We start from the raw sequence: 72089 nt of genomic DNA on the forward strand, positions 1-72089 counted from the left end.
ATTTTAAATTATTTTTCTTTTCTTGAGTTTTTCATAACCAGATTCACACTTTCTATTTGACATACTTATCTTCTAATAAATAATCTAAAAATGCACTAAATAGAAAAATATTAAATTTTAGATAAGAAAATAATAAAAAGATAGAAAAAATAGCAAAATATTATGTTTTAGATGAGAAAATAATAAAAAGATAAAATGATAGAACGTGGTTCAAGAACTGATAGCTTGATATCAAATTAAATTTTCTGCTCGAGTATGCTTGTCGTAAGACTTGAATTATGAAAGTAGAACAAACAAAAAATACTTTACTATTTCTTGAATCAATACACTGAACTCTGAAGTCTGAAGCTCCACAATAATGCTTGATCTTTTGGCTATTGAAGAATGGAGTCATTAATTAATTAATTATTAGGTATAACCAAAAAATAGGCCCCCCATAAATGTAGGGCCTAAAGCAATTGCTTTACCCGCTTTATGAATGGGCCGCCCCTGGAAACAGCATTGCTAGTAGTCTAATACTTGAACGGAAATTTAGGACAAGAGATTTTGTTGAGTAGTAAATGTGACTTGCGTCTCTATGGATAGTACGACTCTGATTTGGGTGGTTGTCCTTTATTCGATGCTCTTTCATGGGTGGTTTATCTCTTTGGATGGCTCGTCCATATCTTGAAAGACTAAGAAGCAACATACAGTCTCACGCTCATCAATGGAGGCAGAATACCATTCCATGACAATGACGATTGGTGAGCTAAAGTGGTTAAAGGGAGTTATGTCTAGTCTAGGAGTAGCATGCAATTCCCCTGTTCATCTTTACTATGACGGTCAATGGCGTTACACATAGCAAAGAATTTGGTCTTTCATGAACGAACCAAACATATTGAAGTAGACTGTCATTTTGTTCATAGCGAGATAAGAAAGCAAAATATTAGTACTAGTTTTGTTTCTTCAAATGAACAACTGGCGGATATCTTTACAACGGCGTCGGAAGATTCGCAACATGATTATCTCTTGCGCAAGTTGGGCATTCAGAATCTCCATGCACTAACTTAGGAGGGGGAGGAGTATTATTCAATGCATTCTGCGAATCGCAGAATAGACCAGCGAGCCACATAACAATCGCATAACTATCCAGAATACGCCAGGTTTATGTAGCAGTTTGCGATTCACTCTGTGAGTCACATAACTAATATGTGACACGCAGATCCTTTTCGCGATTCGCAGAATGTTAGGCGGTGCATATATTTTCTCTCCTTGTTGTAAAATAAAGTTTGTATTAAATTAAAAAACTAGGATCTCTTGTAACATTTTCCATATTTGTTAGGAATCTAGGGTTAGCTGTTAACTTGTATACATAGACTTTAATTTATATACTATATTAAAAGCACGAAAATGCTTAGCGAAATATTGTTCGCTTTTTTACCTTTTAAAAATAATTTCACATTGGACAAGATAGTCATTTCATTATTTTGCTAATATTTTAAAATTTGAAATCAACTAAAATCTTTATTAATAAGTCTACCTTATTAGAATGTTAAATAAATTAGGTTCGGTGTTACGCTAGAGTTGTTCCATGAAAGTCCTATACAATGCAAAATATAAGCGAAATAAGCCTAGGTGTTGAAATTTGTGTACGGTCAAAATCGATTCTCAGTCATAAAGACCGGTCGAGACAATGACGCTTCAATCGAAGGGTATCCGCATGGCGAGCTTGGACGAATTCCGAAGTAGAGACGTCGAGCTTCGAGCTATAAGATCAATCAACCGCAAAACTCGATATCATTATCGAACCCGCATCCGAATCGGACTACGGGGTAACGACGACTGACACAGGCCCCGAATATCGATGCTCCAAGGCAGAACCGAGCTCGAACTAAGACTGGGGATTCGATCTAGCACAAAGCTCGAGTCAGTGCCAAGCTCGTAAGACAAGAGCCGTTACAACCGCACCAAGGGAGAGAATCTTGGCGAGAATCAAGGGAAAGACAAACCATCATGGGTTCTCCACTATATGTATTATTTTATGTTGTTACAAATAAAGTAGTGACCCTCTACTATAAAAGGGGAGATATACTGCAATAGGGGGGAGACATTAAAGATTTCATTGCGCTTGTTCTTCTAATATTTTTCAGTCTTCCCTTCCATCATTTTTCATTTTCACAGCAAAAATACATGTATTGTCATTTTATATCAAAGAAATTTGCATACCCTTAGAACCATATCTAAATTTAACGTTATCCAATTTTTCGGATAAACAGTTTGGCGCTCACCGTGGGTCTAAGGGTAACGGTGATTGTTGGATATAAATCTACAGTACACTCCAGCTTACAACTTCGAATCAGCCATGGCTCTACCTATCGACCTCGAAGCCGGCCTTCAAGATGAAACCAACAACTTGGTGCCCGGGGCCGGAAGGCTACCTAACAACGGTAACGAGGCTCAAATCGAAGAACCCGAAATTCGAGCCGAAGTACCACTGGATATCAATTCGCAAATAGCTCTAGAAGCGAATCAGCGTTCTGAACCAGAGAGGAGCATTCAGGGCGGTGCTCGATCTATAGCCCGATACACCTATAGCACGGGGGAAATCGGGGTCAGCTTGCGTATGATTTTTGAAATGTTGCAAGCCCAACAAATAACAATAGCTCAGTTGCAGAGCCGAACCCATACGCAAAGCGGGCCGAACTCCAATCCGCTTCTTCGAGAAGTCACACCCAGAACGGAACCCGCCGTAGTGAAATCAAACGAGAGGGAATCGGGGATTGCTCCTAAAATTGCTAAATTGCTCGAGAAACTCACGAAGCGAGTCGAAGCCAACGACAAAAAAGTGGAAACGTATAACGCTAGGGTCGATTAAATTCCGGGGGCTCCGCCAATGATAAAAGGGCTCGATTCGAAAAACTTCATACAAAAGCCTTTTCCCTCGAGCGCGGCCCCAAAAACAATCCCTAAAAAATTTTGTATGCCCGAAATTACCAAATATAACGGTACGACCGATCCTAACGAACACGTCACCTCCTACATATGCGCCATCAAAGGCAACGATTTGGAGGATGATGAAATCGAATCCGTGTTGTTGAAAAAGTTGGGAGAGACCCTCGCAAAAGGAGCGATGATCTGGTATCACAACTTACCGCCGAATTCCATTGATTCTTTCGCCATGTTAGCGGACTCGTTCGTAAAAGCACATGCTGGTGCCATAAAGGTTGCAACAAGAAAATCGGACCTCTTTAAAGTAAAGCAAAGGGGTAATGAGATGCTGAGGGAATTCGTATCCCGATTTTAAATAGAGCGTATGGACTTGCCACCGGTCACAGACAATTGGGCCATACAAGCTTTCACCCAAGGACTGAACGGGCTAAGCTCGATAGCGTCACGTCGGCTGAAACAAAATTTGATCGAGTACCCTGCAATAACTTAGGCAGATGTATACAACCGGTACCAATAAAAAATCAGGGTCGAAGATGATCAATTGGGAGCTCCGTATGGGCCCGTACGACAGAACCACACAACCACTAAAAATCAAAGGGAAGCCAACAGAGAGCAAAGGTCGAACAGAGATTGATACCAACCGTACGACACAGATCGGATGAACAACAGTTCAGCACGTGATACGGTTCGGAACAACCGAAGGATTGATCGGGGGCAAAATTCTCGGGGACTTATAGGCAAGAACGGCTTTGATAAATATACAGATCCTATAGAAATCCCTCGACTTTCGGAGCATAATTTCAACATTGGTACATCCGCCATCGTATCGGCTATCGAACGCATCAAAGATACCAGATGGCCTCGACCCATGCAAACCGATCCTGCCTAAAGGAATCCCAATCAAATGTGCGAATATCATGGCACCCATGGTCACAAAACGGAAGATTGCAGGCAACTAAGAGAGGAAGTGGCCCGCTTATTTAATAAAGGGCTCTTTCGGAAATTTCTGAGCGATAGGGCGAAGAACCATTTTAGAGACAAGGAATTCGGTAAGCGAAACGAGCCAGAAGAACCGCAACATGTCATTCACATGATCATCGGCGACGTCGATGCCCCCCAGGGACCAATGCTTAAACACGCTAAAACGTCGATTGTGAAGTGATCTCGAACCCAAGATCATGCACCCGCAGGGACTTTATCCTTCAGTGATGAAGATACAGAGGGAATCATCCAACCCCATAACGACGCACTGGTAATATCCGTACTCATGAATAAAACTAAGATTAAGCGTGTGTTAATTGATCCGGGTAGCTTGGCCAATATCATCAGATCGAGGGTCATAGAACAGCTCGGCCTGCAGGATCAGGTCGTACCCGCAACTCTGGTTCTAAACAGATTTAATATGGCATGTGAAACCACTAAAGGCGAGATCACCCTACCGATAAACGTAGCCGGAACCATCCAGCAAACAAAGTTTCACGTAATCGAAGGTGATATGAGATATAACGCACTCTTCGGAAGGCCGTGGATCCACAGCATGAGAGCCGTACCCTCAACCCTACACCAGGTCCTCAAATTCCCAACATCGGAAGGTATCAAAATAGTGTACGGGGAACAACTGGCCGCAAAGGAAATGTTCTCCGTCGAAGAAGCAAAATTAATATCCTCACCTTCACCAATGAAAGTATCAGTTTCAAAGTAGAGCGCCAAATAGCAATCACAGACATCGGCTTCGACCCAACCAGGTAAGCAAAAAGTTGAAGAGGACGATGATGAACGATGGATCCCTCGATCCTTCGTAACCCCCGATGATTTCGATGCCACCAAATCAACAATTGAGGAACTGGAGCAAATCGTACTGATCGAATACTGGCCCGAACAAAAGGTATACCTGGGAATGGGTTTTAGCCATGAACTCAGGAAGAAACTCATTTAATTTCTTATCAATAACATCGATTGTTTTGCCTGGTCCCATCTAGATATAACAGGGATCCCGCCGGACATAACGGTGCACCAGCTAAGCTTGAACCCTATGTTCAGACCGGTGAAGCAAAAAAGAAGGCCCCAGTCTGAGGAAAAGCACGCATTCATAAAGGACGAGGTAACCAAACTTCTCAAGATAGGGTCCATTCGGGAAGTAAAATACCCCGAATGGTTAGCCAATGTGGTTGTTATACCTAAAAAAGGAAACAAACTTAGAATGTGTGTGGACTATAAGGATTTGAACAAAGCATGCCCCAAAGATTCCTTCCCACTGCCCAACATCGATCGTATGATCGATGCCACGGCCGGCCACGAGATTCTCACCTTTCTCGATGCCTATTCCGGGTATAATCAAATTCAGATGAATCCGGACGATCGGGAAAAGACTTCATTTGTGACCCGATATGGAACATATTGTTATAACGTAATGCCCTTCGGGCTAAAAAATGCAGGAGCTACTTATCAACGCCTAGTAAACAGAATGTTCGAAGAACAAATAGGTAAAATGATGGAAGTTTATATTGATGACACGCTAGTTAAGTCCCTGCGCGCAGAGGACCATTTGGCCCATTTGCAGGAAACGATCAAGATTCTGAGGAAATTTAACATGAAGCTCAACCCCGAAAAATGTGCTTGCAAGTTTCTCGGTTTCATGGTCTCAAATCGGGGAATTGAGATCAACCCCGACAAAATCAAGGCCATCGAAGATATCACCATCGTGGACAGCGTGAAAGCTGTACAAAGGTTAATGGGAAGAATTGCAGCCTTAGGCCGGTTCATTTCAAGATCATCGGATCGAAGTCACAAATTTTTCTCCCTACTCAAAAAGAAGAACGACTTTGCCTGGACGCCGGAATGCCAACAAGCGTTACAGGAATTGAAACGATACCTCTCGAGCCCGTCACTGCTTCATACTCCAAAAGCGGACGAGCAGCTCTACCTGTACTTGGCGGTATCGAAAGTCGCCGTAAGCAGCGTCCTAGTTCGAGAAGAGCAAGGTACGTAATTTCCCGTTTATTACGTGAGTCGGACCTTAGGAGAAGCGGAAACTAGGTATCCGCACTTAGAAAAATTGGCACTTGCCCTGGTAAGCGCATCTAGAAAGTTAAGGTCGTATTTCCAATGTCACCCCATAAGCGTATTAACCACCTACCCACTCCGAAATATCTTACATAGGCCCGAACTATCGGGTCGATTGGCCAAATGGGCCATCGGACTCAGTGGATACGATATCGAATATCAATCCCGCACGACCATCAAGTCTCAAATTTTGGCAGACTTCATGGCCGACTTCACGCCAACCCTCATACCCGAAGTCGAAAGGGAACTCCTTTTGAAATCAGATATATCGTCCGGGGTGTGGATCCTTTTTACGGACGGTGCTTCGAATATAAAGGGGCCCGGGTTAGGCATAGTTTTAAAACCTCCCACGGGTAACATTATTAGGCAAGCTATTAAAACTATCAGGTTAACTAACAACGAGGCCGAGTATGAAGCCATGATTGCAGGTCTCGAACTAGCTAAAAGCTTGGGAGCAGAAGTCATTAAGGCGCACTATGACTCTTTGCTGGTGGTGAGTCAAGTAAACAAAACCTTCGAAGTCAGAGAAGGTAGGATGCAAAGGTATCTGGACAAACTGCTTATCACCTTACACCATTTCAAACAATGGACCCTACAGCATGTCCCCCGAGAACGGAATAATGAGGCCGATGCTCTAGCAAATTTGGGATCGTAGGTCGAGGTAGGTGATTTGAGCTCGGGGACTGTCGTCCAACTTTCAAGATCGGTAATCGAAGAGGGGCATGCTGAAATAAATTCTACTAGCTTAACCTGGGATTGGAGAAACAAGTATATTGAGTACTTAAAAAACGGAAAGCTCCCTTCAGACCCTAAAGATTCTAGGGCCCTACGGACTAAAGCTGCTCGATTTATGTTGGCTGCGGAGGGAACACTATATCGAAGAACATTCGATGGACCGATGGCGGTATGTGTGGGTCCGGGAGATACCAATTATATCCTCCGGGAAGTACACGAGGGCACTTGTGGCAATCACTCCGGCGCCGACACATTAGTCTGAAAAGTGATCAGAGCGGGGTATTATTGGATCGATATGGGCAAAAATGCGAAAGAATTTGTTCGTAAATGTGATAAATGTCAGAGGTTTGCGCCAGTGATCCATCAACTCGGGGAGCAACTTCACTCGGTCTTATCCCCATGGCCATTCATGAAATGGGGAATGGACATCGTCGGCCCTCTGCCGTCGACCCCAGGTAAAGCCAAATTTATTTTATTTATGACTGACTATTTTTCTAAGTGGGTTGAAGCGCAGGCATTCGAGAAAATAAGAGAGAAAGAAGTCATAGACTTTATTTGGGATCATATCATATGCCGATTTGGGATACCCGCCGAAATAGTATGCGACAATGGGAAGCAATTCGTTGGCAGCAAAATCACAAAAATTCCTCGAAGATCACAAAATAAGAAGGATATTATCAACACCATACCACCCTAGTGGGAACGGTCAAGCCGAATCAATGAATAAGACTATTCTTCAAAACCTGAAGAAGAGATTGAATGACGCGAAAGGAAAATGGAGAGAAATCCTGCCCGAAGTCCATTGGGCATACCGAACAACGTCAAAATCCAGTATGGGGGCGACCCCGTTCTCCTTAGTATATGGTTTCGAAGCATTGATACCAGTCGAAGTCGGTGAACCTAGTCCCAGATTTCGATTCATGACAGAAGAATCAAATAACGAGGCCATGAACACCAGCCTTGAATTATCGGACGAAGGACGAGAAGCTGCCCTCATCCGACTGGCCGCCCAAAAGCAACGAATCGAAAGGTACTATAATCGAAGAACTAAACTCCGCCATTTCAAGCCCGGGGACTTAGTGTTAAGAAAGGTCACCATCAATACTCGGAATCCAAACGAAGGAAAATTAGGACCAAATTGGGAAGGACCATACCAGGTGCTCGAGAACGTTGGAAAAGGATCATACAGGCTCGGCATCATAAACGGCAAACAGCTATCAAGCAGTTGGAATGTATCACATCTAAAACGGTACTACTGCTAAGGCACGACCTTTCCATATTCATCTAACCAACCCATGCAGAAGTCCGAACAAGAGCTGAAGAAGATCTTCCAATCAAGAGCATGCGTTGCACTCTTTTTCCCTTAGACCGGTATTTTCCCAAATGGGCTTTTCGGCAAGGTTTTTAATGAGGCAACCATCGATCGTGCTGCACTTTCAACAATATCCGAGGCCTCTTTCCGACAGACCTCGAATACCGGGGGGCATCAGGGCCCTCAAATACATCGAGTTCAGATACAAGAATGTCATCTCACAACAATAGGGTTCCAATAGGAAAAATTGTAAGAGCCAAATGGTCAAAATGAACTATGCTCATATAGATTGGCCCAAACATAAACACATGTGCAATGACTTGAGATTTATTGTTCAACCAGAATTAAGATTCACTCAACTATTAAGCCTACGGGCTACTTATATTCCGAGTTCGAAATATTCACTCGAATATCAAGCATACGGGCTACTGTTATTCCGAGTTCGAGCAAGCACTCGCTCGACCATTAAGCCTACGGGCCACATTATCTCGAGTTCGAAACATTCACTCGACCATTAAGCCTACGGGCTACTGTTATTCCGAGTTCGAGCAAGCGCTCACTCGACAATTAAGCCTACGGGCCATATTATCTCGAGTTCGAAACATTCACTCGACCATTAAGCCTACGGGCTACTGTTATTCCGAGTTCGAGCAAGCGCTCACTCGACAATTAAGCCTACGGGCCATATTATCTCGAGTTCAAAATATTCACTCGAATATTAAGCCTACGGGCTACTGTTATTCCGAGTGCGAGCAAGCTCTCACTCGACCATTAAGCCTACAGGCTACTTTCATTCCAAGTTCGAAATAATCACTCGAATATTAAGCCTACGGGCTACTTTTATCTCAAGTTCGAAACACTCACTCGACCATTGCGCCTACGGGCCACATTATCTCGAGTTCGAAACATTCACTCGATTATTAAGCCTACGGGCTACTGTTATTCCGAGTTCGAGCAAGCACTCACTCGACCATTACGCCTACGGGCTACAATATTTTAAGTTCAAAACATTCACTCGACGGCTAATAAGCTACTTTTACTCTGAGTTTACATTAACTCAACCATTACATTACACCTACAGATTATGTTCCTTCAAAGTTTGAATCATCGACACAATAAGCAAACCCAGGGGCTACAAATCCGATCGATCAGAGAAACTACAAGGTCAACATTCTATTAAAAGTCTTCACAAAACAAAAACAAGTCGACCTGATTACACATGTATATACAAAATTTGCCTACGAGATTAATGTACAAACATCAAGAATTAGAAACTAAGCTTCCTGGTCGAGCTCTTCCCTGTCCTCGGATCCGCTTTTGCTACCATCATCATCATCATCGTCAGAAGCCAAGGCTTTAGCTTCCGCTTCGAGCTCTTTTGCCTTTTTTACCTCTTCGGCAAGGTCAAAACCTCGAGCGTTTATCTCCTCGAGGGTCTCCCTCCGAGACCTACACTTAGCAAGTTCGGCAACCCAATAAGCTCGAGTATCGGCGGTCTTCGCTGCTTCCCGGGCCTCCATCTGAGCAGCCTCAGCATCAGCCCGATATATAGCAATGGACTTATCCTCCAAGACTTTTGACGACTCAACCTCCGCCTTAGCCTCAGCAAGTCGTGTTTCAAGCTCCTCGATCTTCTTAGCTTGAACCGACCCCTTTTTCTTGACACTTCGAAGTTGAACATCGGCCGGTAATAATTTTGTTAAGATGGTTTCTTTTTCCGCTGCCAGGCGGTCGAGGGTCTCCTTCCACCGATTGCATTCAGCTCGGATTTGATCGACTTCTTCTCGAAGTAACCCGATCTTTTTGATCTTTTGCTGCAACTGAGACAACGAAGGGTTAACTTCCATGGTTGAGTCAGACCTATACTTTAACAGAACGAGGCTCACCTGCTTATCGAGCTCGACCCCTTCTTCACGGACCTTAGCCAAATCTGCTTGGAGATCCTTTATAGCCTCGTCCTTTTGGCTGCAAAGAAGCCGCAGGGCATCTCTCTCACCTGAGACCTTCCGGAGCTCGGCCTCACACTGGCTAAAATCGACTCGAAACCTACCAATGGCTTGCACAGTAAGAAATATGAGTCAAGTATGGAAAAGAACAAGTAAACGAAGTATGGAAGAATCATTACCCAAGTAATGAAACGCTGAGCCTCCTCCAATAAAAGAGAAGCATCACCGATATCGGAACCGTCGTCGACTCCAGTAAAATAATCCCCAAAAGGATCCCCTGCACCAGAGCCTACGCCGATATCAGGAATCTTCAATTCTCGAGCTTCCTTCAGCACCTCCTCAGAAAAAGATGGAAGAGAAGGCGAATCACCCATTGTCATAGCCCCGAGCAAATCGCTCGGAGTACTCTGGTCGAGATTCTGGTCTTCGAGAACAACCCCGACAGGTACAGCCGCCATCGGCTCGGGAGCTCTGGCAACCTCAATGGCCTCCGTAGACCGAACTACCAAAGCCGAGGAGCTATTTTCTTCTTCTTCTTCTCTCAGTCGTTGGACCGAGTCAATCGAAAGGGTAATTGTTTTTCTCTTCACCCTGTGAGTTTTGGGCTTGGGGTCCTCTGACCGAGAGGAAGCTTTTCGCTTCTTATCTTCCCCCTGTTTAGGGACCAGGGACTTGTTTCTTTCCTCGCCGCTCGAAGGCCTCAAAACGGCATCCCTGGTTACACCTGCACAAGAGGAAATCGGTAACGAATAGAATGCAAAGAATACTTCGAAGGAAACAAGAAGCAAACCTCACTATGGTTCTTGGCCTCCCATCTGCCTTTTGCCAAATCACGCCAAGCGCGCTCGGCGTAAGAGGAGGTCGAGGCCAACTTTCGAACCCAGTCCTCGAGGTCGGGCACCGCTTGTGGCATCCAAGGGGCAGCTGAACATCAGGGAAGGACATCAGAAAAAATCGGAAAAGCACCTGAAAAGTGAACAAAAATCACTTATGGTCAAAATTTCATTCCTCAGGGAACGGCATCTTCTCCTCCGGAATGATATCACGGGTCCTCACTCGGATATAACGACCCATCCAACCTCGATCCTTGTCTTCATCGATGCTCGACATCAATGCCTTCGATGCCCAACGATGAAGTCTGATTAGTCCTCGAAAGATCTGAGGCCGATACAGTCGGATGAGGTGGTTCAGAGAAAAATCCAACCCTCCGGCTTTGATAGAGAAAAAGCGCAATAAGATCACTATACGCCATAAAGAGGGATGGATTTGGCCAAGGGTGACTTGATACCTTTTGCAGAAATCAATAATCACCGGGTCGACGGGTCCCAGTGTGAAGGGATAAGTGTAAACACTTAAAAATCCCTCCACGTAAGTGGTAACATCCTCGTCAGAAGACAGAATTTGCAGCACGACCTCGGAACCCCAGTTGCAGTCTTTTCGGACGGCCTCGAGGTGATCCTCCATTATAGAGCATGTATACATCGATACATGTTCACATCGACCCGGAACGGAGGAAGGGTTCTCCACCTTAAAATCGATTTTTAAAATGCACGAGCCAGGAACATAGTCATGAACTGACGGCTCCACCAGCGCCTTATCATCAGACGGCCGTGAGGAAGAGGCTTTTTCCTTCTGAGGTACAGTTTTCGTAGTTTTTGCCATTGATTTGAAAGGAAAGAGTGCAAGGGAAGAAATAGACAGCACCAAAATTCTGGTATGAACGACCCCGTAACAGCAAAGTAGAGAGGATAAATAGGAAAGTCTGGAGGAAGAGAAGGTGCAAAAATGGTAAAAGTTATGTGGAAAGATTATTTATAGACTAAGGCCTGACGGTTCGGTATCAGCGGTGGCCGACCACCGTCTGACACACATGAAATACCTCGGTAAAACCGAGCCGATGGGACAGCCATCACATACGTCGAGATCGGGTTCGATAGAAACGTCGGCATAAATTTGATCGAGCTGCAGGGAAATCATATTGTTCCTCGTCACATCCTTTCTGAGAAACGAGGGGACTATCTGTGTACGGTCAAAATCGATTCTCAGTCATAAAGACCGGTCGAGACAATGACGCTTCAATCGAAGGGTATCCGCATGGCGAGCTCAGACGAATTTCGAAGTAGAGACGTCGAGCTTCGAGCTATAAGACCAATCAACCGCAAAACTCGATATCATTATCGAACCCGCATCCGGATCGGACTACGGGGTAACGACGACCGATACAGGCCCCGAATATCGATGCTCCAAGGCAGAACCGAGCTCGAACTAAGACTGGGGATTCGATCTAGCACCAAGCTCGAGTCAGTGCCAAGCTCGCAAGACAAGAGCCGTTACAACCGCACCAAGGGAGAGAATCTTGGCGAGAATCAAGGGAGACACAAACCATCATGAGTTCTCCACTATATGTATTGTTTTATGTTGTTACAAATAAAGTAGTGACCCTCTACTATAAAAGGGGAGATAGACTGCAATGGGAGGGGAGGGGGGAAAATTAAAGATTTTATTGTGCTTGTTCTTCTAATATTTTTCAGTCTTCCCTTCCATCATTTTCCATTTTCACAGCAAAAATACCTGTATTGTCATTTTATATCAAAGAAATTTGCATACCCTTAGAACCATATCTAAATTTAACGTTATCCAATTTTTCGGATAAACAAAATTATATTTAGCCGTCATTGTACTAATTGTGATATTTATGGATTTGGACGAACTCATGAAGAGCACCACATGAAAGGTCCAAGGAAAGCAAAATGTTATATCGTTCTTTTAGGTGTTAATGCGTTAGAACTGTCATATCGTTCTTTTAGATGTTGATGAGTTAGAAAATTGATGTTATTGCAAGTATTATTAAATCCTTTAATTTGCCCCCGCGAAGAAGATTCTAAGGCTGGCAATAATACTGATTTTTCGATTGAAATCCTTACAAGATTCTAAGGTGAGTTCAACTATTTCATCTCCGATCAGTTGTAGTCACTAATTCGTTTATTTTCTATATATCTTGCATATGAATGGAAAGACAAGATTTATATTTAGTTTGGCTACGTGTGTATAATTAGTAGGGTGTGTATTTGATTGTTGATTGATATTCAATTAAACTGATTCAATCCAATATTTGACACCAGACTCCTTTCGTTTATTTTTACTTGTCCACTATGAACTTTGCACACACTTAAAAAATAATAAATAAAGTGCATAATTTACCATGATATTAATTGATGCATATTTTTAATAAATTTGAGAAAATAATTTGAAATGAGTAATTAATATTGTAGGTATAACAGGAAAAAAGAAATTGTCTTCTCTTGATATGCTGAAAGTGACAAATAAAAGTAAAAATCTATTTTTAGAATACTGGACAAGTACAAGTGAACGGAGAGAGTATTTATTTGGTATGGATTGTATTGTAAAATACTCTCTCCGTTCACTTTTACTTGGCATGTATACTAAAAATAGATTTTCATTTTTACTTGTCACTTTACGCATATCAAAAGAAAGACAAAAAATAATTTTCCGTTATACACACAGTATTTATTACTCATTTCAAATCATTTTCTCAAATCCAATAAAATATGCATCAATTAATATGGGTATCATGGTAAAAGTGAACGGAGGGAGTATAAAGTGATAGGTACCTATTAAGATTCATTCTGATAAGTGAATGTTTTAAATTTAAGTTGATTGCAGTTAATCATAATATGATTGAATTGAAGCTGGTCGCACAGAGATTATTGTTAAAGAGATCGTTAGCAAGTTATTAATGAATTCCAAAACAACAACATCAATTAATGTATGTAATACCATTATTATTGTATGTTATATATATATGAACAAAGGATTTTGCAGGTTTCGCCTCCTCTATGGAATTGTGATGAGCTGCCCTGCCGTGACCATGTCCTGCGTCGTTTGTTGCATGCTCATACATTATCGTTGTAAATTGAGATGGGAAGAGCAGACAGTTTTGTTTTGTGAGAATTTGAGCAAAGCAAGAAGCCAAGGAAGCTAATAAGTATTTTGACAAGTATTTTATGCATACTAGTTGATTTACTTATGCTATTGAGTCTCTTTGATTGCTCCTTGTATGCATATAAATCATGATGCATAATGTATATGGTAACCTTCCCAGAACTGAGTAAATTTTTAATCCCAACCAAATTATATTTGCGAACTGTTTGATTTGATGATTTCAAACTTCAATGTTAATAGTTATTTTACTAATATTAAAAATTTTATGTGACTCTTTTTGAATTTTTTATTCGGTGTCGGGTGCCGTTTTGGGATTCAACTAATTTGGATTTGTACCACGTAAGGCACTGGGAAGCACTCCGTACCTCTGTTTAGGGGGATCAATTATTGATGAATTATGTATGTGATACTCATTTCGAATGTACATATTCGGAACTTCAATCAAATATATAAAATAATTTTCTTTTTATAAATTACGATATGTAATCTTTCAACATGTTTGTAATATTTTTGAGATACTCAAATAAAGATTATGAAGTATGTCACGACCCAAAATCTAACTAGTCATTATGACACCTAACCCAACCCGCTAGGTAAGTCAGTTAACCACTACCAATTCCAATAACAATCAATAAAGCAATTAAGTAAAGAAATTATCTGAATTTGATATATTCCCCAAGAACTGGTAGTACAAATCATGAGTTTCTAATAATAGAATTAATAAAGCTGAAATGAAATAAATACATCGTCTGTTTGAAAAGTACATAAACAAAATTTTTATAGATCTAAGGCTACCACGAACAAGAGGCAGCTACAACTGGGACGCAGGTACATCTTCAAAGTCAGCTCCCATCAACCCAGCAACATCAACAGCCAACATCTGCACGCAAGGTGCAGAAGTATAGTATGAGTACAACCGACCCCATATACTCAATAAGTAACAACCCTAACCTTAGGTTGAAAGTAGTGATGAGCTAATATAAAGGTCGGGCCCAACACCAATATTCCACAATAATGCATAACAGCATAGTACAATAATCAAAAGAATATCTCAGAAATAAAAGGCTCAGTTCGTTCACAGTTCCAGAAAAATAGGCATTTCTTTTCAAGTATATCAGTGAAAATCCAAATCTTTTACCGAAAAAAAAAAAGAGCCAAAATACGAGTAAGTTTGAAAATTATAGTTTTTTCCAAAACTCCTTTCAACAAATAGTAAGATGTTTCATTTTCAGATAGCACGAGGAAAGTACTTCTCTATGCCTACATGTCAAGATACAGGTAAAATCATAAATGTCCCCAAAACTGGGTAGCAGAAGGAAATGCACCTCTATACATGTATCTCAAGTGCGCATGTCAAATGCAATGCATCTCGATGATGAGCTCATGTACTCACACTCTCAGAGTACTCAATCTCACTGTCTCGTATTCTCTATCACTGTGCTCAGCATACTCAATCACTAGACGCTGTATAATACCCGCTGCGGTGTGCAGCCCGATCCCTATTTATAGTCGACTGTGCTCACTGGGGGTATGCAGACCCCGGAGGGGCTCCTTTCAGCCCAAGCACTATAACCGCACGGACAACTCACGTGCTGCATGGACAACTCGCGTTCCATAATATCAATATCTGGAATCGCACGGACAACTCACGTGTTGCACGGGCAACTCACGTGCTATAATATTAACATCTGGAATCGCACGGGCAACTCACGTGCCATAGTGACAACATCCTCACAAACAGGCCCCCGACATCACTCAGTCATCAATCTCTCCAATCTCACGCATGGGCCCACAATGCCATGAAACTAGCCCGATAACAATAATATGATGTATCAATAAATAACCGAGACTGAGATATGATATGAATGCATGAATATGACTGAGTACAAAATATCAATGAAATTAGTGAAATAACAGTAAGAAACGACCACTATGGGTCCTAGCAGTATCGTCATAAAGCCTAAACATGGTATCTAGCATGATTTACAGCTCAATTACTTTATCACATGGTGAAAACACAGACATCAACAAAGTAGTACTACTATACAGTGCCATGGGAACAACAGAGTACCAATTCACATGGTGCATGCCCACACGCCAGTCACCTAGCATGTGCGTCACCTCAATACAAATCACATAACACGTATTTCGGAGTTTCATACCCTCAGCTATAAGATTAGAATAGTTACTTACCTCGAACAAGACGAATCCAATGCCGAGCAAGCTAAACAATGCTCCATAAATCCCATTTTGCGCATATCAACTCCTGAACGGCTCGAATCTAGCCACAATAAATTTGATTCACTCTACACAATTTATAAAAATTAATTCCATATCAAAATACTAATATTTTCCCACAAAATCCGAAATTACACTCCAAAAATCGCCCGTGGGGCCAATGCCTTGGAATCCGACGAAACTCACAAAATCCGACAACCCATCTAATTACAAGTTCAACCATACTAATTTCACTCAATTCCGACTCCAAATCGATGTTCAAAACTCAAAAATTCATATTATGAACTTTAAGCCAACACGCTCAATTTCCTCTTTAAATTCATCAATCAATTGCTAAAATGAAGATAGATTCATGGAATATAATCACAAGGAAGTCAAGAACACTTACCCCAAGTTGTGTGAAAAAATTCCTCTCCAAAATGACCAAAATGAGAAAAATCTTGGAAACCCTCGTTTTTAACACTGCCCAGGCATTTCCGCACTTGCGGTGCCTGGGCTCGCACCTGCGCATCCGCTTTTGCGGACGAAAATGCACGTCTGCGGACAGAGCCAGCTTTCCAAATCCTCGCATCCGCGGGCTCGCAGATGCGCATTTCCCTTCACACCTGCGTTCGCCCCAGGCCAGCCCCAGTCCCTCATCTACGCCAACCCTGCCTCACCTGCGGCCAAGACCCTCGCAGGTGCGATCACACTAGAGGCAGCAGTTCCAGCATTTTCTTAAGTCGGAATTTGATCCGTTAACCATCCGAAACTCACCTGAGGCCCCCAGGACCTCAACCAAATATACCAACAAGTCGTAAAACATACCACGAACCTACTCGAGGTCTCGAATCACATCAAACAACTTCAAAAATATGAACTACACACGGATTCAAGCTTAATGAATTTCGAAATTTTCAAATTCTACAAACGACGCCGAAACCTATCAAATCACGTCCGATTGACCTCAAATTTTGCACACAAGTCACATTTGACATAACGAAGCTATTCAAATTTTCAGAATCGGATTTCGACCCCAATATTAAAAAGTCAACCCCCGGTCAAACTTTTCAAAAATTTAACTTTCGCCATTTCAAGCCTAATTCCACTACGGACCTCTAAATAATTTTCCAGATACGCTCCTAAGTCCAAAATCACCATATGGAGCTACTGGAATCATCAGAATTCGAATCCGAAATCGTTTACACATAGATTAACATCTGGTCGACTTTTCCAACTTAAGCTTTCCATTTAAGAGACTAAGTGTCTCTTTTCACTTCGAAATCCTTCCGGACCCGAACCAATTACCCTGGCAAGTCATACAACAACGATAAAGCATAAAACAAGCAGTAAATGGGAGAACGGGACTGTAATACTCGAAACGACCGACCGGGTAGTTACAAAGTGTTTAATTTTGTGATTGACGGTATCGATTTTAACTCTCTGTTTTTGTAAGATTACTTTATTTCAGTATTTTGGAATTGAAAATAGTTTGATCTTTCTTGAAAATGTGTTTTCTTCTTTTTTTATTTATGTCAAATTTATTGGAACTGAAAACAATTTGATTCGGCACTTTCCTCTTTATTTACATTAGGGATTTTAGTATCTTTTTTTACCTACTTCTCCCGCATCGTTTTTGGATCATTTTAGATCCGTTGAGATTTTTTATTTTATTTTTATTTTTTTAAAAAAAAACTTAATAAATTTTGTATAATATTTAGGATTTGAAGTGATACTAATAGAATCTTCTAATACAAATCCCACTTGTACAATAACATTGCAAAGCTGACTGAATTGGTATAAATTTTCAACTCTAATTCCAAGTCATTCTCTTGAAACAAATAAAATGTTCTTCAAATAATAATATATGAGTAAATAATTTGAGATAAGGCTACAAGGACTTATGTGGAGCAATATTTATTCCCTTATAAACTTAGCCAAATAGAATCAATATTCTATTATTTTAGAAATTTACACTATTTTCTTTAACTTCTATTTATAACTCAAGATACAATTATTAATAGTAATATCTATGTAATTTTTTAAATATTCTTACTAATTAATATTGAATGCACGCGCGTACTATAGACTACTATCAATGGAAAAGAGAGGCTTTCTCTTCCCTTCTGGCCGGAAATCGGTCCTTATTTTGGCAAGACCAGATTTTTTACAATCATTTTATTCTCTATAAACAAAGAGGAGAACAGTTTACTTTCTAAAAAAACAAAGTGGAGCCATTAATACTCGAAAAACAGAGTTTTTTTTCCTCCTTTATAGAGATAATATTCATAATCATGTGGTGATTATGAATTACCCGTTCAGTAGTTCAACTGCACGTATCAATTGAGAGAGTTGAAATAACCCACCAATAGTAGTAAAGCCTCATAATCTTTTACAGTGTCACTATCACTAAACAAGATAGAACAGGTGCTTTTAATAATATATGGTGTCAAGCGTTTAATGAAGTAGTTGTATAACGCAAAGTGATATTCTAATTAAACTGTCGGAGATCATACTGCCTACAGCAGTCTTTTGTCAATTTTAACGTCACAGTTAACTAAATTAACTATAGCAAATATGAGTAACTCCATACAGTCCAGTACAGATATAAACAATAATCAAAAGTTATTGAATTTAAATTAAATAATTGTTTCTAATATGTTTAAATTCAATATATATATATATATATATATATATATATATATATATATATATATATATATATATATTAGTCCAAATAAATATTATGTGCTAATATAATTGAATTAATTACTTAAGTCCAATAAATATTGACTGGGCTAGCCCATTTAATTGGGCTACAAATAATGAGCCCACTTCATTAGGCTCAATAAGTCATCTTCCTAGAGACCCAGTTTGGTGCCACCTGTCAAATGACGTGGCATGCCAAGTCAAACGGAAGAGCCAATAGGATCATGCCACGTGTCAAAAATGATAAGGCATACCATGTTAAATTAAAGGCCAATTAAACTGCGCTATATGTGCAAGTGACATGTTCTGGCCAATCAAAAGTGGCCTTGTCACGCTTCAATCTGATTGGTCGAAAAAAATTTGTTCCTGTCAAAACTCTTCTCTTCCACAACTATAAATAGGGAGGCCACAATTTATTGGCCAATTTTAATTGTCATAGGGAGGTGGATGTCATAGGCATTGTTACAATCTCTATGATTCCTCTGATTCTACTTTTCCAATATAAATTCAAGAGCCTTCGAGCTTAATTTTGAATTTTATTTTATTTTATTTTAATCCAAGTGCTTGCAGCTTGATCTTGATCTTGACGTATTTTTAATCCAAGGGCTTGCAGCTTGTTCTTGAATTTTCGTCTTGATCTTTTAATCCTTAGAACACTTGAATGCTTGTAACTTTTAGAGAAATCTGCAGCGTTTAATCCACGAGCTCCCTCTTGTTTCTTGTTATAACTTCTGGTGTCTTTTCTGGGTTATGAAGACCCATATTTATAGTTGTGGAAGAGAAGAGTTTTGATAGGAACAAACTCTTTTCGACCAATCAGATTGGCTAGAACGTGTCACTTGCACATATGGCGCAGTTTAATTGGTCTTTAATTTGACTTGGCATGCCACGTCATTTGACACGTGGCACCGAACTGGGCCTCTAGGAAGATGACTTATTGGGCTTAATGAAGTAGGCTCATTATTTGTAGCCCAACTAAATGGGCTAACCCGGTCAATATTTATTGAACTTAAGTAATTAATCTAATTATATTAGCCCATAATATTTATTTGGACTAATATATATATATATATATATATATATATATATATATATATATATATATATATATTGAATTTAAACATAATCTAAATAATTATTAAATTTAAATTCAATAAATTTTAGATACCTACAAATGCCTACTACTTCAAGATTTGTCAAACTATTAACGTAATGACTAGGCTTGAAGTATTAGTAGAACATTGAATTTGGAATCCAGATCAAATAAAAATTGTCCCTACAATTCATATTTGTATAGAAATAACACTAAGTTACGTAGGCATAGGATTCTTGGAACTTGAATCCAATATTACCAAGGATTTCATTTTTCTCTCGTTAGAAAAGAATCTTACGTAGGCATTGGATTCTTAGATTTGATTTGCCTACCATCAGCACCATTTGTATTTTAATTTGCATGGTATACTCCTAAAAGAATCCCACGTGGAAAAAGATGGGATCATATATGTTGATCCCATATGAATCTAACTTGGCAGAGCCATAATTTTTTGTGTTCTATTTGGACTCTGGCAATGCCAATTCCTGTTATTAGTCTAATCCATTTGGATGATTATAACATACAATCCCACATCGAAATAAACCTTTGAGTAGTAGTCTTTCAAAAGTTATAAATAGCCGCATGCCTTCGTTCTATTAGCATCAATTGGAGTTTGCGACTCGCCAGAAGCATAGTGTCACACCCAAACCTGGGCTCCCCCGAGCGGCGTTCGATCGAGCAGGCCTATTAAATCTTTCCTACCGGACTCATTCATAACCCAAAAAGGGATCGCATCACCATTTATAAAACTGGGGAGAGATTAGTTATATAAATATATAAATGTTGCTAGTTTATTTTCCTTATATATATTATGCCATAGTTGAGTTTTCAAAATACAACTCGGTCCAATGACCGCCCCAACATACATACATGACCCACAAAAACGTCTACGGAGCCTCTAAGGATACAAAAGAGCAACATGACAATGCCGGCAACAAGGCTCCGGCTATACCTCAAAATGTGAAAACTTATACAAAAGGAGGACTACATGAACCCTGGGAGAAAGGGGGCTCACCAAGACTGCTGTGAGGAGAGGGAGAAAGGGGGCTCACCAAGACTGCTGTGAGGAGAGAAAGAGAGCACCACTATCTGCGATCGGCACTATCTGCGATGAAATCACCTACATCCATTCAAAGATGTAGCGCCCCCAGCAAAAGGGACGTTAGTACTGTCGAATAGTACTAATATGTAAGGCAAACACCAATCTTAGTAGAATGAACAGTGAAACAAAGAGAAGACAGTCATAATAATCAATAAGTACTTCATAGAAATACAAAGAAAACACCGAGTAAGGATTACATAGTTTTCAATTCAATCTTTCTATCTTCTTAGATTAATAGTCTTTAGTGCCAAAGCCACAACTCACAATGCCACCGTATTTTTATACGGAGTCCGGTCTCTGCCCGACCGGCTAAGCCATCTCAAGTGAGACATCCATATCCACAATGTAATTTAATAATTCCAATACAAATGCCACCATGTGTACAGCATGGCGTCCGATCTCGGCTCGAACGGCTAAGCCATCTCACTTGAGACATAACCTCTTTCAACTGTCCACTCAATTCATATTTCTTTCCCATCTCCATTACATGGCACAGACAACCTCATTTATTAAGTAGTTATTGGCACTTGGGCACATTTTACAATTCAAATCTTTCCTTTTTTTTATTTGTTCGAATAACATCATCATTCATGTCGATAAGTACCATCACATAAGGCATTTCACACATAAGGGAAGGAGCTTGGAAAATCATAATTACATTCTCAAATAGCATGATGACATGGTAACCATCTAAAACAATTAGGGAACATGAATCTTTCAATCAAACACACTAAGACAAACGATTCTAGTATAATCAAGTTGGAACTTACACCAATTATTCGGACACCAGGAGTTTGATTCTAAGAAGAAGAGAGTCAGCCATACATACCTCAATTTCGCTTCTTTGGACTCTACAATAATCTGGAACCCTTAGCAACCTCAATCTATTTTAGCAATATACAAATTGAACCCAGAATTAGGAAAACGTTCATGGCTCTAACTCACTTTCTTTCCCCACACTCTTTATCACACATGCATGCAAGATAAACCACCCTCATACTCATGAAGTATCACCCTAGTACCCCATTATAGCTATGTTTGAAATTTAGAGCTGGGGTGATGAGGCCTTACCTTTTAGGGTGAAAAATTTTGGTGCTCTACTTGAATATTTCCAAGGCTTTGAGTGATTATTGAAGATCAATTTGATGAAAACTTAGTCCCTCCCTCTTGAACCCTCTCTCTCTCACTCTAGAAGTATCAGAAAATAAGTTTAAAATAGACCTAAGGAGTGTTTTAACGGAATAGGGGTCGGGTTTTAAATTAAGAAAAATGGTGCCCCGACACAGATCTGCGGTCTGCAAAGTGACCGCATAAATGGCCCTCAGGGGCCTAAACTTTCGGCTCAGGTATGCGATCAGTATGCGGTCCGCATACTTGTTCTGCGGTCGCATAATGCACCGCAGAACTCCCTCCGCAGAAACCCAAGAGGAATTATGTGACCGATATGCGGTCCGCAAATCGATTATGCGGTCGCATAATCGACCGAAAACTGACCTCAGATTGGCCAAACTTACTGCTTCACTCTGCGGCCATTATGCGGTCCGCAGAGTGATTATGCAGCCGCATAATGGGCCACAGAAATACGTTCTTCTGCGAAATATTTTCCAACTCCGAGTATTTTGGTTAAAATTTTTACGGGTCCTTACACATAGCGCCGAGGTATTTTCCTTTCCCTTTTTTCCTTTGTGTTTTCTTTGTTATCCTTTTTTTATAGAAGTAACTTCGTAAAATTACAAACTACTTTGAAAGTTCGAGATGAAGATCTTTAAAAGTTCGAGAGACCTTTAAAAGTTCGTGACGAACACCTTTAAAATTTGCGGCAAAGACCCATAAAAGTTTGCGATGAAGACCTTTAAAATTTTCGGCGAAACCTATAAAAGTTCGTGATGAAGACCTTTAAAATTTGTGACGAAGACCCATAAAAATTCGTGTAAGGATTCTTAAAATCTCGTGGTCAAGATCTCTTAAAAGTTCACAGTGAAAACCTTTAAAAGTTCGCGGTGAAGACCTTTAAAAGTATGCGATAAAGACCTTTAAAAGTTCGCGGTGAAGACCTTTAAAAGCACGCGATGAAGACCTTTAAAAGTTCGTGGCGAAGACCCTTAAAAGCACGCGATGAAGTCCTTTAAAAGTTCACGGTGAGGACCTTTAAAAGCACGAGATGAAGACCTTTAAAAGTTCATGGCGAAAACCCTTAAAAGCTTGTGGTAGAAATCTTTAAAAGTCGGCAGTGGGGACTCTTTAAAGTTTGCCACGAGCACCTTCAAAAGTTCAAGACAAATACCTTTAGATGTTCGAAACATACGCCTTTTAAAAGTCTCGGAATGAAAATCTTAAAAATCCGAATGCCTTTAAAAGTTCGAGACGAACACCTTTAAAAGTTCGCAATGAAAACCTTTAAAAAATTTGAATACCTTTAAAAGTTCGAGACGAACACCTTTAAAAGTTCGCAACGAGAACCTTTAAAATTAGAATGCCTTTAAAAGTTTGAGACGAACACCTTTAAAAGTTCGCAACGAAAACCTTTTAAAAAAAACACCTTCAGAATTGTCCCGGACAATATTTTAAAACCAACTTTATATTGCACCACGCTGGCAATTTCAGATTTGCGCAGTTTCATCAAAATATTTGTATCTTGGTGTAGAAACATCGAAATTATGAACCGTTTGATTTTATGAAAACTAGACTTCAAAATCTAAGACATATCCAAAATTTGGAATCAAAAGTTTTGAGAATCGTCCTAGATATTATTTTGAATCTAACTTTAGATTCTGACACGTTGATAGTTTCATATTTGCGCAGGTTCACCAAAACTTTTATATCTTGATGTGGGAATGTCGAAATCATGAACCGTCTAATTTTATGAAAACAAGACTTCAGAATCTAAAACATTTCTAAAATGTAGGATTTAATACCTTAAGGATAGTTTCAGATAGTATTCTGAAATCAATATCAGATTTTAATATACCGACAGTTTCGAATTGGCGCGACTTCGCCAAAACTTTTATGTTTTGGTATGGAAGCCTCGGGATAACGAGACGTTTTTCTTGTTATCAATCGAAATTCAAGAGCTCAATTCTCACAAATATCTTGGGTTCAAGTCTTACTGAGTTTGAAACGTTGTGCCCGTGAATCTTTCTTCTTATATGTGTGTTCCCTTTTGACGCCTCTCTTCTCTTCCCTCCCCCCCCCTTTTTAGGGCAGTGAGCGGATATGAAGACCAAAAACCTTAAAGGTTATGCGAACATGAAGACATAGCGCATCCCCAGACTTTGATGCAAATATTGTCATCATTTCAGTAAAGACACCATTTTACCATAACAGTTTGCCCCCTTTAAATCAAATGAGATCCAAAGCTTAACAGAAGAATGGTATCTCAGCTCGATTTTCAAGTGCTGATTGAATGGATTAGATTCCATCGTACTTCATCTGAATAATGATTGGGGCACTATATATCTTTTGAACTCATGCGACTGAACTCAGAATGAAACTCTAAGCTGCCTACATACCTCGATGAAGAGGATCAAGTCATACCGTAGTTCAGAATAAGTGATTTTCTTTTGTCCTAACTTTTGCCTAGGCCCCCCTCTTTCGAGGTTTTCAACCTAGCAGACTTTTTGTTTTATTTATTTTTTATGTCCTAGCTTTTTTCTAGGCTGCCTCTTTCGAGGTTTTCAACCTAGCAAACTCTTTTTTTTATGTCCTAACATTTGCCTAGGTCGCCTCTTTGGAGGTTTTCTACCTAGCGGACTCTTTTGTTTTTTTGGTGGGCCGTACATAGTTTAGAATCATGCGAGCCAGGAGTGTAGGAACATGCAGTTTAGGCTCATGCGTCAAGGAGCGTTGCAACTTCAAGGATAATACTTCTTCAAAGACTTCCTATTGATAGGGCCGATTCTCATGCCATCATCAGCTTTTAGCTCCTTCACAATGCGGTTCTTCAAGTAGAACTTTGCATCGGTAAAGTGTGACTCAGCCTCGATGAATAGCTCATCATCAGCAACTATCTTCTTCTCGACTTCACCCTCGTAGTATTTTAAACATTGATGGTAGGTAGATGGAACTACTTTATTCTCATGTATCCAAGGCCTTCCAAGCTAGACGTTGTATGAAGTCTTTGCACCGATCACATGTAGCCATGCACTTGATTGCATATCTTCAATGGTGATTCTCAGCCTGATCGCGCCTATGGCTCTTTGCCCCCCTTGGTTGAATCCTTGGATCATCACACGACTTTCTGAGAGTTCGTTCATGGGAATACCAAGTTCTTTCACAGTGCGAATTGGCAAGATGTTTACTGAGGATCCTCCATCAACCAAAATTTGATTTACCCTTTCATCATACATATAGCCAACCAGGTACAATGGGCGGTTATGAAGAGTATTACCTAGCAGAAGATCGTCATTCGTGAACGTGACTTTTTCCTCGCATGCGTTAACTTCTTGAGAAATAGACTCGATGAGATTTTCTGAAGATGGTGCCAACGGTAGGTCATCACTCTTTTCTTCCCCTTTATCAACATTGCAACAAGAGGCCTCAATACCATCATGAAAAATCTTCATGCGGAACCAACATGGCAAGAAATCCTCCAAGGTCACTGGATGTCGTAGCTTTTGAGGATGGTGTACCTCGACTTTTGTTTTCTTCAAATGCTTAACTGGATTCCATCTCCTTGGTATTTTCACCATTATTTTCCATTTTGGTTGTTCTATTGATTCTTTTCGTGGGCTCCTTTTGTGGCGCCTACGATGAGTCACCAATGTCCAACCTTCATCATTATCAGGTTGATCGTGTTCAACTTTGTTGTTCTCCAATAATTCTTCATCTTTACTTTCTTTAAAACTACATAATTCATCTGGACTGAATGAGCCAAATGTGATAGAGACTTCGTTTGCGCTTGCTTTCTCATCTTCAAGCACGATCTTATTTTAACGAGCCAAGTCCATAACTTTGTCCTTGAAGATAAAGCACTTCTCCAGAGGGCGGATCACAAGTTGATGATATTTGCAGTAATTTGGGTCATCAGTTTTCCCGGCTTCATTTGGCCGCTTCATCACCGGAAGCTCAATGAGATTTAACTCGATGAGTTCTTCAAAAATTGCCGGCATATCAGAATCCAGAAATGGGTACTCCTTCTCTTGCATTTTTTAGAGTCAACTTTCCACTTGGTTTATCTTGAAAAGAAGTGGATTTCGTACTTTGCTTCTTGCTCACCTTCGTTGTGAACTTCACAGGTGATGTGTTGACATTCATATCTTCTTTGTTTTCAGACTTGGGTGCAAACTTGCTCCATTTCCTAGACTTCTTGGTTGTCGTTCCCTTTGCGAGGCTCATAGATAGGCAGCCTTTTGTTTCCAGCGGAGGCCATGCTTAACTCCATGTCATGAGCACGAGTCGCAAGTTCTTCAAATGTGCTAGGCTTGATACCTTGCAAGATGTAGCGAAGTCCCCAATGCATGCCTTAGATGCACATCTCAATGCCAGAAGCTTCACTAAGCCTGTCTTTGCAGTTGAGGCTTGCATTCCTCCAACAATTGATAAAGTCGATAACTTGTTTACCCTTCCGTTGACGAGTATTTGTAAGTTCTACCATGCTCATAGTGCGCCTTGTCCTATAAAAGCGATTGAGGAACTCTTGCTCTAGTTGATCCCAACTATCAATGATCCCACCTCGAGGTCTGTATACCAATCAAAAGCATTTCCTTTTAGCAAGTGGACGAACTGCTTGATGAGGTAATCTCCATAAGTCCCAGCGTTGTTGCATGTCTCAACGAAGTGTGCCACATGTTGCTTTGGGTTGCGTTTCCATAAAACTGTTGAAACTTTGGAGGTTGATAGCCAACAAGCATCTTCAACATATCGATCCTCGCAGTATATGGCTTTGCGTATGTGAGAGAGGACTTAGTAACAAATTCGTACTTGCTTTTAATAGTTCCTTCAATGAACTCCTTTAGTTGATCGATTGGAATCATCCCTTCAGATGAGACAGGGATAGCCTTAGCGGATGCAACTTGTCTCGGGGGAGAATTACTCTCTGGAACCTCTAGGAGATTGCTAGGTGCATGGGTGGATTCTTCTTCCATCAAGATTCACACCCTATCTGTTACCTTGTCAATTCTAGCATCTTGATTTTGCATGCACTTGGTCAAGCAGGTGTTTGCTTCCGTCAAATTTGGCAACTGCTATTCCACAGATGAAGTGTTTATCACTATGGCTTGCATGATTGTTGTAGATGATGGGGAGTAGCATGGATTGTCACACAGATTGATTCTCGAATAGTTCACACTATGCGGTGTAAGTAGGGAGGATCCATCACTTGAAGCATCATCATCTTCCTTCACAGCAGAGTACTTAGATCCGGAGAGGTCAAGCAGAGCAAGAGTTTTCTTGACCTTTTCAGCAACATCGCTTCCTCCTTCGGATGCGTTTGTGGAAGATCTTGTTCATTTTGAGGATGAAGATCCGAAAACAGGGGTTGATGCGGACGACACTTGGAGTACTTGTTGTCCTAAAGAGCTTGCTTTGCTCCTCGTAACTGGTCTGAAGCTTCCAAAGGTAACATCGAGAATGCTTTCCACATCACCATAAATCCTGGAGTTAGCAGCCTTGGTGGAAGTTGATCCGGGGTTGATTTTCTTTGAAATAATTTTTGATGTTCTTAAACTTTGGTGATTGAAAAGTTTAGATGAGAGGTAGAGATTGTCCCACTGGGCGTGCCTGAATTTGTAGACAATAAATTGCGTCGAAAAAATAAAATCAAGACCGAAAAATATTGCAACAATCGTATTATTTTATTTCAAATATTTGAGTGTTACAATCTCTATGATTCCTCTGATTCTACTTTTCCAATATGAATTCAAGAGCCTTCGAGCTTAATCTTGAATTTTATTTCATTTTAATCTAAGTGCTTGCAGCTTGATCTTGATCTTGACGTATTTTTAATCCAAGGGCTTGCAGCTTGTTCTTGAATCTTTGTCTTGATCTTTTAATCCTTAGAACACTTGAATGCTTGTAGCTTTTAGAGAAATCTGCAGCGTTTGATCCACGAGCTCCCTCTTGCTTCTTGTTATAACTTCTGATTTCTTTTCTGGGTTATGAAGACCCCTATTTATAGTTGTGGAAGAGAAGAGTTTTGATAGGAACAAACTCTTTTCGACCAATCAGATTGAAGCATGATAATGCCACATTTGATTGGCCAGAACATGTCACTTGCACATATGGCGCAGTTTAATTGGCCTTTAATTTGACTTGGCATGCCTTATCATTTTTGACACGTGGCACGATCCTATTGGCTCTTCCGTTTGACTTGGCGTGCCATGTCTTTTGACACGTGGCACCAAACTGGGCCTCTAGGAAGATGAATTATTGTACCTAATGAAGTGGGCTCATTATTTGTAGCCCAACTAAATGGGCTAGCCCAGTCAATATTTATTGGACTTAAGTAATTAATCCAATTATATTAGCCCATAATATTTATTTGGACTAATATATATATTGAATTTAAACATAATCTAAAAAATTATTGGATTTAATTTTAATAAATTTTAGATGCCTACATGAAATAATACAAATATGTCACTCATTTCTGTATCTATTCAATTATAACTATCAATCCGATTGGCCACAGTGCTAGTCTTGTCAATAGGACAACAACATCAGAAAAGAAGATTTCAAGTCTCCCGGTTTCTGCTTTGACGTCCATTTCACAACTTCTGTTATAACGAAAGATGATAAGTCTTGGCCGACCAATCTAACATGCCAAGATATATAGCGTTCCCCAAATAAAAGGAGACAGAAACTAGTACAATACTAGTTAAATCACGCTTTGCAACGTTGTGGCGGGGAGTAAGAATGGGGATCAGGGAACATATATCAACTGATGATGCAGAAAACACTATAACAGAAGAAGAGAACATGGCAGTTTGGCTTCTTGGTATCAAAACACTTCGAATTCAACCATATAGTCTCCCACCTCTTGGTTGGTATTTCTGTTCTTGCTCTTAGATCCCTGTCTTACTGAAATTTATTAGTTTTGCTGACACAACACTTATTTGAATTAGGTCCTTATGATGTCAAGATTCAAATAAAAGCTGTGGGTATATGTGGAAGTGATATCCATCATTTCAAGGTAAGTTTAGTCTGTTTAATTGTAAAAAAAAAAGGGTACTTCAATTATTAAGAGTTTGATGGTTCAAGCTAGATAGAAGACTGGTGATACAGAGCAATTGTTATAAGGTTACTTAGCTAAATTACTATGATTTGTATGATCCAGAATATGAGAGTAGCAAATTTCGTGGTTAAAAGGCCGATGGTACTTGGGCATGAGTGTGCTGGAATTGTAGAGCAAGTTGGTAGCCAGGTGAAGTCCCTGATGATCGGGGATCGCGTAGCTTTGGAGCCTGGTATTAGTTGCAGGCAGTGTTACTTATGCAAAGACGGTCGCTACAATCTCTGCCGTCAAATGAAATTCTTTGGCTCTCCTCCAACTAATGGTGCTTTAGCCAATCAGGTAATGTATCTGCTTAATCTTTCCCCCCAAAGTAGAATAAAAGGATACTTGAGGCTGGGCTTCACTTCAGACTTTCTCAGAGCTACCGAACTTACATCGATAAACACGAGATAAACAATGGTTGAGGTCTGAGTGTTGTCCTGAGACCTATACTTCAAGAGAATTTACTTTTCTTGAAATCCTTTACTAGGCTTCATAAGAAGTGTGGAACTTGTCTCTGCATCAGGTGGTACATCCTGCAGATCTGTGTTTTAAATTACCAGATAATGTAAGCTTGGAGGAAGGGGCAATGTGTGAACCTCTGAGTGTTGGTGTTCATGCTTGTTGTCGTGCCAAGGTAGGTCCAGAAACCAAAATAATCATTATAGGTGCAGGACCTATCGGCCTTGTCACTATGCTATCTTTCGCCAAAGACCTTGGTGCTGATGAGATCATTAAAGTTTCTTCCAATGTACAGGTTCTCATCTTCTTGTTCCAATATATTGTGGTAGTCTTTCCCTTAATGGCCAAATATGGCTGTTTCATGCAATGTTCGAGGTGCAGGATGTGGAAGATGAAGTGGGACAAATATGCAATGCAATGGGAGGTCCTGTGGATATGAGCTTTGATTGTGTTGGTTTTAACAAGACTTTGTCTATGGCTCTGCAAGCCACCCATGCTGGTGGTAAGGTTTGCCTCGTTGGATTAGGCCAAAGCGAGATGACTCTCCCTCTTTCTTCAGCTGCTGCAAGGTATTTGTGATTCTATGATTTCTAGATGCTCACTAAAATACCTCTTGAAATTTTCAATCAGTCATTTTTTTCTTCTCGTGTCATAGGGAGGTGGATGTCATAGGCATTTTCAGATATAGAAATACATGGCCACTCTGCATTGAACTTCTCAGAACTGGTAAAATAGATGTGAAGCCTCTCATAACCCACAGGTATAGGTTTACTCAAGAGGGGGTCGAAGAAGCCTTTGAGACCAGTTCTCGCGGTGGAAATGCCATCAAGGTCATGTTCAAACTATAGCTGCGTGGAATAGAAATTACTGGTAGTGTAGCCTAAACTGAAAGTCGGTATTCCATTTTACCTCTTTCAGCTAGAAGTATGAATAAAAGAAGAGAAAAACTTGAAACTTGTAGAGAAGGATATTATGGGCATGAATAATGTAGAGCTACTGAGCATTCATCCACTCGTCCACAAATTTCCATGAAACTTGGCTTGTCCACATCTAGAACTTTTACACAAGGTTTAATGTCAACCCATGATCACTAGGATAAATACCAGATATGAACATGATTTAGAAATATACAGTATGACTGAAAAAGTAAATAATCAACCAGTAAGACCTTTGCAGCAACATACCTTCCCATTATGCTGTTACAACTACATGCACAGCCCTATCTTCTAAGGAGTATGCTCCGACCATCTCTCAAATTTTACAGTGTTAGATGGGGCACAGAGGCAGTAGCAACTTGATTTCTAAAATGCAAAGAGCAGAAGACTGGTAGCATACTCGCAATATGCACCTGATATACGATGTATAAGTTACAACAACCATCTATAACCTCCAGGGAGCAGAGATCATAAATACAATTCTCTACTCCAGAATCAAACTTAATATGCTCTTTTAGGTGTCAAACAACAACCTGTATCCATTTCGAGACCTTCATCTCTATAGTGCTGAAGTAAAGCAAACCGAACTCATGCATGAGTTGGCAACTCGTATTAAGCTTTTTAATCCAAAAGGAAGCTAGAGAACAATAACTCTTGCTCACATGATGTGCACCTTGATTTCACGTGTCTTCAACAACTATTGCACGTTGTGTACTCAATCTTGTGATAATATGTACAAATGGTACTATGTGACGGAAGCCTTTGTTTCAGATACTTTACATTTCAAAGACATGGTTCACTGAATGCTAGACGATCGCATTTACTTCAATTGAACTCCATCCTAACGGCCTTTGAACGGCACCATCATTCATCAATTGCCTTAATTTCATTGCATCATCCCACCTCTCTGCAGTCGCATAAGTGCTCGATGACAGAACATAATTACCACCATTATCAGGATCTAATTGAAGAAGTTTGTTGGCAGCAATTTCAGCAAGAACCACGTTACCATGAAGTTTACAAGCACTAAGCAACATTCTCCACAAAACCACATCTGCAGCCATAGGCATAAGATTTATAAACTCAAATGCTCTATTTAAATTACCAGAGCGGCACAACAAATCAACAACACAACCATAATGCTTCATTTCTGGCACCAATCCATGATGTTTTACCATACTATCGAAGTATTCCAAACCTTTATCCACCAAACCTGCATGAGCACAAGCAAGTAGTACGCCGATAAAAGTACCATGAGTTGGCTTACAACGTTCTAACATCTGGGAGAACAGCTGAAGAGCATTGTCATGAAAACCATTCACTGCAAGGCCCGAGATTATCGAAGTCCAAGAAACAGTGTCCTTTCTGTTCATGCTAAAGAATACTTCCAAGGCTGTGTTAACAGATCCACATTTGCAGTACATATCCACCAAAGCATTCCCTACGTAAATATCCATTTTAATGCCATGCTGACGAACGTAATCATGCACTGCCTTACCCACATCAAGTGTACCTAAATGTGCACAAGCAGAGAGTACGCTAGCGACTGTAATTTCATCAGGCTTAACCTTAATTGCCATCATCTCTTGGAAAAGTGCAATACCTTCTGAAAATCGATTAGCTTGACAATATCCCGTGATCATAGAAGTCCAAGAAATCACATCCCTGTTGTGCATCTTATCAAAAAGCTCCCTTGCAGCCATTAAATTCCCTGCTTTAGCATATGCCATGATCATGGCATTCCACGAAACAACATTTCTCTCCTCCATCTTAGCAAAAACTTCTTCAGCTAAGAAAACCAATCCACGTCTACCATACATATCAATCAATGTATTCCCCAAGTAGACATCAATTCTCACACAATTATCCTCAATATACTTTGCCACAAAATCCACAGTGTCAATATCCCCTATATGGCTACAAGCTAGTACTACTTTGACCAAAGTCACCGCATCTGCCTTTACATTTTCTGCCTGCATTGAACCAAAAAGACTCAATACTTCACGAAACCTATTACATTGACTGTATCCACAAATCAATGAGTTCCATGATACTAAGTCTCCGTCAGACATTTCATCGAACACTATTCTAGCTCCAGCTAAATCACCACAAGAACCATACAGATAAATCAGAGTATTACACACATATAAGTAAGACTGGTACCCAAGCTTCAGAACGTTAACATGAACTGCCCGTCCAAGAACAATATCCGAAAGTTGTACACAAGCCTTGAAGATAAAAATAAAAGTGAGGTTATTGCCATGAAATCCTTGTTGACGCATTTTGTCAAACATGCGGAGTGCAGAAATGGGTTGATCACTCTTACACAACCCACGGATCATGTAATTCCAAATTGGCAATGTTGGTCGTTCAATTTGATTAAAAGAGAGAAGGGCTTTGTGTAGGGATGTTGGGAAGAGGGAGTAGAATCTGATAACGTCTGAAATAGCAAAAGGGTCGGTGTGTTTTTCAGTTCTGATAAGGTGACAGTGAAGTTCTTTGGTGGATGAAATGGAATTTGAACTCTTCAAGAATGAGGTAGACGAAAAAAGTCTTGAGAATTTCATGAAATTTTGAGACTTTGATTATAACTCCTATTCCTCGATAATCTCTCTCTCTCTTTCTGTCTTACTACGGTATAGTTTGAAAAATGAAACGTTGGTTTAGCCCATTTCAAAAAATAGGTGAAAGAACCCTTCGGGTTGCCGAGTTGGTTTGGAGGGTGGTTATCCATACGAAGGACCTGAGATCGATCCCCCTCAATGTCTTCTGGGTTGAGCATGTCGCACAGGGCTTACCTAGTGCGGTTTACATCCTCTGTATAGTTTACAGGCTATTACACAAGGGAGGTTTACCCAGTGCGCACAAAATGCTCACTCGAAGGGCAGAGGCTGTGGCAGAGGTTGTAGCGACTGCGGGTTTCCCCTCTTACCAAAAAAAAAAAAAAGGTGAAAAGAAAGTATATGTTATAAAATAAAAGTAACTTAGTAAAACATGAATAAGACATGTTGTTATGAAATAAAAGCAATTTAGTAAAACATGAACAAGAAATGGAGATAGAGAGAAAGAAGATATTTTCTTCTTCAATTGTGTATATTTTCCTATCTATTACAAGGCCTTTATATAGGCATGAAAAGTGAAGAAAAATATGTCATTGAATATGTCATTAAGCATAGAAATATGTCATTGAATATGCCATTAAGCATTTGAGAAGATCATGGAGGAAGAGTAGACATCCACCATAATTTGATTTTTCTTATAATACTCCCTCTTGGATGTCCATAGATAATATGCCTCGTTAAAAACTTATTAAGAAAAAACCCTATGGCAAAAAAATCCCAGTGAAGGAAAATGAGTACACATGTTTAGAAATACGCCTTTTGGTTGCCTCGTTAAAAACCTTGCAAGAAAAACCTAGTGGGACAAAACCTTGTAAGGAAAAAAGAGTACAACGCGTATTAACTCCCCCTGATGAGAGCATCAATTCACATCCTTGAGCCTTCGCATCCCAATCTTGTACACTAGTTTCTTGAAGGTTGACGTCGGTAGAGATTTGGTGAACAAATCAGCCATATTATCACTTGAACGGATCTGTTGCACATTGATATCACCATTCTTTTGAAGATCATATGTGAAAAATAACTCCGGTAAAATTTGCTTTGTCCTATCCCCTTTTATGAATCCTCCCTTCAACTGGGCTATGCATGCTGCATTGTCTTCATACAAAATTATGGGTAGTTTGTCACACTTCAAACCACATTTGTCTCGAATAAGGTGTATTATAGACCTCAACCATACATATTCTCGACTTGCTTCATGAATAGCAATTATCTCAGCATGATTAGATGAAGTAGCCACGATTGATTGCTTAGTCGATCGCCAAGATATGGCAGTGCCTCCATATGTAAACACATAGCCTGTTTGAGATCGAACCTTTTGTGGGTCATATAAATACCCAGCATCGGCATAACCAACAAGATTAGGACTGCAATCATTGCTATAAAATAATCCCATATCGGTAGTCCCTTTTAGATACCCAATATGTGTTTGATTCCATTCCAATGTCTCCTTGTAGAAGTAGAGCTATATCTTGTTAAGACATTAACTGAAAAAGTTATGTCAGACCTTGTAATATTAGAAAGATACATTAGTGCACCAATTGCACTAAGATATGGTACGTCGGGACCAAAAAGCTCTTCATTATTTTTTTGAGATCGGAATGGATGGGCTTTATCCATATAAAATCGCTTTAAAATCATTTTAGTGTATGTTGATTGATGGACAAAAATTTCATCTTTCATATACTCAATTTGTAGACCAAGACAAAATTTTGTCTTTCCAAGATCTTTCATTTCAAATTCTTTCTTTAAATAGTCTACTACTTTAGGAAGCTCTACTGCTTTAGGAAACTCCCTAGGAGTTCCAATGATATTTAAATCATCAACATACACGGTGATTATAACAAATTTAGATCAAGATCTTTTTATAAAGATGCAAGGACAAATTGAATCATTCTTGTACCCTTCTTTTAACAGGTACTCACTCAGGCGATATACATAATGCGCCCTGATTGTTTCAATCCATATAAGAATTTTTGAAGCTTTATTTAATAAATTTCTTGGAAACCTTAATATGCTTCAAAACAATTTAAATTCCTTCAATGATTTTCATTATACGCATATCACGTTTTTCTTGTATTGCCAGATTAAAACCTGAAATGGCGACATCCACCACAAGAGAACATGTCTCTATATAATCAATGCCAGGATATTTACAAATCTTCTTGTGACACAAGTCGTCTTTATGTCTATCGACTATCGACTTATTTTTTCGCACAAGAACATATTTATACCTCCACTGGCTTTATACTTTCAGGTGTTGGGACTATCCGTCCAACTTCATATTTTTCAGGTGAAATCAATTTTCATTGCGTATTTTTCATTTGGCCAATCATTTATCTGTCCAAATTTCATGACAGATTTGAGCTCAAGATCCTCGTCAATATTAATAATATTGAGCGCTACATTATATTAACAATATCGTCGACGATCATTTTATATCGGTTCTACTATTACCCAATAAAGACATAACTTATTGAGATCTCTTTATCTTATTATTTTCAGGTACCTGAGCCTCTCCCATGAGGTCTTATGAAGTGTTATGTCGTGGTACTCTTCTAGAGCACTTGCCTCCTTATTATGACCATCTTGAACATTTGCTCCTCTCCTTCTTCAAGGAGTTTTATCTTTGGAACCGATTAGTCTATTATGCTTTATGCATGCCATGGACCCTATTCATTATGAACTTTATTTTATTTGGAGCATTAGCAGCTAAATATGACATTTAGCTTTGGGTCAGCAAATACGCCTGACAATATTTTGCAAATGAATTATCACTTGAACTTCAAGTTCACATTTTCTCGTACGAGGATCTCGATGTACTCATAATAATTCATTACATGCATTACTTTTTCAGCTTCCCATTTTCTCCCCCTATTGTTGAGATCACCAACACATATCCCTAGCCTTATTTGGGGATCCATCTTTGTGCATTGTGGTGGAATAATTAAATCATATAGCACATTCATATTTCTAGATGGAAATTATTTGGTTCCTGACCCTGAACCGATTGTGATAGGGAGAACTTATCATAACTTGGCTAGATGCGTACAACTGCTATTGTATATTAAATAATACATCACATACCAAATTTTATTTTGGCAATTTTGTTCTCATAATCAATGGTTTAGATATAATTGGAGGCATACAATTTCTGCTAAACCAACTTGGATTTAAACCAGTATTATCAAGATAAATCATCATAATTTATATTCTAAAACTGTGCTCTAATAATTTGAGCAATCAATCTTGCAAAAGCCAAACTACAAGTTGATAACAAATACACATATGACCATATAATAGATGCATCTATTAAAATCATATAATAGTAAACGGTCCACATAGAAGGTGACTGGGCCCATATATTTATCAACTTTTATTCGTTCCAGAAATCAAAGGATTCAATCCCAACCTTAACTGGTATATCATGAGAATAAGCAGCACAAGAGAATTCTTGAAGAATCTTATATTTCTTCAATATATGCCAATATAATTCTCAATTAATTTTTTCGCATCATAAGTGAACCGAGATGGTCAACCGGTCATGCCAACTAATATTTATTTCAGTAAACCTCTAGTTTACTTGTGGCTTGTGATTGCATCATTATGCTTATACTTGTGTAGTACAAATAGAAGAAAAGTCAGGCAACCTTTCATATTTACCCGGTATGATTATAGTAATATAAAGATATTCAATCTTCTTTTCATTTATAGTCTCAATATGCCAACCACTTTGGCTAATATATTTGTAAATCAAAATATTTCTTTTGATACTTACTACAATATTAATGTCATGAACAATTTTATTCATCCGGGTAGTAACAAATTAGTTCTTTCAGAACTCTTAACTGCTTTTGTACTACAAGATCTTTTGTCACACCATCCATATAATGAATGTCTCTTTCACAAAGAGAATCATATTATAATAATTGTCATGTTCAAAATCATCACAAGCAAAATAATTTCTTGCTTTAATTTTGCTTTTAATAACTTTCATAAGGCATGACAAAATATTTTTTTGGCGTATCACATGCATACGACCAATGATATATTCATGTAACTATACAATAATATTCATTATCTTTCTTTGTCTCAAACCTCACTTAGAGGTGAGTTGTAGTATTTATCCAACTATGCACAAGTACATTATTATGCATAATCTTTATCATATATATATATTTTCACATTCGCTTTCTGGAATGAGTATGCAATCTCAATGTTTATCACAAGTCACATTCTCTTCAAAGAATTTCTCCCTTTTTATAATTACCATAGTGATTACAATTATTATTTTGGCCTTTCGCACGCCCGCATCCATTGGTCAACCACTTGTCTTTATTTAGACTTATCATGCACTGCTATCACATTCACTTCAAGAATGGAGCAAATCAAGTGGGACAAGCTTCATGCTTTTTCATGAAAATTAAATTAATTTTTCTTTAGTTATTATTATTATTATCAATATGGTGCATTAGGACTCAAGCCCAATGCTTTACCCATATAAAAGCATGCTAGGCCATAATGCGTTGGCATAACATGATGTATTTCATTAGGATATATGTCAATTTTGCTTTCAATGAAATACATCATGTTATGGTAAAAATATTATTACTAAATTAACTTAATTATTATCTATCATAGTATGTAAAAGGTCAGAACATATATATATACGTTACAATATTATCTTTGTCCTATAAAAGATGTAGCAAATAAAGACATACCTTTTCAGTTCTTTATTTCACTGGATACAATTGAAAAAAATATTTTTACTAAACACTGCACATAAAGTTAATGTAAAGATATGAAAGTATGAATGAGTTTAGATGGATGTAAAACTTATCTTTGTATTATCATCCAAGACATTTTTCATTGTACTTGATCTCATTGCCTGCTTATAATTTACATAGTCTTGACGTAGAAGATCATGAAATGAGCAATTCGTGCTGATAACATGTTATAAAATAAAAGCAACTTAGTAAAACATGAATAAGACATGTTGTAATGAAATAAAAGCAATTTAGTAAAACATGAACAAGAAATGGAGATAGAGAGAAAGAAGAGATTTTCTTCTTCAATTGTGTATATTTTTCTATCTATTACAAAGCCTTTATATAGGCATGCAAAGTGAAAAAAAATATGTCATTGAATATGTCATTAAGCATAGAAATATGTCATTGAATATGTCATTAAGCATTTGAGAAGATCATGGAGGAAGAGTAGACATCCACCATAACTTGTTTTTTCTTATAACAGTATACATTAACTACTACTTGTGCATTATACTAAACATATATTTTGATATTTACTTATCCTTTTAGAAAATCAAAAGAAAAATAACTTTTTTTTCTTATTTTACCCTTGTCATATAATTATTCATTTCCGAAACCATTTCTAAAGATATTTTAGAAATACTATTATTATTATTATTATTATTATTATTATTATTATTATTATTATTATTATTATTATTATTATTATTATTATTATGGGTATTATGGTAAAAAGTATACTTCATTTATAATTTTTTAAGGAGAGTGCAAAGTTTATTGTAGATAAGTAAAAGTGAACGAAGAGAGTAATAACTAAGCACCATTAGAGAGAAATTTAAAATATGACATTCAATTTTAAATCAAATTTTGGTAGTGTATTTTCATTTATTCAGAATAGTGTTTTACAAAATGTGCGCGCCAAGCGAGGCCTCTACCTACTAAGAGGCGAGCCGCAAGCTTTGAGGCACTGAACTTAATCCCCATAATTTTTTAATTATTAACATTTATAAATTAATATTAGTTTCTATGTACATATATTGCACATATTGTTTACCCGAAAAATCAGATAACGTTAAATTTATGTATGGTTCTAAGGATACGTGATACCCTTTGATACAAATCGTATAGAGAGATAGAAATACGAATATTCTTGACTATGAGAATATGAATAATGAGCAGAAAGAATGAGTAAAATGAAGTAAAACAAGCACAAGGAGATATCTTTCTTTCCAGTGTATTCAGTCCCTCCATAGTTTACAAGGATCCCCATTTTATAGTAGAGGATCATTACTTTATTTATAACAAAAAATAATAAAATAAAGCATATAGTGAAGGACCCATAATGATTTGTCTCTTCCTCGATTCCCACCAAGATTCTCTCTCTTGGTGCGGTTGCAACGACTCTTGCTTGTGAGCTCGATACTGGGTCGAGCCCTTCGGTCTTGGCTCGAGTTCGACCTTCGGGATAGGCGTCGCGCATTTCCGACCTTGAAGCAATGCCTTGCGGATCGATTTGGTCACGGGCTCGATAAGATTATCGAGCCGACTCCTCGAGCAGCCTTCGGACTCGAGACTCGTTAGTACTGTTTTCAAAGCTCACTCTCAAAATCCCACTCCGATTTCTTACCACTTGAACTCGATCGAACGTAGGAAGGCCGAAATCTGTTTCGACCATATACAGATAGTCCCCTCATTTCTCACAAAGGATGCGGTGAGAATCGATATGATTTTTGACGGTTCAACTTCCGCCTTGGCCTCAGCAAGCCGTGCTTCAAGCTCCTCGATCCTCTTAGCTTGAGCTGAATCTTGGCGGATAAGTCCATTGCCGTGTATCGGGCTGATGCCGAGGCTGCTCAGATGGAGGCACGAGAGGCGGCGGATACTGCCGACACTCGAGTACATTGGGTTGCCGAACTTGCTAAATGTAGGTCTCGGAGGGAGACCCTCGAGGAGATACACGCTCGAGGTTTCGACCTTACTGGAGAAATAAAAAAGGCTAAAGAGCTCGAAGCTAAAGCTAAAGCCTTGGCTTCTGATGGCGATGATGATGATGATGACAGTAGCAAGAGCGGATCCGAGGACGGGGAAGAGCCTGACAGAGAAGAAAACGCCCCTGAGGATGATCAGGAAGCTTAGTTCTTAATTTTTTACGTTTGTAATCAATCATGTACACAATTTTGTATATAGACAACTTGGCCGACTTGTGAAGACTTTATACGTGCCTTACAAATATTTTCACAAGGATCTTAACAATTTAATCAAATTTGGACTTCGTAGTCTCTATGATTGATTGTTTTTTCAGACTCGAAGTGACGTAGCCCTTAGGCTTACTAGTTGAGTCAATGATTCGAACTAAGAAATATAACCCATAGGTGTAATGGTCGAGTGAGTGATCGCTTGAACTCGAAATGAAAGTAGCCCGTAGGCTTTAGTCATCGAGTGAGTGATTCAAACTCGAAGTAATGTAGCCCGTAGGAGTAATGGTCGAGTGAGTGCTTGCTCGAACTTGAAAAAGTAGCCTGTAGGGTTAGACGTCGAGTGAATGATTCGTACTCGAAGTAATATAGCCCGTAGGCATAAGGGTCGAGTGAGTGCTCGCTCGAACTTGAAATGAAAGTAGCCCGTAGGCTTAGTCGTCAAGTGAATGATTCGAACTCGAAGTAATATAGCCCGTAGGCATAATGGGCGAGTGAGTGCTCGCTCGAACTCGAAATGAAAGTAGCCCGTAGGTTTAGTCATCGAGTGAGTGATTCAAACTCGAAGTAATGTAGCCCGTAGGCGTAATGGTCGAGTGAGTGCTTGCTCGAACTCGAAAAAGTAGCCCGTAGGCTTAGACGTCGAGTGAATGATTTGAACTCGAAGTAATATAGCCCATAGGCATAATGGTCGAGTGAGTGCTCGCTCGAACTCGAAATGAAAGTAGCCCCTAGGCTTAGTCGTTGAGTGAATGATTCGAACTCGAAGTAATATAGCCCGTAGGCATAATGGTCGAGTGAGTGCTCGCTCGAACTCGAAATAAAAGTAGCCCGTAGGCTTAATCGTCGAGTGAATGATTCTAACTCGAAGTAATGTAACCCTTAGGTGTAATGGTCGAGTGAGTACTTGCTCGAACTCGAACTCAAAATGAAAGTAGCCCGTAGGCTTAGTCGTCGAGTGAATGATTCGAACTCGAAGTAATGTAGCCCGTAGGCATAATGGTCGAGTGAGTGCTTGCTCGAACTCGAAATAAAAGTAGCCTGTAGGCTTTAGTCGTCGAGTGAATGATTCGAACTCGAAGTAATGTAGCCCGTGGGCATAATGGTTGAGTGAGTGCTTGCTCGAACTCGAAATAAAAGTATCCCATAGGCTTAGTCGTCGAGTGAATGATTCTAACTCGAAGTAATGTACCCCGTAGGCATAATGGTCGAGTGAGTGCTTGCTCGAACTCGAAATAAAAGTAGCCTGTAGGCTTTAGTCATCGAGTGAATGATTCGAACTCGAAGTAATGTAGCCCGTGGGCATAATGGTCGAGTGAGTTCTTGCTCAAACACGAAATAAAAGTAGCCCGTAGGCTTAATGGTCGAGTTTATCTTAATTCTGATTGCATAATAAATCTCCAAATAGAGGAATTTTTCTTGGATATAAGATATCGGTAAAGAGGAGGACTTTCTTTGCAAGTCATTATACATGTGTTCATGTTTCGCGTCTGGGTTCGGGCCAACTACATGAGCATGGTTCGTTTTGACCATTTTGGCTCGTACAACTTTTCCTACTGGAACTCCGTTGTTGCGAAATAACTTTCTTGCATCAGAACTTGATATATTTGAGGGCTAATGCCCCCCTGTATTCGAGGTCGATTGTACAGAGGCCTCGGATACTTGTTGTAAGTGCAGCATGATCATTGGTTGCCTCATTAAAAATCTTGCCGAAAAACCCATTTGGGATAAAATCGGTCTAAGGAAAAAAGAGTGCAACGCGTGCTTTCAAGCGAAGGGTCCATCTTAGCTCTTGTTCGGACTTCTGCAGGGGTCAGTTTTGAAATGTAAATGAATATGGAAGGGTCGTGCCTTAGCGGTAGTATCATTTTAGATGTGACACATTCTAACTGCTTGATATTTGTTTGCCGTTTATAATGCCGAGCCTGTACGATCCCTTTCCGACGTTCTTGAGAACCTGATATGGTCCTTCCCAATTTGGTCCTAGTTTTCCTTCGTTCGGATTTCGAGTATTGATGGTGACTTTTCTTAACACTAATTCCCCGGGCTTGAAATGGCAGAGCTTGGTTCTTCGATTATAATATCTTTTGATTCGCTGCTTTTGGGCGGCCAATCGGACGAGAGCAGCTTCTCGTCTTTCATTCGATAATTCGAGGCTAGTATTCATAGCCTCATTATTTGATTCTTCCATCGTGAATCAAAATCTGGTACTGGGTTCACCGACTTCGACTGGTATCAATGCTTTCGACCAGTATACTAAGGAGAATGGGGTCGCCCCCGTACTGGATTTTGACGTTATCCGATACGCCAAAAGGACTTCGGGCAGGATTTCTCTCCATTTTCCTTTAGCGTCGTTCAACCTCTTCTTTAGGTTTTAAATGATAGTTTTGTTCGTTGATTCGGCCTGTCCGTTCCCACTAGGGTGGTATGGTGTTGATAGTATCCTTCTTATTTTGTTATCTTCGAGGAATTTTGTTACTTTTCTGCCAATGAATTGTTTCCCATTGTCATATACTATTTCGGCAGGTATCCCGAATCGGCATACGATATGATCCCAAATAAAGTCTATAACTTCTTTCTCTATTATTTTCTTGAACGCCTGCGCTTCAACCCATTTATAAAAATAGTTAGTCATAAATAAAATGAATTTGGCTTTACCTGGGGTTGATGGCAGAGGGCCGATGATGTCCATTCCCCATTTCATGAACGGCCATGGGGATATGACTGAGTGAAGTTGCTCTCTGGGTTGATGGATTATTGGCTCAAACCTTTGACATTTGTCATATTTACGAACAAATTCCTTCACATCTTTGCCCATATCGGTCCAATAATACCCTGCTCTGATGATTTTTCGAACTAATGTATCGGCACCGGAGTGATTCCCACAAGTGCCCTCGTGCACTTCCCGTAGGATGTAATTGGTACCTCCCGGACCCAAGCATATTGCCAGCGGTCCATCGAATGTCCTTCGATATAGCGTTCCATCCGAAGCCAACGTGAATCGAGCAGCTTTAGTCCGTAGGGCCCTAGAGTCTTTAGGGTCCGATGGGAGCTTTCCGCTATTTAAGTATTCAATATACTTATTTCTCTAATCCCAGGTTAAGCTTGTAGAATTTATCTTGGCGTGACCTCCTTCGATTACCGATCTCGAGAGTTGGATGGCAATCCCTGAGCTCAAGTCATCTTCCTCGACCGACGATCCCAAATTCGCAAGTGCATCGGCTTCATTGTTTTGTTCTCGTGGAACATGCCGTAAAGTCCATTGTTTGAAATGTTGCAAAGTGAAAAGTAGTTTGTCTAAATACCTTTTCATTGTACCTTCTCGAATTTCGAAGGTTTTGTTCACTTGACTCACCACCAGCAAAGAGTCACATTTGGCTTCAATGACTTCTGCTCCCAAGTTTTTAGCTAGCTCGAGACCTGCAATCATGGCTTCATACCCGGCCTCGTTGTTAGTTAACCTGGTAGTTTTAATAGATTGCCTAATAGTGTTACCCGTGGGTGGTTTCAAAACTATGCCTAGCCCAGACCCCTTCATGTTCGAAGCCCCGTCCGTAAAAGGGATCCATACTCCCGATGATGTACCCGATTTCAACGGGAGTTCTTTTTCAACTTCGGGTACGAGGGTTGGTGTGAAATCGGCCACGAAGTCTGCTAAAATTTGAGACTTGATGGCCATACGAGATTGATATTCGATATCGTACCCACTGAGTTCGACGGCCTATTTGGCCAATCGGCCTGATAGTTCGGTCTTGTGCAAAATATTGCGAAGCGGGTAATGGTTAATACGCATATGGGGTGACATTGAAAGTACGGTCTTAACTTTATAGAGGCGCTTATCAGTGCAAGTGCCAATTTTTCTAGGTGCGGATATCTAGTTTCTGCTTCTCCTAAGGTCTGACTTATATAATAAATGGGAAATTGCGTACCTTGCTCTTCTCTAACTAGGACACCGCTTACGGCGATTTCCGATACTGCCAAGTCCAAGAAAAGTTTTTTGTCCGTTTTTGGAGTGTGAAGTAGTGGTGGTCTCGATAGATATCGTTTTAGTTCCTCTAATGCTTGTTGGCATTCCGGGGTCCAAGCGAAATCGTTCTTCTTTTGAGTAGATAGAAAAATTGCTGACTTCGATCTGATGATCTTGAAATGAATCGGCCTAAGGCTGCAATCCATCCCGTTAGTCTTTGTACGGCTTTCACGCTGTCCACGATGGTGATGTCTTCGATGGCCTTGATTTTATCGGGGTTAATCTCGATTCCCCAATTTGTCACCATGAAGCCGAGGAACTTGCCCGAACCGACCCCGAAAGTACATTTTTTGGGGTTGAGCTTCATGTTGTATTTCCTCAAAATCTCGAACGTTTCCTGCAAATGGGTCAAATGGTCCTCTGCGTGCAGGGACTTAACTAGCATGTCGTCAATATAAACTTCCATTGATTTACCTATTTGTTCTTCGAACATTTTATTTACTAGGCATTGGTAAGTAGCCCCTACATTTTTTAGCCCGAAGGGCATCACATTATAACAATATGTTCCATATTTGGTGACAAATAAAGTCTTTTCTTGGTCCTCCGGGTTCATCTAGATTTGATTATACCCAGAATAGGCATCGTGAAAAGTGAGGATCTCGTGGCCGGCTGTGGCATCGATCATGCGATCGATGTTAGGCAGCGGAAAGGAATCTTTGGGGCATGCTTTGTTAAAATCCTTATAGTCCACACACATTCTAAGTTTGTTCCCTTTTTTAGGCACTACAACTACGTTGGCTAACCATTCAGGATATTTCACCTCCCGAATGGACCCTATTTTGAGAAGTTTGGTTACTTCGTCCTTTATGAATGCGTGCTTTTCCTCGAACTGGGGTCTTCTCTTTTGCTTCACCAGTCTGACCCTAGGGTCCAAGCTTAGCCGATGCATCGTTATGTCCGGTGAGATCCCTGTTATATCTAAATGGGACCAGGCAAAACAATCAATGTTATCGATAAGAAATCGAACAAGTTTCTTCCTGAGTTCGGGGCTCAACCCCATTCCCAAGTATACCTTTTGCTCGGGCCAGTGCTCGATTAATATGATTTGCTCTAGTTCTTCAATTGTTGATTTGGTGGTGTCGGAGTCATCGGGAATCATGAAAGATTGAGGGACCCTTTGACCATCATCTTCTTTGATCTTCTGGTTATCTGGCTGGGTCAAAGCCGACATCTGTGATTCCTATTTGGTGTCTCGTTCTCCTTCTGAGCCCGATCCCTTTATCGGCGAAGGCGAGGATATTGATTTCGCTTCCTCGACGGTGAATATTTCTTTTGCGGCCGGTTGTTCTCCATACACTATTTTGACACCTCTCGATGTTGGGAATTTGAGGACCTGGTGTAGGGTCGAAGGTACAACTCTCATGTTGTGGATCCATGGCCTTCCGAAAAGGGCGTTGTACCTCATGTCGCCTTCGATCACGTGAAACTTCATTTCTTGGATGGTTTCGGCCACGTTTATTGGTAGGATTATCTCGCCTTTGGTGGTTTCATTTGCCATATTGATTCCGTTTAGAACCAGAGTTGCGGGTACGATCTGGTCCTGCAGGCCGAGCTATTCTACGACCATCAATCTGATGATGTTGGCCGAGCTACTTGGATCGATTAACACACGCTTAATCTTAGTTTTATTCATGAGTACTGATATTACTAGTGCATCATTATGGGGTTGGATGACTCCTTCTGCATCTTCATCATCGAAGGACAAAGTCCCTATGGGTGCGTAATCTTGAGTCTGAGATCGCTTTTCCCTCACAATCGATGTTTTAGTGCGTTTAAGCATTGGTCCCTGAGGGGTATCGGCGCCGCCGATGATCATGTGAATGACGTGCTACGGTTCTTCTTGCTCGTTTTGCTTGCCGAAATCCCTGTTTTTAAAATGGTTCTTTGCCCTATCACTCAGAAATTCCCGAAGGTGCCCTTTGTTAAATAAGCGAGCTACTTCCTCTTTTAGTTGCCTGCAATCTTCCGTTCTGTGACCATGGGTGCCATGATATTTGCACATTTTGTTAGGATTCCTTTGAGCAGGATCGGTCTGCATGGGTCGAGGCCACTTAGTGTCTTTGATGCCTCCGATAGCCAACACGATGGCGGATGCAACAACGCTATAGTTATACTCTGATAACCGAGGTACTTCTATAGGATCGACGTATTTATTAAAGCCGCTCTTGCTCATAAGTCCCCAAGAATTTTGCCTTCGATTGTTCCGAACTGTATTGCATGTTGAACCGTTGTTCATCCGATCTGCGACGTACGGTTGATATCGGTCTCTGTTCGACCTTTGTTCTCTGTCGATCTCCCTTTGGTTTTTAGTAGCTGTCCTGTTCTGATGCACGGGTCCATACGGAGCTCCCAAATGGTCATCTTCGACCCTAATTTTCGATTGATATCGGTGGTGTATATCTGCCCAAGTTATTGCTGGATACTCGATCAAATTTTTCTTCAGCCGACTTGATGCTGTCGAACTTAGCTCGTTCAACCCTTGGGTGAAAGCTTGTACGACCCAATCGTCTGTGACCGGTGGAAATTTCATGTGTTCCATTTGAAATCGGGATACGAATTCCCTCAGTATTTCATTACCCCTTTCTTTACTTTGAAGAGGTCTGATTTCCTTGTTGCAACCTTTATGGCACCAACATGTGCCTTTACGAACGAATCTACTAACATGGCAAAAGAATCGATGGAATTTGGCGGTAAATTGTGATACCAGATTATTGCTCCCTTCGAGAGGGTCTCCCCGAACCTTTTCAACAACACTGATTCGATCTCATCGTCTTCCAAATCGTTACCTTTGATGGCACATGTATAAAAGGTGACGTGTTCATTAGGATCGGTCGTACCGTTATATTTGGGAATTTCGGGCATACGGAGTTTTTTGGAGATTGGTTTTGGGGCCGCACTCGAGGGAAAAGGCTTTTGTATGAATTTTTTCGAATCAAGCCCTTTTATCATTGGTGGAGCTCCCGGGATTTGATCGACCCTGGCATTGTATGTTTCCACTCTCTTATCGTTGGCTTCGACTCATTTTGTGAGTTCCTCGAGCAATTTAGTAATTTTGGGAGTGATCCCCGATTCTTGCTCGTTTGATTTCACTATGGCGGGCTCCGTTCTGGGGGTGATTTCTCGAAGCGGATTGGGATTCGGCCTGCTTTGTATATTAGTTTGGCTATGTAACTGAGCTATCGCTACTTGTTGGGCTTGTAGCATCTCGAAGATCATACGTAAGCTGGCTCCGATTTCTCCCATGTTATGGGTGTCTCGGGCTACGAATCGAGTACCGCCCTGAATGCTTTTTTTTCCGGTTCGTAACGCTGATTCGCCTCCAAAGCTATTTGTAAATTGATATCCAATGGTACTTCAGATCGAATTTCGGGTACTTCAATTCGAGCCTCAGTGCCATCGTCAAGTGGCCTTCCGCCCCCGGGTACCAAGTTGTTGGTTTCATCTTGAAGGCCGGCTTCGTGGTCGATAGGTAAAGCCATTGCTGATTTGAAGTTGTAAACTGGTATGTACTGCAGATTTATATCAAACAATCACTGTTATCCTTAGCCCCACGGTGGGCGCCAAACTGTTTACCTGAAAAATATGATAATATTAAATTTACGTATGGTTCTAAGGATACATGATAGCCTTTGATACAAATCGTATAGAGAGATAGCAATACGAATATTCTTGACTATGAGAATATCAATAATGAACAGAAAGAATGAGTATAATGAAGTAAAACAAGCACAAGGAGATATCTTTCTTTCCAGTGTATTCAGTCCCTCCATAGCTTACAAGGATCCCCATTTTATAGTAGAGGGTCATTACTTTATTTATAACAAAAAATAATAAAATAAAGCATATAGTGGAGGACCCATGATAATTTGTCTCTTCCTCGATTCCTGCCAAGATTCTCTCTCTTGGTGCGGTTGCAACGGCTCTTGTATGTGAGCTCGATACTGGCTCGAAATCATTACTGGGTCGAGCCATTCGATCTTGGCTCGAGTTCGACCTTCGGGATGGGTGTCGCGCATTTCCGACCTCGAAGCAATGCCTTGCGGATCGATTTGGTCACGGGCTCGATAAGATTATCGAGCCGACTTCTCGAGCAGCCTTCGGACTCGAGGCTCGTTAGTACTATCTTCAGAGCTCACTCTCAAAATCCCACTCCGATTTCTTACCACTTGAAATCGATCGAACGTAGGAAAGCCGAAATCTGTTTCGACCATATACACATATATCTCTCGCTAATTATTAAAAAATAAGGTAAAAAATATTTTCTTCCTCTAGCTTTATATTAAAGATCAACCTTTTGCTTTAACTTTAAATAATATACATTGTTCACGTCATGTCTCAAAATTGTGTTAATTAAGACGACTTTAGAAAGACAATGTAATTGTCAACCAAGTGATGATTTTAGACAGACAACGTCATTTTGCTCTTCTTTGTCAAGTCTTCTTCTATGTCAAATTTCTTTTTCATGATATTTTTATTTGTCTTTCTGAATAAAAGCAGAAATATCTAAGTTTATATTAAAAATCAACTTACTATCTAACTTTAAACAATATATAGACGTTTTTCTTGGCATGTCTCAAAATATACCAATTAAGCAATGATCGTGGAAAGGTGGCCGTGTCACTTTACCCTTTTGATTATTAAGTTATTCTCTTATATGTCCGATATATACAGCGAGCCAAAAGTTCAATTTCATACAACTTATTTTAGCGGCGAACATATACTATTTGAGGGATTGCGACAAAAAATGAGGAAAGAGACTGGTTAAATGTATATCAAACGAGAAGAACTGTGAATCTAATATAAAACTTTTGACCTTATATATCAAGCGAGAAAATATCCATAACCATAAGAATAAAAAAATAAGAAAAATAGGAAAATCAAACAAAAGAAAGCTTGACAGTCTGACACATTTACTAAGTTTAGTAAGCTTCATACACAGTTGATAAGAGCACGAATGCTCTTACCTTGAGAATCATCATGTGGTCCAAGTAAGTTCAAAATCGAATGTAGAAGTTAGAGGTTCAAAAGTTCATTAGGCTTGAATCGATGCGCGATTCGTAGTTTTAGCATTGTTTGAAGTGATTTGAAGGCTCGACTAAGTTCGTATCGTGTTTTAGGACTTGTTGATATCTTTGGTTGAGATCCTGGGGGCCTCGGGTGAGTTTCAGATGGTTAACAGCTCAATTTTTGGACTTGGGGATGTGCTGAAGTTTTTCTGGTGTTTGTATCTGGTTTCCTTGTACGTGATCGCGTGGGAAGGTCCGCGATCGCGTAGGCTAATTGGGGCAGCTAGGGAAATTTGTTCTATGCAATCACCTGTTGGGGCATGCAATCGTGTAAGCTGGAGGAGTCTGAGAATCGCAAACGCGTGGGAAGGGCCGCGTTCGCGTAGAAGAAGTGAAGCAGCAACTGAGTTCACGCATTGTTCTTCGCGACCGCGTGAAGAAGAGCGCGATCACATAGGTCTGAGGAGGCAGTGGTCCGCGTTCGTAGGTGTAGTGATGCATTCGCGTAGGCTTGAATTTCTGGGCAGCTGAGTTGTGCTTTGCGATCACGAGGCAATTTGTGCGATCGCGAGCCAATTTGCGCGATCGCGATGAAGGGTTGTCTAGGCAGAACTTAAATATTTCAAAACGAGGGTTTGAGTTCATAACACAAATTTAATTTTGGGAGCTCGGTTGGAGGCGATTCTTGGAGAGATTTTCAAGGAAGTGATTGGGGTGAGTGATTCTTACTTAGTTTTGGTTAAATTTCATGTTTATGTCTTTGATTTCATCATTTAATTAGTGATTTGGGTTGAAACATTGGGGAAAAATGGAGGAAAGTTCTTAGGCCGAATTTTGGGGATTTGAGCGAGATTTTTGGTATCGGATTTGTGTAATTCTTGTATGGTTGGACTCGATATCGAATGAGTGTTTGATTTTTGTAATTTTGGTCGGGTTCCGAGACGCGGGCCCAGGTAATTATTTTGGAGCGATATTTCAAATTCTTAGCTAAGATCGTTATTTCAGTATTTAAAATTAGTTTTCTATAGTTATATTTATAGTATGAAATTATTTTGGATAGATTCGAGCCGTTCGGAGTTGGACAATCAAGGAAAAAGCCTTCAAATTGATTAATTGGGCGCGATTTGAGGTAAGTATCTTGCCTAACTTTGTGTGAGGGAACTATCCCTTAGGATTTGAGTCATTTGTGCTAATTGCGTCATGTGAAGACCGTGTACGCGGAGTGACGAGTACGTACTCGGGCTTATTTATGAAAATTTGACCGTTTATGGCTCTTAAGTTCTTATGTTCATTAGAAATGAAGTTGGTTGTCATGTTAAATCCCCCATTTACTAAATTCACCCTCACGCGTCTTAATTGGAATTAATTGCTTCATGTTCACCCTTATTGTCGATTAAACGCTTATGTGCCTTAATTGAGGTAGGTGCCTCTTTTATCATCATGCTATCTTTCCGTAATTTCTTAAACTTAATTAAAATTACTATTATCTCTTCCGTAATTGCTTAACATTAATTGAAATTATTATTATCTCTTCCATAATTGGTTAGCCTTAATGGAAGTTTGTCACCCCTTTCATGTATTGACGTATTCGTATTCAGGGTCATTGATTCATGCTATCTCTCTTGTTATTGAATTGCACTTTCGTGGAATCATTGTTACACATTACCTCTCCCTTGTTGAACTATTCTTGTTGAGACTATTATTTCCCTATTGTGCCTTTCTCTGTGAATTCGTTCTTCTGCTTCTTTGCGTTCTGAAGTTCTTGTGTTGATTTACTTGCTCTATTCTCCTGTTATTGTTGTATTTGTCGTTGTATTCAGTGTTGTTGAGCCGAGGGCTATACGTGATTGTGATATTGAAACTGTTTTGAGGAAATGTTATGGCATGTGGGCACATATTGTGAACGTCATTTATTTGAGTTGTTATGTTTTTGGCATACGTGTGTTGTTGAGAAAATTGTTATGTGTTTGCACGAGATTTCTGTCGTGCGGTTGTTATGTGTTTGCACGAGGTTTTTGCCTTGTGGTTGTTATTGTGTTTGCACGAGGTTTCTATTGTGTTGTTGTTATTGTGTTGCACTATGTTTCTGTTGTGTTGTTGTTATTATTGATACACATGCGGTGGTATAAGGTCTGGGTGTTGAAACACATGCGGTGAGATAAAGTGGGCTTAAAACGCGTGGCTAGTAGGAGAACTACTAAAAGCCATGCGGTGTGATAAGGTGGGCTAAAATGCGGGAAGCTATTTCAAGAAAATAATTTTCAAAACTAAATATAAAGGCTCCCGCGGTGATATAAAAAAATTGTGATTCATTCTACGATTTGAGACTACGAGGCGGTACTTTGGGAGGGCTCTTATTGTCATTTTCCCTTTTCTGTGCACTTGTCTTTGATTGTTGTTTTCCTTAGCATACTATTAATTATTTTTCTCCGTGTTGCACTATTTGTTCAGTTCTATGTAGCTAATCTTGTTATGTTGGTCGCTGCTTCAAACTTCATTACTTCTTTTATTACACTGTACATTTCGTGGTGATCATTTCTTATGTGTCATTCATTGTCTCTTCTCTTATTTATTGACTGGAATCATGGTAGAACACTTGCACAAGCATACACGTAGTTAAATCACCCATATCGATTTTAAAAGGTGAAACCTGACGTCATTAACCATTATACGTACTCTTGTCTTTTTGCCTTCTGTGTGAGGATTGTTCTATTGGCACGTGAGTCGTCCGTGCGTTTATGAGTTGTAATGTGGGCACAAGATGCCAAGTGATTAGGGTTCATGAATTGGGACCCGTGAGCTGTGATTATGAGGTTCGGTACCTCGTGGAAATACTTTAATAGATTTGGCGTGGAAGCGGTTGTTCTTATTGAGTTGTTGCTGATTTTCCCCTTTATTTGGTTTCCCCAGACTTAGACTGTGATCAGTTACTCTACAGCATTATTACCTGACTGCTTCCTGTTGAATATTGTTGTTATTAGTGTATCATTGCAAGTATAGTTTTGTATTCCTTATCCTGCTTAGCTTTATATTAATATTGTTTCTCTGTTAATTCATCTACACAGTTGTTCAGGTTGTTTAGTCTGGTAGGTTTCTTACCTGTCCCTCGTCACTACTCCACCGAGGTTAGTCTTGAAACTTACTAGGTACCATTGTGGTGTACTCATACCATGCTTCTGCACATTTTTGGGCAGATCCAAGTGCCACGATTGTTGTTGATTATTAGCTGGCTGGTCGAGCTGTGGAGACTTAAGGTAAAATTATCGCCGCATTCGCAGGCCTCGGAGTTACTTTATGATATTTTCATTGTATTGTTTAATTCCATTCCGAACAATTATATTTCGGGATTTTTCTAGCAAATTCAGTAGAGCTTATGACTTGTACTACCAGTTTTGGGAATTGTAAGTTATGTATAAATATTTCTATTTCGTATTTATCGTTGATGGTTGAATTCTTCTATTAAATTAGTAAGTGTTAGGATTATCTAGTCTTAGAGACTAGGTGCCGTAACGACATCCTACGAAAGGAAATTGGGGTCGTGACAAATTGGTATCATAGCTCTAGGTTCATAGGTACTACGAGTCATAAGCGAGTTTAGTAGAGTCTTGCAGATCAGTACGGAGACGCCTGCGCTTATCTTCGAGAGGCTACGGAACTATTAGGACAGTTATATTTCTTTCATTCCTATCGTGCGAGTTCATTCCTATCGCGGTGAGGACACAAGCAACAGTTACCGACGACGCTGCCCCCAAAGCCGGTATGGCTAGGGGCTGGGGCAGAGGTAGAGGAGGAGCATGTGCTATAGCTAGAGTGCCTGTTAGTGCAGCTGTTGAGGAGCCGCTAGTAGCTCCTGTTGGGGTACGGGTATCGGAGGTGCCTGATGTGACCCCAAGACTTCAGGAGACTTTAGCATAGTTTCTGAGCACGTTTGGTACATTAGCACAGGCGGGGTTGATTCCGGTTGCACAAGCTGCTTCACAGATCGGGGGAAAAGCTCAGACTCCCGCCGCCCGTACTCCAGAGCAGCGAGTCCACGTTTGTCAGGTTCCAGGTGTCATGCCGGCACATTGTGTTGTCCCAGTTCATCCCGTGGTTAGGGCAGTAATATCTGAGGAAGAACAACTTAGACTTGTGAGTTTAAGTTGGCCAGTAATGTCCCAATTCATACCATGCTTCTGCACATTTTTGGGTAGATCCAGGTGCCACGATTGTTGTTGATTATTAGTTGGCTGGTCGAGCTGTGGAGACTCAAGGTAAAATTATCGCCGCATTCGCAGGCCTTGGAGTTACCTTCTGATATTTTCATTGTATTGTTTAATTCCATTCCGAATAGTTGTATTTTGGGATTTTTCTAGCAAACTCAGTAGAGCTTATGACTTGTACTACCGGTTTTGGGAATTGTAAGTTATGTATAAATATTTCTATTTCGTATTTATCGTTGATGGTTGAATTCTTCTATTAATTTAGTAAGTGTTAGGATTATCTAGTCTTAGAGACTAGGTGCCATAACAACATCCTACGAAAGGAAATTGGGGTCGTGACAAGTTGGTATCATAGCTCTAGGTTCATAGGTACTACGAGTCATAAGCGAGTTTAGTAGAGTCTTGCAGATCAGTACGGAGACGCCTGCGCTTATCTTTGAGAGGCTACGGAACTATTAGGACAGTTATATTTCTTTAATTCCTATCATGCGAGTTCATTCCTATCGTGGTGAGGACACAAGCAATAGTTACCGACGACGCTGCCCCCAAAGCCGGTATGGCTAGGGGCTGGGGAAGAGGTAGAGGAGGAGCATGTGCTATAGCTAGAGTGCCTGTTAGTGCAGCTGTTGAGGAGCCGCTAGTAGCTCCTGTTGTGGTACGGGTATCGGAGGCGCCTGATGTGACCCCAAGACTTCAGGAGACTTTAGCATAGTTTCTGAGCACGTTTGGTACATTGGCACAGGCGGGGTTGATTCCGGTTGCACAAGCTGCTTCACAGATCGGGGGAAAAGCTCAGACTCCCACCGCCCGTACTCCAGAGCAACGAGTCCACGTTTGTCAGGTTCCAGGTGTCATGCCGGCACATTGTGTTGTCCCAGTTCATCCCGTGGTTAGGGCAGTAATATCTGAGGAAGAACAACTTAGACTTGTGAGTTTCAAGAAGTATTACCCTCCTACTTTCAGTGGGTTGGCTTTAGAGGATGCGCATGGGTTCCTAGGGGAGTGCTACCATATTCTCCGCGCTATGGGTATTGTGGAGATGATTGGGGTTGCTTTTACCACGTTCTAGCTTAAGGGAGCAGCATATCAGTAGTGGCAAGCGTATGAGTTGGATAGTCCGGCCGATGCAACTTCACTTTCATGGGTTCAGTTTTCAGGGATGTTCTTGAGAGAGTTTGTTCCCCCAACCCTTCGGGATGCATGGCGCGTGGAGTTGAGCAGCTGTGCCAGGGAACTATGTAAGTGTTAGAGTATGCCGTTATATTCAGCGATTTGTCCAGACAAGCACTTACCTTGGTTGCCACAGTTAGAGAGCGAGTCCGCAGGTTCATTGAAGGGAGCTCAGTCATGATATCCAGTTCAACATGGCTCGGGAGTTGGAGTCGGATGTTCTATTTCAGCAGATGGAATAGATCGCTCACTGATTAGAGGGCATGCAGGGTATAAGAGAGAGAGGGCAGGGAGGCTAGGAGGCCTCATAGACCGGAGAGATCTACTGGTGCTTATTTTGGAGGCAGGGTACAACATGGTAGAGGTTTTATGGGTCAACTAGTTCAGTTTGCACTTAAGGATTCGCACGGTGTTTCAGGTGGTCTCAGGGTACCCGTATCGGGCAACTTCCATAGCCACATCAGCAAAGAGGTTGCTTTGAGTGTGGAGATACCAGCCACATTGTGAGAGATTGTCCCAGACTTTGAGAAAATATGTCACATCGGGATATTCAAGCTATGAGTTCTGCTCCAGTTGCTGATATCCCTGCACCGCCGGCTTGGGGTGCATGTCAGGAGAGTAGAGAGCGCCCAAGAAGGGGAGGCCTGACCCGTTGATCTGTTTCTACGGTAGGGCTGAGACCGCGACACCCGATAATGTCGTACAGATATGGTTTCTACTTGTTATAGAGGAGCATCATTAGTATTTTGGTTCCCGTTCTGCTTATCGGGTTGAGTCCTTCTATTTATTTCACATATGGGTGAGTTTCATGATTTTGTACTCTATTTATGTGTTTAGCCCCATTGGCAGATTCTATAGTGGTAGCCCGTGTCTATCATTTTATTTTATTTTTCATTATTGAGAGTTATGAAACTAGAAGTGACTCTCTGTTTCCCATTACGGTAGGTTTTGATGCGATTTCTGGGTGATACGATTTGTGATTTAGATGCTCTACCAAAGTGGAATTTCAGTATGTGTTGTGATTTTGTTAGAGGAATTGAACTAGTGGTAGGTTTCGGTTGGTATGATGTGCATTCTACTTGCGATTCAGAGCTGAGGATGGGATCCTCGCGTCTTCATGTGATTTGATATGTTTGAACCGGGCTACAGGCCGCGGTGGAGTTATATCAGGATGAGATCCTTGTAATTTATTCATATGCTTCGATTCTCCCTTTGTGAAATTGATTCATAGTCTGATACTGATAGGGAGTTGTGCCTGCCGGGCTTGTTTAATAGTTCTCTTATGTGTTTCTCCTTACATATTCAGTGATGTTCGTGTTATGCTTATTGAGTTTTAGCTTGCGAGGTGTGTGTCCCGGTGGCGTTAGATGTGACTTGTTGATTCGAGTGAATAGTTACGTGGTCTTTATGTTTCTTGCATCATTGTCAGAGTTGTAAAGGTTTGAAATAGGGTTCTAACGGATATGAGGTTGATTGTCGGTGCTGGATTTGATTAAGGGTAGCTATTGTGATCAGAGATGTGCTCATGGGCATATGTGTGATGTGTTACATCGTGTGGTTGTACCTTGTGGGTGTAGGCATAAGTTGTTGTAGCTGGTTGAGGTCGGTACCGTGTGTGGATGTGGGAATTGGGTCTTTTGGAAGTAAATGGATGGTGGAAAATTTGGTTCTAAGGCCTATCAGTATGGGTGGAAGGAATAATATTCAGTTGAGATGGTGTCGTCGGGCCTATGTGGATTGTGGTGACGTGGGATCACCCGCGGGTATATGTATGGTTGTTCACTCAGTGATTTGATGACTTTGGAATGGGTCTTGACACGTTCGAGGATGAATGTTTGTTTAAGAGGACGAGAATATAAATGAAATTACGGACCTACTCTAACTTCAGCAATCGAAATCCGACCCCGATATCAAAAATTCCACTCCCGGTCAATCTTTCCAAAAATCTTCCAACTTTCTAACTTTCGCCAATTAACGCCAAAATGACCTGCGAACCTCCAAATCAGCATACAGACATGCTCTAAGACTCAAATCACCATACAGAGCTATTGGAACCATCAAAATGTCATTTCAGAGTCGTCTACACAAAAGTTAAAACTGCGGTCAACTCTTACCGCTTAAGCTTCTAAAATAAGAATTCTTCTTCCAAATTGACCCTAAATCATCCGAAAACCGAACTCGACCACACACGCAAGTCATAACACATGATACTAAGTTGCTAGAGGCCTTATGCCGCCAAACGAGATGATTTGATAGGTTTCGGCATCGAATATAGACGTTAGGAGTTCAAAAGTTTATTAGGCTTGAATCGATGCACGATTCGTGATTTTAGCATTGTTTGAAGTGATTTGAAGGCTCTACTAAGTTTGTATTGTGTTTTAGGACTTGTTGATATATTTGGTTGAGGTCCCGGAGGGCCTCGGGTGAGTTTCGGATAGTTAACAGATCAATTTTTGGACTTGGGGATGTGCTGAAGTTTTTCTGATGTTTGTATCTGGTTTCCTTGTACGTGATCGCGTAGGCTAATTGGGGAAGCTGGGGGAGTTTGTTCTATGTGATCGCCAGTTGGGGCATGCGATCGCGTAAGGTGGAGGAGTCTGAGCACCGCGAACGCGTGGGTAAGGGCCGCATTCGCATAGAAGAAGTGAAGCAGCAACTGAGTTTAGGCGTTGTTCTTCGTGACCGCGTGAAGAGGAACACGATCGCGTAGGTCTGAGGAGGCAGTGGTCCGCGTTCGCATGTATAGTGATGCGTTCGTGTAGGCTTGAATTTCTGGCAGCTGAGTTGTGCTTCGCGATTGCGTGGCAATTTTCGCATTCGCGATGAAGGGTCGTATGGGCAGAACTTAAATATTTCAAAACGAGGGTTTGAGTTCATAACACAAATTTGATTTTGGGAGCTCGGTTTGAGGCGATTCTTGGAGAGATTTTCAAGGGAGTGATTCTTACTTAGGTTTGGTTAAATTCCATGTTTATGTCTTTGATTTCATCATATAATTAGTGGTTTGGGTTGAAAAATTGGGGAAAATGGAGGAAAGTTTTTAGGTCAAATTTTGGGAATTTGAGCGAGATTTTGGTATCGGATTTGTGTAATTCTTGTATTGTTGGACTCGATATCAAATGGGTATTTGATTTTTATAATTTTGGTCGGGTTCTGAGACGCGGGCCCGGGTCGACTTTCTCTGTGAATTCGTTCTTCCGCTTCTTTGCGTTTGGAAGTTCTTGTATTGATTTACTTGCCGTATTCTCGTGTTATTGTTGTATTTGCCGTTGTATTCAGTGTTGTTGAGCTAAGGTCTATACTTGGTTGTGATATTGAAACTGTTTTGAGGAAATGTTGTGGCATGTGGGCATATATTGTGAAAGTCATTTATTTGAGTTGTTATATTTTTGGCATACGTGTCTTGTTGAGAAAATTATTATGTGTTTGCACGAGATTTCTGCCATGTGGTTGTTATGTGTTTGCACGAGGCTTTTGCAGTGCAGTTGTTATTGTATTTGCACGAGGTTTCTGCTGTGCAGTTGTTATTGTGTTGCACGAGGTTTCTATCGTGCTGTTGTTATTATTGATACGTATGCGGTGATATAGAGTCTAGGTATTGAAACAGATGCGGTGAGATAAAGTGGGCTTGAAATGCGTGGCTAGTAGGGAAACTACTAAAAACCATGCGGTGTGATAAGATAGGCTAAAACGCGGGATGCTATTTCAGGAAAATAATTTTCAAAACTAAATATAAAGGCTCCCGCGGTGATATAAGAAATTTGTGATTCATTTTACGATTTGAGACTACGAGGCGGTACCTCGGGAAGGTTCTTGTGGCCATTTCCTCTTTTCTGTGCACTTGTCTTTGATTGTTGTTTTCCTTAGCATACTATTAATTATTTTTCTATGTGTTGCACTATTTGTTCAGTTCTATGTAGCTAATCTTGTTATCTGGGCACTGCTTCAAACTTCATTGTTGCTTTTATTACACTGTACATTTCGTGGTGATCGTTTCTGTGTGCCATTCATTATCTCTTCTCTTATTTGTTGACTGGAATCATGGTAGAACACTTGCACAAGCATACACGTAGTTAAATCACCCATATCGATTTTAAAGGTAAATCCTGATTAACCATTATACGTACTCTTGTCTTCTTGCCTTATGTGTGAGGATTGTTCTATTGGCACGTGAGTCGTCCATGCGTTTATGAGTTGTAATGTGGGCACAAGATGCCAAGTGATTAGGGTTTATGAATTGGGACCCGTGAGATGTGATTATGAGGTTCGATACCTCGTAAAAATACTTGAACAGATCTGGTGTGGAAGCGGTTGTTCTTATTGAGTTGTTGCTTGCTTTCTCCTTTATTTGGTTTTCCTAGACTTAGACTGTGATCAGTTACTCTACAACATTACTACCTGACTGCTTCCTGTTGAATATTGTTGTTACTAGTGTATCATTGCAAGTATTGTTTTGTATTCCTAGCTTATCCTGCTTAGCTTTATATTAATATTATTTCTCTTTTAGTTCACCTATACACTTGTTCAGGTTGTTTAATCCGGTATGTATCTTGACTGTCCCTCGTCACTACTCCACCGAGGTTAGTCTTGATACTTACTAGGTACCGCTGTGGTGTACTCATACTACGCTTCTGCATATTTTTGTGTAGATCCAGGTGCCACGGTTGTTGTTGATTATTATCTGGATGGTCGAGCTGTGGAGACTCAAGGTAAACCTGTCGTCGCGTTCGCAGGCCTCAGAGTCACCTTCTGATATTTTCATTATACTGTTTAATTCCATCCCTAAACAGTTGTATTTAGGAATTATTCTAGCAAACTCAGTAGAGCTTATGATTTGTACTACCAATTTTGAGAATTGTAAGTATAAAGATTTCTATTTCGTATTTATTGTTGATGGTTGAATTCTTCTATTAATTTAGTAAGTGTTAGACTTACCTAATCTTAGAGATTAGGTGCAGTCACGACATCCTATGGAGGAAAATTGAGGTCGTGACAATTTTACTATCAGAGACATCCATATAACCAATTAACGGAATATTGTGCTAAAACACAAGGTGTATATCAAGAACCAATACAATATAAGTAAATAACACCATATAATAGTCTATAAAAGAGAATTTATCATACTTTTCATACCTCTGAGTACCCTTAACCGCATGCTCTCAATAACCTATCGATTTTAAGAAGTTGGGACAGTCCAAAATTGTTATCTTAACAGACATTATTTGGAAAAGAAATTTCTATAATTTGGGAGTACACAAGTACAGTGACAATATAAAAAATACCAGCAAACTTTGATTCATACATATCATGTACCGGTAAAAAAGAAGAAACTTATATAATGACACACGTTACCTTGTGTTCTAAAGAATTAAAATATAAATACTTTTAAAAGGAAGTTTAAGGGTCCTACTTTCATTGAGATTCAAAATGATGGAAAAAGATTGGTTTCTGCATTTGAGCATCTTGAACAATGATGTCTGCGTTCAAACTGGGAAGGCCTAGGACTCTCTCATATGTTTTAGTCAAATACACAGTTAATTGATCAATTATGCATATTTGATCCATATCAGAAATTAGAACTGAAGCAACTTTCGTTGAGATACACAATTAATTGATCACAGAAAGACAAGAGTTGAGCAACACCAAAATAATCGATAAGAGAAATAAGGGTCATGATAGGATAGGTGCAAGATGGCTACTCGGGATCTAACTCTAGTTCAATATACTCTAATGTTCTAATGATTCTTACAAATTCACTCGATGATCAATTCAAACGTGTAGTCAAGACTCCTCTCTCGATTAAATCTTTACTCTACGAGATGAATTAATATAAAGCACTATGAAAATATGCAAGAACGTATTAATAGATTAGTCTTTAGGAAAACATCTCTCGACTATTCTCCTAACTTGATTTAATCAACAATTCAACAAGCACTTTTGATTACTTAAAAGAATCACTGAATTAAACCAAATAAAATAATGCAAAGATAATCACCAAAATATCACTATTGAATAGAGTTGCAATCAATTCAGATCTGCATAAATGAATTCATGCAAAGAACTAGAGTTAAAATTCACAAATATCAATCAAAATACCATATCCGTCAAACCCTAAGGTAAATTACTCCATAATCATGGAGAAAGCCATTACAAATAAAGTTGAATAATGAAAAATATAAATTCAATCCAAACTCGGGTGTTGAGTTGAGGAAAGAATGGTGAATCCTTGTGTTTTGAGTCTCCAATGCTCTTCCAATCTTCCGTAGGTAAAACAGTCATCCCAAAATCGCGTTTTTGATGTATTTATACCATGTAGGAACGGACCTAGACGAAACTACCATTTTCAAGCCGAAGTAGGAAATTACTCTAAGGAAAATACACATGCGCGACGCGCCTCGCATCGCCCCATGCGCCGTGCCAGTGGAAAGGTTCATGAGAGCATGTTTTTTTCCACTCTGCAGGAATTTTGCACTAGCACCTTGTGCCCCGCAGCGCACCCCGCGACGCGGTTGTGTATTTTTCTTAGAGTAATTTTTTTTTGCTCACTTTTTGATATCCAGACTTGGTCCTCGACTCTCGAACGTGATCTTGACTTAATTGGTTGGGCTTCTACTCAGACTTCAAAACTTCAAAGCATCCATTTTAGCTCCAAACTTGCTTCTTCACTCAAAATCATATCCGACACAGTATAACACACATAATAAGTACAAAGTACTAATGATTAGGCTCAAATATAATCAAAGTGTAGTAGTTAGAGTACGAAATATAATTAAAAATATGAGTTCCTAGACTATCATCAACACTCCACACTTAAAACATTGCTCGTCTTCAAGAAATCAAACTAGACTTCACCTCGAGACGACCTTTTCATCAAACATCTTCCCTAACTCATCATGCCAAGAATATTTAAAGAAGACTAAGCACCCTATAATAACATCCTAGCCTCAAGACTTGACTCAAAAACACCCTATATTTTCTTCAAAAACCTTCTCACATACTCTAACACAGAGGCCAAAGACATTACCTTTCCTTCACAAGTCATGTGCCCTCACACCAACAAAAGAGAGTAGTTCCACACACAAAAAAGTTCAAGAATAATTAGATACTCAAGATAGAAAGAATTAACTCACTCTTAGAAATAAAATTAATGTGCCACCGAAGATGTACCATATGTTTTTTCATAGTGTAATACTCTACTAATTTGAGCCCATTCAGTCAAGGATCAAGTATGACTTTATTTGGTTATAATGTAGGCTCAGAACCGGTATGATACAATTTAAATAATAGTAACTATACCTCCCTCAGCACTTTAAAACATACAAATTCATATTTTTTAAATTCCACACTTGGGTTGAATCACTCTGCAACCTTCACACAATAATATCACCAAGTTCCCACCTTCTTTAAGCATACATAATATGAGAACTACCACTAGCAAGGACTTAGTTTTTTCTTTTCTACTACAAGAACAAACTTTTTTCCCCCTTATTTCTAAATTCTGAATTTTTTTTTCAAGACAATTTACTTTGTTTTTTCAATTCCTTACACGTGGCTCTCACAATTATTTATAAAAGTGCACGTTTATGCTTTTTCAATAGTTCCACTCAAAAATCCAACCATACCTTCACTTAGTTTTTACAAGCTCGTAACAACTTCAAGTGCTCAAGAAGGTAAAATATTCAAACAGATAATCAATTCAACCAAAAAGGGGCCAGGCTTGTAGTGTGGTTTCCAAGCAAATAGGATTACAGGATCAACGGGGCTAACTAGTATACAAAACAGTTAGGTGGGTTACAAGCATATAACTGGCTCAACAAAGAAATACCTATATCACTTCCTAGACTGAACAAGGCTGCCATTTCGCTTTGTAAACACATGGGGACAAGTTCTAAACATCAACTCATATGTACATAATATCACAAAAACCTCTCACACACATGACACATAACTCGCTTAGGACTGGATCTATCCCGACTCTTTAGTCAAATCAATTAAGCAACGTCAAAATCAAACATTTTAAGGCCGTTATACATGAGTCAAGAATTGAGCCTAGGCGTCACAACTAAAGCATTCACCGCTCTCAAGACATAACAAAGTCAAGAAAAGTTATCTCCATTTAACACCATAGCACAAGACTTTAAATTTCCTAACAAAAGAAAAACTAACTATACTCGGTTCAAGCAAAACCCTTGGAAAAGAACCGCTTCACAAAGAAAAATCAAGGGAAAATTGTTACACTACCTAAGAAAAAAAAACTTTTTTTATTTTTCTTTTTCGACTTTGATCCCTCAAGAAGACAGTCGAGGAAATCCATCGCTGGGAACAGTAAATTTTTTTAATGTTTTTCCAAACAAAACAATGACGAAAACACACAAAAAGATAAATAAAGAAAAACAGATATGCATCTATGTATTTACATCCCTACCCCACACTTTAAATTGTGTCATGTCCCTATGACACACAAATAAAAAGGAAGAGGTAAAAGAACTTCCCATGAATCATCTAGTCGGGGTCTTTAACGAAGTTGGGATCCACTTTGCACGCCCGACCCAATGCACACATTCATGCTAAAAATAATTTTCTGCCTTCTTTGGGTACACCCCACACTTATCATGCTTACCCTCTACAACTCACTCTTTTAGGGCCCTTGCCTTGAATTCAGAGCGTGCAATCAGCTCTTTTCTAGGTGCCCCCATTTCTCCCTTTATTTTGAACATCACTCTTTCTTCCCCCACTCTTAGCATGAGCTGCTTTCCTGAATGTCCAGAATAGCTCTGCCAGAAGCCAAGAAAGGTCTTCCTAAAATCAGAGGGACCTCCTTATTCTCTTCCATGTTCACCAAGATTAAGTCCACAGGGAACACAAATTTGTCTACTCGAACTAGCACTTCCTCCACTATTCCTTCAGGTATGATTGTGGTCTGATCCGCCAGCTGCAATAACACAGGTATAGATCTGATTACTCCAATCTCTCCCTTCAATTTCCTGAAAATAGACAAGGGTATAAGATTAATAGAAGCACCTGAATTAGTACTTCTTAAAGAGAAAGGTATAGTAAAAACTCCCTGGATCTCCACACTTTTGAGGGAGCTTATTTTGCATAATAGCACTACAATGCTTTATGAGCTTGACATTCGATGTCTCTTCCACCTTAAGATTGTTGGACAATATCTCCTTCAGGAACTTAGCATAGGTTGTCATTTGTGAAAGCACCTCTGTGAAAGGTATATTCACATACACCTGCTTGAGAACTTCTATAAAATGCCCTAATAGTTTGTCCAGCTTCTATCTTCTTTGCTTCTCGGGGAAAGGTAGGGCAGGCATGTATTTGCTCTCATCAGTCTCCTCATTCATTAAATTCCCATCCTTATTCTTCTTCTGATCTCTTGTCTTACCCTTCTTCTTCAGACCATCATCTATCCTTACTTCACCTTCTTGAATGTTGCTATTTTTATGTTCCTCCACAATCTCTACATGTCCTTCAATCAACTCATCCTTTTATTTTGCAATGGGGTCGTTCAATACGTGCCCACTTCTCAAAGACACCGTATTTATTATTTTTTTTGGATTTCTTTCAGTATCAGGGGGAGAGTTCCTTGAATCCTCTCATACAATAGATTCGCAAGTTATCCTACCTGTATCTCCAAGTTTGGATAGTCGTTCCATGAGTTTCAAGTCTATCATCTGTCATAATGATAAATACCTTCATTAGATCTTCCATACTAGACTGATTGGACTATTGAGGCTGGTACTGCATCCTCTACTGATTTAGAAAACTTGGAGCTCCTTATTCCTATGGTCTGGAGTTATACTGTTGCCATGCATTTGCACTACCACTGGGTGAACTCCTTGAAAATTCGGGGTGCCTCTAGTCCATGGAATTGAATTATCACTACTCTGGTAGTTGCCTTTGTCAAAGCTTCCCACAACATTTACCACATCATCTATATTCGAGGCTTGACACTCATGCATTGGATGACCCATTCTATAAAAGTCAAAAAGTGATGATGGCTGGCTCTGGACCTTTAAGGTTAACTTTCTTATCTCTCTGGCCATAGTGTCTAGCTGGGCTTGCACTGATGTGTAAGATTCTAGCTAGTGAACCCCAACTGATTTCCTTATATCATTACTCTCAGCAAGCCATTGGATAGCATCTTTAGAGAGCTCATCAAGAATCACAACAATCTCCTTAGAAGTTTTCTTCATTCAAGGACTGCCTACTGCAGTACTCAGAGTTCTTCGTGAGGAGGGTGTCAGTCCATACCAAAAGTCCTGGAGTTGCATCCACAATTCGATTCCATTATGCTGACACCTTCTCACTATTTCCTTGAATCGTTCCCAAGCCTCGAAGACCGTTTCAGTATCCTTCTGGCAGAAGTTGTGAATTTCCCTTATGAATTTCACTATTTTTGCAACTGAGAAGTACTTGTCAAGGAACGTTTTAGTCATATCTTCCCATGTCCTGATCGATCCAGTTGGTAGGCTTCAAAGCCAGGGCTTCGTGTCATCCTTCATTGAAAAAGGGGAATGCCCTTAAGTAGACCGCATCTTTTGATACTCCGTTGTACTGGAAGGTGTTTATGATTTCCTCAAAGTCCATCAAGTGAGTGTTATGATCTTTATTCGCCTTCCCTCTAAAGACATAGTTGTTCTGGATGGTTTGAAGTAAGCCTTGCTTCAACTCAAAATTATTTGCTGCTATAGGTGGAGGTCTGACACTTGACAGTCCCTGATTGTAGATTGGTCTGGCATACTCACCCAATGCTCTCCCGGACATGGGAGCCATATTTTCAAACTGGTCTTCAATTAGGTGTGGATTTAGATTGAATCTTCAACCCCCATCTTCTTCCACGGTCTCATCAATAGCTCTAAGGGTAGCTTCAGCTGCTATCCGTGCATCTTGTTCTCTCTATTGGGCTGCTTCCCGTGTAGCCAAATCAACTACCTCCTCACCATTTTTATCCATGTTCTATTGAGTTGAAGATTTCCCCAAGAATTGTCCAGTGAGTTCTTTCTCTCTTCTCAGTTGTCGCATGTGTTTTTCCAACTTCGGTTTGTAGGGTATCACTTCTTTTGAAGAAGATTGAGTCATACGCCAACGAACTTAACCTGTTGCTTGCACACGAAAGAGAAAAATCGTGAAGAATAATATAAAATTGATTCCTGAATTAGCACCAAAAACTATTTTGAAAATTATTGATTGCCAATCCCTGGCAATGACGCCAAATTTTGACGAGCACAAAACACAACACGAAATTGATGCCCGCTAGCAAAAGATAGTATAATTTAATTATTGTCTCCACAAGGATTGAATTTAAATAATATTTAAGTAATTTTTAGTTTAACGCTATTCACGATGATTAGCACTTTGGTTAGGATGATTAATAACTAAAATTAACTATAAAAATTAAAGCAATTAACAATTGATCATAGAAAGACAAGAGTTGAGCAACATCGGAATAATCAATAGGAAAACTAAGGGTTGTGACAGGATAGGTGCAAGATGGCTATTCCAGATCTAAATCTAGTTCAATTCACTCTAATGTTCTAATGTTTCTCACGAATTCACTCGTTGATTAATTCAAACGTATAGTCAAGACTCTTCTCTCGATTAAATTTTAACTCTATGTGGTGTGCTAATTGTCACGACCCAAAAATCCAACTAGTCGTGATGACACCTAACCCAACCCATTAGATAAGCCAATTAACAACTATCCAATTTAATGAGATTTATTAAGAGAAGAAATGATAATACAACTGCTTTTATACAAATAATTTCTCAAGGATTGGTAGTACAAATCATGAGCTTCTAAGATTTAGATTTTTACAAGACTGAACTGAAATAATTACAACATCTGTTTGAAATGTAAATGAACATAATTTGAATCTAATACTACCAAGGACAAGTGATAGCCATAACTAGAACGTAGGTACATCTTCAGATCCAGCTCCCGTCGTATGTAGCAACATCAACATTCAACATTTGCACGCAAGGTGCAGAAGTGTAGTATAAGTACAACCGACCCCATATACTCAATAAGTAACAAACTCTAATCTTAGGTTGAAAGTAGTGACGAGCTGGAACAAGGGTCAGAGTCCAACACCAATCAACATAATAAAAATGGTACAAGAAATAATTAAGAGGCACGATGCTCAACTCGGTAGCATGAGGAAATGCATCTCTATGCATGTATCAAGTATGCTTGTCTCGTATTCTCACTCATCATGTTACATACTCAGCACTCTCAGTAACTCAGTACTGCACAGGGAAGATCCAGCCCAAACATAAATAAATCCAGGGCAGATCCAACCCAATACAAATGAATCCAGGGCAGATCCAGCCCAACACAATTGAATCCAAGGCAGATCCAACTCAAAAATCAATGGCAACTACGCCCACTATGGACATGCAGACTCTGGAGGGGCCGATCCAGCCCAAGTGCTATAATAAGCCAAATCTTGGAATGAATCAATAAAGCCTACTATGGCGTGCAGTCCGATCCCATAAATACCACTCACAACAGGACCTCGTCTCACTCAGTCATCAATCTCTCCAGCCTCTCGGGCTCACAACACTCATGCTAAGAAGCCCTAATCAATGATACGAGATGTGACAATATACGATAACAGAGATTGAGATATGATACGTAATGATAAATGTGACTGAGTACATAACTGCAATTAAGCAAATAACTCAGCAGCAAAAAATGACCACTGTGGGTCCCAATAGTACCAGCATATAGCCTAAACATGATTTATATCATAAATTATAGCTCAAGTGCTCTAATACATAGAGTACGGTAAAAATATTCGGATAAGATAGCTATACAGTTCCATGAAATCGACTAAATCACAATTCACACGGTGCACGCCCATACACCCATCACCTAGCATGTGCGTCACCTCAACATCAATCATATAACACGAAATTCAGTGTTTCATACCTTCAACACCAATTTTAGAAGTGTTACTTACCTCGAACAAGCCAAATCCAATACTGAGCAAGTCAAACGATATACCAAAAATTCCATCCTGTGCGTACCGACCTCCGAACGGCTCGAAACTAGCCAAAAGCAACTCAAACATCTCAAATAATGCCTAAGGAAACAATTCCAAATGATAAAGGTCGAATCATTAATCAAAAGCCCAAAGTCAACCAAAAGTCAAACCCAGGCCCGCGCCTCGGAACCCGATGAAACTCACAAAATCCGACAATTCATTCAATTACGAGTCTAACCATACTTGTTTCATTCGAATCCGACTCCGAATCGATGTTCAAAACTCAAAAATTCACTGTATGAAACTTTAGACAAAACCCCCAAATTTCTCTCTTGAAACCTCAATCAAATGCCAAAAATGAAGATAGATTCATGAAATAAAATCAAAATCGAGCAGAGAACACTTACTCCAATCCATATGGTGAAAGTCGCCTCAAAATTCGATTCAATCCGAGTTCCAGAGCTCCAAATATGCAAAAATGGCTGAAATCTCCGAAATAGAATACTTTATAATCACTGGGAAGATTAATGAATCGTGATCGCGGAAATACCATCGCGATTGCGAAGAAGAAAAATGCACTGCCTAGAATTACCCTCCATGATCGCGGATGAACCTTCGCTAATGTGAAGAACAACCATCACTGCCTCCCAATAATTGCCCTACGGGATCGCGTAACTATCCATGCGTACGCGATGACAGCATGCATCTGAACTATGTGATCACAACATAGTTAGTGCTAACGTGAAGGAGAAACCAGCCTCTGCCCAGCTCATCCCAAATCATTACACGAACGCGTGCACACTTGCGCGAACACGATACTCGCTTTGAAGAAACCTACACGAACGCGTCTGAGGACTCGCGAATGAGATGAACAACTTCTTCCCAGCCATCAAACAATTCTACGCGATCGCGATTAACCCTACGTGATCGCGAACAAGGAAACCAGATGCTCAGCAGAACCAGCAATGCCAAAATGAAGGAAAATGATCTGAATTTGATCCAAAACATGCCCGACACCCTCGTGACCATGTACGAACATCCCAACAAGTACCATATCATAACACGGACTTACTCGAGGTCTCAAATCATGCATAACAACCTCGAAATGATGAATCGCACCTCAAATCGAACTTAATGAACTTTGAACTTTTTCAACATCCAAAACTCGTGCCAAAACATATCAAATCAACTCGGAATGAACTCAAATTTTGCACACAAGTCCCAAATGATGTAACGAAGCTATTCCAATTCCCAGAACCACAATACAAATCTGAATTTCTCAAAGTCAACTCTCAGTCAAACTTATGAACTTTTGCAAACCTTCAAATTTTCAACTTTTGTCAATTACTGCCGAAATCTTCTAGAAACATCCAAATACAAATCCGGGTATACGCCCGAGTCCAAAATCACCATCTAGATCTAACAGAATCGTCAAAACTTCAATCCAATGTCAAATACTAAAAAATCAAACTTGGTCAACTCTTCCAACTTAAAGCTTCAATCATGAAATTCATTCTTGCAAATCGATTCTGAATGACCTGAAAGCCAAAATAGATGATTCACACAAACCATAATACATCATACAGAGCTACTCATAACCTCAAACTACCGACCAAAGTACAAATGCTCAAAATGACCGGTCGGGTCGTTACACTAATATAAAGCACTTTGAAAATATGCAAGAACACGTTAGTGGATTAGTTTTTAGGAAATCGTCTCTCAAATATTCTCCTAACTTGATTTAATCAATATTTCAACAAGCTCTTTCGATTACTTAAAAGAACCACTAAATTAAACCAAACAAAATAATGCAAAAATAATCACCAAAATATTCCTCTTTCGATTAAATAAACTAGTGAATAGAGTTGCAATCAATTCAAAGCTCCATAAACGAATTCATACAAAGAACTAGAGTTAAAATCAGCAAATATCAATCAAAATACCATATCCGTCAAACCCTAAGGTAAACTACTCCATAATCATGGAGAAAGTCTTCTTAAATAATATTGAATAATTAAAAACATGAATTCAATCCGAACTCGGGCATGAGTTGAGGAAAGAATGATGAATCCTTGTGCTTTGAGTCTCCAAAGCTCTTCCAATCTTCCGTAGGTCAAAAATCTTCCCAAAATCGTATTTTTCGTTTATTTATACCATGTAGGAAGGGGCCTGGACGAAACTAGCCTTTCCAAGCCGAAGTGAGAAATTACTCTAAGGAAAATACACATGCGCGGCCTGACTTGTGTCACCCCGTGCGCCGTGCTAGTGGAAAAGTTCAGAGAGCAGGGTTTTTTTTCACTCTGCGGGAATTTTGCACTAGCACCTTGTGCCCCGCGACGCGGTAGTGCATTTTTCTCGAGTAATCATTTTTTCTCACTTTTTGATATCTAGACTTGGTCCTCGACCTCCGAATGTGATCCCGACTTAATTTCTTGGGCTTTTACTTAGACTTCAAAGCTCCAAATCATCCATTTTATCTCCAAACTTGCTTTTAAACTCGAAATCACATCCTACACAGCATAACACGCGTAATAAGTACAAAGTACTAACGATTAGACTCGAATACAATCAAAGTATAGTATTAGAATACAAAATATAGTTTAAAATATGAGTTCCTAGACTATCATCACCAACCAATTTTCCTTTTATGGATTTCATAACCAACGGCTTTTCAAAGTTACTTAACTAATTATCATCTTTATGTTTCGGCAGAAAGTTGGATTGAAAACTTCAAACAACATCGAATAATATTTCGTGGTGGCATGTTTGTCTTTGCAATATATGATGACTTTCCTTCTTCAGATTAATTCGTTTTGTAAACAACCATGGGATCTTCATTGGCAACAGAAGATGGTATACCTGAAGACCAATGTTTGTCGGCGAGATCAAGAAAGAGAAGCAAACGAATTGGTATGGAATATACCACTAGTTTGCCTTTGTTTACCCTTATATCGGATAACAATAAAATTTGTATGCAGTTTTAAGGATACATGAATTGATTCAACACAAATAATCAAGAATATTAGATAAACAAGTTAAAGACTAAATAAATGATCAAACCAGTTGTAATGCTACGGTCTACCCCAAACCTAGGTTGAATAGTAATTTTACCCTCGATCGGACCCTTGGTTCGAGCTCAATTGTGAATGAAGAACGAAACAGTTAAATAAGAACTTTTGCAGTAGCTAGAAAGCAAAAAATAAATTTGTATTGCCTTGATTCGCGTGTTACCATGTGTGTTACAAAAGAAACACTTCTCCTTTATATAGTAGGAGAGTTTCATCCCTGGTACAAGTCTAAAAAAGGTAAAAATCTTCCTTTTTCGTTAATTACTGATCAATAACCGACATCGAGCAAGATCTGAGCCGTGATATCCAGTTAGGTATGAATATCACGACCTCTATCTGTCGTGTGTAACCATTTACCGTGTTTTCCGAGGTTTTAGAACTCGTTTTGGGTACGGGGAGCATCGCTTTATTATGACCGATGATGAACACATCGTTCACTTTCTATGGGTCTCGATACGAAGAGCTCCCAGCCTTGATTTCGATCTCGTTCCTCCATGCCCTTCTTCCGTTTTTTTTACCGAGAAATTGGGGTATGCATTACCCCCGCTTTTACCCGTATACAGATAGTCCCCTCATTTTCCGAATAGTAGGTTTGCCGAAACGAGAGGAAATGATCGATGAATCCCGGTCCCTTCCTTCGTACGTTACAACTGAGATGACGGGTAAATCGAAACGTTCCGTCAGACGCGTCGTTCTGACTTCGGACATGTGTCAGTCACCGACTGGCTACCTTCGAGTCCAAAACGCCGCACATTGATTGTCTTTTCTCCTATAAAATCTTCAACCTTTCTCACTTCTTGCACTTTTCGATTCTAGACTTTGCCCTCGAACTTTCTAACGGCTTTTTACTTCTCAAAATCTTCATACATTGTTCTTTGAACATTCATATCTTCACCTTCAATCCCCATACATCTTCTTTGAACCTTCAACCCATACCTTAAAACCTTCATATCATCTTCAAATCTTCATATTTTTCTTCAGGCCTTCATATTTCCCAGATTTATAATGGCAAAAACCTCCAAGTCAGTGCCTCAGCAAGCTGCTCCTTCATCTTTCCACCCGACCGCATATGCCGAGGTGGCCATTCCCGAAGTGGATTAGGACCCCCCCATGAAGAGATTCATACCCGGGGGTTGTCCTATCGGGGATGATTTCAAGGTTGAGAAGGCCTCTAGTCAGCAAGACCGAGGCGAGAGAGCATGGAGATACATATGCTCTGTCACTAAAGAAAGCCTACTCATAGTCTAAGCGGACTGTAAATGAGAGGGTAAGGATGTGATCGTTCTCGGGTCCAATAACGATATTACTACTCACATGAAGGGGTATTTGAGTGTTTACACTTACCCTTTCACACTTGCC

At 39.9% G+C, this 72089-nt stretch overlaps 2 protein-coding genes and 1 non-coding gene across 5 annotated transcripts; 2 read left to right on the plus strand and 1 right to left on the minus strand.

Annotated features, from left to right (window-relative positions):
- Window positions 1-28694: 28694 nt before the first annotated feature.
- LOC107788914 (L-idonate 5-dehydrogenase-like) lies at window positions 28695-30750 on the plus strand. 3 transcript variants are annotated; one of them, XM_016610651.2, is made up of 6 exons: window positions 28695-29046; window positions 29129-29196; window positions 29341-29577; window positions 29804-30028; window positions 30121-30308; window positions 30395-30750. In XM_016610651.2, the coding sequence occupies exons 1-6, from the start codon at window positions 28920-28922 to the stop codon at window positions 30585-30587; spliced, it is 1038 nt and encodes a 345-aa protein (XP_016466137.2). In that variant the 5' UTR covers window positions 28695-28919; the 3' UTR covers window positions 30588-30750. The 3 variants fall into 3 exon arrangements, with proteins under 3 accessions (XP_016466137.2, XP_016466138.2, XP_016466136.2); XM_016610652.2 differs by having other exon boundaries at window positions 29804-29914; XM_016610650.2 differs by having other exon boundaries at window positions 28696-29046; window positions 29804-30034.
- Window positions 30751-30902: 152 nt separating this feature from the next.
- On the minus strand, window positions 30903-33471 carry LOC107788913 (pentatricopeptide repeat-containing protein At2g22410, mitochondrial-like). The gene has a single exon (XM_016610649.2). The coding sequence runs from the start codon at window positions 33239-33241 to the stop codon at window positions 31481-31483; it is 1761 nt and encodes a 586-aa protein (XP_016466135.2). The 5' UTR covers window positions 33242-33471; the 3' UTR covers window positions 30903-31480.
- A 31486-nt stretch (window positions 33472-64957) lies between these two features.
- LOC142168508 (small nucleolar RNA R71) lies at window positions 64958-65064 on the plus strand. The gene has a single exon (XR_012698365.1). It is a non-coding gene; the product is annotated as a small nucleolar RNA R71 (small nucleolar RNA).
- The last annotated feature ends 7025 nt before the right edge of the window (window positions 65065-72089 follow it).

This window comes from Nicotiana tabacum, chromosome 13, assembly GCF_000715075.1.
Source record: "Nicotiana tabacum cultivar K326 chromosome 13, ASM71507v2, whole genome shotgun sequence".
In the NCBI taxonomy this organism is placed as follows: domain Eukaryota; kingdom Viridiplantae; phylum Streptophyta; class Magnoliopsida; order Solanales; family Solanaceae; genus Nicotiana; species Nicotiana tabacum.

What these genes read in the sequence shown, in the direction of transcription:
- LOC107788914 (XM_016610650.2), top strand. Translation starts at nt 28,920, where the DNA reads ATGGGGATCAGGGAACATATATCAACTGATGATGCAGAAAACACTATA. An exon ending in ATGGTGCTTTAGCCAATCAG is followed by an intron (nt 29,578 to 29,803) that starts GTAATGTATCTG and finishes TCTCTGCATCAG; the next exon opens with GTGGTACATCCTGCAGATCT. An exon ending in CTTTCTTCAGCTGCTGCAAG is followed by an intron (nt 30,309 to 30,394) that starts GTATTTGTGATT and finishes CTCGTGTCATAG; the next exon opens with GGAGGTGGATGTCATAGGCA.
- LOC107788913 (XM_016610649.2), bottom strand. Translation starts at nt 33,241, where the DNA reads ATGAAATTCTCAAGACTTTTTTCGTCTACCTCATTCTTGAAGAGTTCA.